The sequence below is a fragment of the Scyliorhinus torazame genome, chromosome 31, assembly GCF_047496885.1.
Source record: "Scyliorhinus torazame isolate Kashiwa2021f chromosome 31, sScyTor2.1, whole genome shotgun sequence".
Taxonomy (NCBI): Eukaryota; Metazoa; Chordata; class Chondrichthyes; order Carcharhiniformes; family Scyliorhinidae; genus Scyliorhinus; species Scyliorhinus torazame.
The window spans coordinates 11156734-11228822 of record NC_092737.1 but is presented as its reverse complement, the minus strand read 5'-3'; the positions used below and the strand labels follow the sequence as shown (position 1 = coordinate 11228822).

Here is a 72089-nt window from a genome sequence, read left to right as displayed (position 1 = left end):
ACTCCCAGGACAGGTACAGCATGGGGTTAGATACAGAGTAAAGCTCCCTCTACAGTGTCCCCATCAAACACTCCCAGGACAGGTACAGCACGGGGTTAGATACAGAGTAAAGCAGGGCAAAGAGATTCATATACTCAGTCGTAGATGTTTACAGCACGGAAACTTGCCCTTCGGCCCAGCTTGTCCATGCCGCCCAGTTTCTATCACTAAGCTAGTCCCACTTGCCCGCATTTTCCCCAAATCCCTCTATACCCACCCTGCCCATGTAACTGTCTAACTGTTTTTTAAAGGAAAAAATTGTACCCGCCTCTGCCACTGCCTCTGGCAGCTCCTTCCAGATGCTCACCACCCTCTCTGTGGGAAGAAATTTCGCCTCTTGTCTCTCTCACCTTAAACCTGTGCCCTCTATTTCTAGACTCCTCTATCGTTGGGAAAAGATGTTGACTATCTTCCTTATCTAAGCCCCTCATTATTTTATAGACCTCCATAAGTTCACCCCTAAGCCTCCTACGCTCCAGGGAAAATAGTCCCAGCCTCTCCTTTTAACTCAGACCATCAAGTAACGATACTCCAAATGGGATCTGACCGGAGCCTTTTACAGCCTCAGAAGTACATCCCTTTTATTCTAGCCCTCTCGACATGAATGCTACCATTGCATTTGCCTTCCTAACTGCCGGCTGAACCTGCACGTTAACCTTAAGATAATCTTGGACAAGGACTCAAGTCTCTTTGTGCTTCCGATTTCCGAAGCTTTTCCACATTTATAAAATAGTCTATGCCTCCATTCCTCCATTCCTCCTTCCAAAGTGCATAACCTCACACTTTTCCCGCTCTTCCCACTGTGCCAGGTGGCAGTCACAATGTGCCACGTTGCCGGATACACCTTGGCAGAGGAGGCAACATAAAGAACCTGACTGAATGCCATGTGCCCTGTAATCTTCCCTTGCTATCTGAGATAATCAGAGAACAGGTTAACCCTTTTCATTGTTCTCAGGTCCTTCATCTGGAATGTTCTAATGGCTGACGTGAATGTTTGTTGGGTTAAGTATTGGCGAGGGGCGAGCAGCCACTCCGATTACTGACGTGGCAGGCTTGAAGAAGGAACTCAAACAGGACAACCTACGTTCTGGGACTTGAAGCAAACGATTAGTTTAACAATATCAAACTGAAATGGGACAATCTCCCAAAGGACTGAACTTACTCTGATGGGGGGAACAATGATGGGGAAAAGGTGACTGGTACATTGCAGCTGTCTCTGTCTGGAGTCGCTGTGATGTCTGCGCATCATCGCACTCGTCCAATCCCAATCCCGGCCCGGACCCGACCCACAATCCCCATGGAGAGTGAGGATAAACCGAAAACACGGGATTCCCATTGAGGAAAACACTTTGCAAAAATGTAATCATAGGGGGAGCATTTCTCTGTATCTAACCCTGTGCTGTACCTGTCCTGGGAGTGTTTGATGGGGACAGTGTAGAGGGAGCTTTACTCTGTATCTAACCCCGTGCTGTACCTGTCCTGGGAGTGTTTGATGGGGACAGTGTAGAGGGAGTTTTACTCTGTATCTAACCCCGTGCTGTACCTGTCCTCGGAGTGTTTGATGGGGACAGTGTAGAGGGAGCTTTACTCTGTATCTAACCCCATGTTGTACTTGTCCTGGGATGTTTGATGGGGACAGTGTAGAGGGAGCTTTACTCTGTATCTAACCCCGTGCTGTACCTGTCCTGGGAGTGTTTGATGCGGACAGTGTAGAGGGAGCTTTACTCTGTATCTAACCCCGTGCTGTACCTGTCCTGGGAGTGTTTGATGCGGACAGTGTAGAGGGAGCTTTACTCTGTATCTAACCCCGTGCTGTATCTGTCCTGGGAGTGTTTGATGGGGACAGTGCAGAGGGAGCTTTACTCTGTAGCTAACCCCGTGCTGTACCTGTCCTGGGAGTGTTTGATGAGGACAGTGTAGAGGGAGCTTTACTCTGTATCTAACCCCGTGCTGTACCTGTCCTGCGAGTGTTTCATGGGGACAGTGTAGAGGGAGCTTTACTCTGTATCTAACCCCATGCTGTACCTGTCCTGGGAGTGTTTGATGGGGACAGTGTAGAGGGAGCTTTACTCTGTATCTAACCCCGTGCTGTACCTGTCCTGGGAGTGTTTGATGGGGACAGTGTAGAGGGAGCTTTACTCTGTATCTAACCCCGTGCTGTAATGATAATGGCATAGTGTAGGTTAGATGGCTTTTGTTTTTTGACTTCCCATGTCGGTGCAACATTGTGGGCCGAAGGGCCTGTACTGCGCTGTATCGTTCTATGTTCTATGTCCTATGGATACATTTGGGTGCCGGGGAAACAAATCCATTCGTTCTGTCCAATACAGAGAGGACAATACGAGAATGGGTCTGGTGTTGGTGTTGTTACTTGTTTCTCCCGGACGGGTTTCGCTGCCGTTGTCGTCGCGCGTTCACCTCCGCTTCGGCCGTTCCTCCGTCTTTCTCCCGTGTTTTCCTCGCCCCCACCCCTGCTCCTGTGGTTCACCTTTCTTTTCTCTTAGGTTTAGCTGTGCCCCCCCCCCCCCCCAACCCCCCCCCCCCCCCCCCCCCCCGCGGGTCTTTCACTCCCTCTCACGCCTTGGCTACTCTCCCCTGATTCTTGGCTACCTGGCTATTCTTCTGCTTCCTCGTTGGACACAAGCAGGACCCGGAACAATTGGGTGACTGGCTCCCACGTTCTGTGGAAGCCGTCGTCTGACCCTCGGATGGCGAATTTGATTTTCTCCATTTGGAGAGATTCCGAGAGGTCGGACAGCCAGTCCGCAGCTTTGGGTGGTGTTGCTGACCGCCAGCCGACCAGGATTCTATGGCGGGCGATCAGGGAGGCAAAGGCAAGGGCGCCCGCCCTCCTCCCCAGGAATAGATCTGGCTGGTCTGATACCCCGAAGACCGCCACTCTCATCCCCAGTGTCAGTGTCCCTCCGCCCTGTCCCCACCTTTTGAAGGTGGCGTCAGTCAGCGCTGGCGTGAACCTACGGTTGTTGCCGATGGGAGCTTTGTCCGACATTTTGGTCAGGCCAAATAGCTGCCGTAGTTGGTTCCAGGACTGGAGGGTGGCTATCACCACCGGGCTGCTGGAGTGTTTTTTGGGTGGGGATGGGAGTGCCGCCGTGGCGAGGGCCCTGAGGGAGGTCCCCTTACAGGAGGCCTCCTCCGCGCGCACCCAATCGGCTTCTGGCTCCTTGATCCATCCCCGTATTCGCTCGGCCGTCGCCGCCCAGTGGTAGAATTGTAGGTTTGGGAGGGCTAGCCCCCCCCCCCCCCGGATTTTGTTTCTTGTCGGACCTTCTTTGGGATCCTAGCATTCTTCTCCCCCTATACGAACGCCATGATTAGTTTGTCCAGTCCTTTGAAAAAGGCCTTTGGGATGCAGATCGGGATAGATCGAAGTAGGAAGAGGTACCTGGGCAGTACGTTCATTTTGATCGTCTGGACTCTCTCCGCGAGGGAGAGTGGGAGTGTGTTCCATCCTTGCGGGTTCTTTTATACTTCCTCCGTCAGACTGGTGAGGTTCCATTTGTGGATCCCTTTCCAGTCCATGGGCTATTTGGATCCCCAGGTAGCGGAATTTGTGTTGGGCTTGTTTAAACGGCAGTCCCATTAGTGCAGCACCCCGTTCCCCCCCCCCCCCCCCCTCCTTGTGGGTGTACCAGGAAGATCTCGCTTTTGCACATGTTGAGTTTGTCGCCCGAGAAGGTGCCAAACTCTTTCAGGAGCGCGATGATTCCGCCCGCGCTGCTTTGTGAGTCCGAAATGTCGCCATGGGAGCATTGTGTAGGAGCTTTACCCAGGAGGTGAACCCTGTTCCAAGCCCGAACCGCTCCAGTGCCTCTGTGAGGTATTTCCATTCGGCCCTGTCGAAGGCCTTTTCTGCGTCCAGGGAGACGATCACCTCTGGTGTTCTCTCCCCGAACGGGGTCATTATCACGTTCAGCAGGAACCTGATGTTCGAGGTTAGCTGCCGACCTTTGACACAGCCAGTCTGGTCCTCTGCGACTACCTCTGGTACGCAGTTCGGCAGCCTTTTGGTTCGGACCTTGGCCCATATTTTGGCGTCACGTTTAGTCGTGAGATGGGCCTGTATGAACCGCATGCCGTTGGGTCTTTGTCTTTCTTAGGTATCAGCGAGATTGAGGCCTGTGCTCGGTGGCTGTGTGCCCCTCGCTAGTGTAGAGGGTTCCATCTCTGCTACTCCACTACTGGGCCGATATCTGGGGTTTGAGTATCTGTGTGTGTCTCCCTCCAGCTGGCACTGAAACTTCAGAGACCAGGGGATGCCGCACTGGGACACCTCCGCGGGAGAGAGCACTGAATCAAGCCTGCCGTTTATCCCTAACCGGAAGCCTGAGGCTTATATCACACAGATATCCAGACCCCCACCACTGCCCAGGTGATTCTCTCTCTTGCCGGTGGTGCAACACCCACCCGGTTCCTACTTCGCTGGAGTAGCTTTCCCAAGAGAGAGAATAGGACACTGCTGTTTATTACCTAACCAGCAGCCTGTCCTGAGTGAACGGGTTCGAATCGTTCAAGATGACCCCAGATTCCCGACCCCGGAATTAAGGTGAGGAATATCTTAACAGTGACTTGGTCAGAGATCGCTGGTGAGAGATTGAAGAATTTAAACGACTCCAATTATCAGCAAATCGAGGTTTATTGCAAAACCCAGGTCAAAATCATCAAACAGAAGAAATTATAATAAAATCTTAAGCTCTAACACAAACTAAGTCTATTCAGGAAGTACTATAACGGACACAACGTAAAATCTTATTGTTACACAATTTTAGCAATGGTACAAAACACAGATCAAGCCCCCTGCCCCAAAGCCTCAACCACTATCAAAGTCAAGGGAGTTTCGCAAGCTGCTGCAGGGTACTTACAGTCACAGGCTGCAGGAGGTCAAGTCAAAGGTGGAGAGGTCAAGCCAAGAGACCCTCAATCGAAACACAGCCCCTTTTATATCCGTTTTACCTGGCTTTTTCCTGTGTTCGGCCAGCCCCTTTTGCATTGAATTGGTAAGGTTTAAAGTTCCCGCTGGTCCCGCCCCCTTTGAGCCGGTCAGACCTGTCGACTTCTGGGTTTCCCTCGCATTTGCGTTGTATCGGTCCAAGTTTAAAGTTCCCGCTGGTCCCGCCCCCTTTGAGCCGGGCAGACCTGTTGACTTCCGGGTTCTCCTCGCAGGTCCGCTCCTTCCAGCCAGGCAGACCTGTCCCGATTTGAATTTAGCGCCAACTCCGCCCCCTCCACCCAGTGAGTTCCTGCCGGTGGCTTCTGTCAAGATTGGAGTACCTCCCCCAGGTCCGCCTCCAACATGGGTTTTTCTCCCGTTTATCTTTCCGGGGCTTTTCCAGTGCAATATACTGAGCCCAGACAGTCTGCCTTTTGGGATAACGAGGTTAAGCTCTCTTGTGAAGATTTTCAAAGTCTTCCATCTGCTCCGGAGATCGCTGCTATTCTCACCTCGCTATGTTGATGGGGTGTTGATTGGATTCTGCTCTGGTGGAGGCAAAGTCATTTACATCTGCATGGGGGCTATGACCATCCCATTGTCCTGCTTGCAGGCAGGCCCCTTGTGTATTCCCGTGCCCATTTGTCTGTGTTTTAATCTTATCTAGTTGTCAGGCTCCTTCTTCCTTGTAGCTCCTGGGGGGGGGGGGCGTTTTGTAAGTATCCATACACCTACCCAGCTCAGCAGGCCAAGCCTGCTGGGAAATTTGGTTACGTACTTTTGGCTGAAAAGTGTCCAGTTTACAGTCTCTGGGTTTTATTCTTGGGCAGTCCAAAAAGGGCCGGATTGCCCGAAAACCTTACACAACCCACCACCGTGGACCACCCTGCTTGGTGGTGGACGTCACAAATGATGCCACCCCTCGGGAGAAAGGCCTTCCTGCTGCTGACTGGAGAATGATTGTTGTCCAGCAAATAACATCCTTATCTGGAGATTGTCCCCCATGATTCTTGCATTAGTTAAAATATATTCAGATAGAAATTGAGTTGATCCCTTCCAACCATAATTAGCTGAGACCCAATTCGATGAAACTTCCTCTCACACATCAATGGAGTTTGGAGTCATCATGGAGATGGAGTGACCGGCTCTGACTTTTCAAATGAAACATCTCATTTCAGAATGACGGACGGTATTAGTCACCATTGAAAGTCTTTATTATCTTTGATTGAAAGCATGTTGGCTTCTCCCTGTGATACAAACTCTGAAAGTGTGGGGAACGTTCCTGGTAAAGGTCATCGCGAAGAATTGAGGCTCTTGGAATGGGAGTTGAATCGGGATAAGATCACTTGCGTTTCCCTGCGGATGTGCGGGGTTGAATTCCAAGGGTGTCAGTTGAGTTTGGGAGGGTGAGATTGGACTCCAGTTGGTTGCTGTATCAATGTAGTTGCACCTTGCGAGCTCAATAAACGATTCACGCATCACAAGTGGAGTGTGGGTGATTTTTTGAATGTCTTTGGTGTGTACCACATACATATTCCTGTTTTGACAGTCTTCATCCCCAATCGCTGATGGAAACCAAGCAGAAATATTACATGGGATCCGTCAACAAGATGATGTTCATCGAAGGAAACCCATTGGGATGTTTCGTGATACTGAGTCCCTGTTTTATATTGTTAATGTGAAAGGTTCCCAAACGGGCAGGAACCTCGCGCCCCCCCCCTCCCCCCGCTGCCACTTTGGAGTGAATGTTGTACTGAGTGAGCTTGATTCAGGCCAGATCATTCAGAGCCCTCACTCCATTGGTCAATCCATTGTGTTTCACAGTCGCTGCAGGACCGGTAGGCGGAGTCACTGATTCACGTCCGGGGTGACCCCCCCCGGAAGGGTCGGGGCCAAATAGATCGCAAAGCGCGTGGGAAGAGTCCCCTCCCCCCCCCCCCACACACACACACACACACACCCCGCTTCCCTGGAACCCAGCCACGAGAATCTTTTCCCCCAACCTCTCTGACGCCTCCCCCATCTCTTCCCAAACTCGCGTCGTCGCTGCCTGCGGAGTCTCAGCGGAGAGAATTTGATTGGCTGTGAAGGGGCTCGGGGAGGCCCTGGGATTGGCAAAGGCGCTAGACAAATGCAACTTCTCATTATCTTCGGGAGGTCGAAGAAATGATGTCGATTTGCAGCAAATGCACCAGTTTTAATGCAAATTTGAATGCGGATTACAGGGTCAACGGCCGGGTTCTGAGGAATGTGGAGGGGCAGAGAGATCTCGGAGTTCATGTCCACAGATCTCTGAAAGTTGCCACCCAAGTGGATAGAGCCGTGAAGAAGGCCTATAGTGTGTTAGCATTTATTCACAGGGGGGTTGAGTTTAAGAGCTGTGGGGTTATGCTGCAACTGTACAAGTTGGACCACATTTGGAGTATTGTGTGCTGTTCTGGTCACCTCATTATAGGGAGCATGTGGAAGCATTGGAAAGGGTGCAAAGGAGATTTACCAGGATGCTGCCTGGATTGGAGGGTAGGTCTTATGAGGAAAGATTGAGGGAGCTAGGGCTTTTCTCAGTGGAGCGAAGGAGGATGAGAGGTGACTTAATAGAGGTGTATAAGATGATCAGAGGGATAGATAGAGTGGACATTCAGCAACTTTTTCCTCGGGTGGATGTAGCTGTTACAAGGGGGCGTAACTATAAGGTTCATCGTGGAAGATATAGGAGGGATGTCTGAGGTAGGTTCTGTGGTGGTATGTATTAGGGGTAATACGGTACATCACGTGTCGACAGGCTATTGGTGGAGGGATGCCAGGTCCTGATAGGATCTGCCACCTACTGGACTCCACCCAGAAATGCCGGTATAAGAACCCAGTTTTTCCCTCCATTTCCCTCAGCAGCTGCATTCTGTAACCACGCTGCTGGGGATAAAGTTCTGCTTAATAAAGCCTTCAATTGACATTACCTCAACCTGCCTCGCGTCATATTGACGGTGCTACAGGCTCTTTACTCAGAGAGTGATTGGGGCGTGGAACGCACTCCCAGCTATGGTAGTGGAGTCGGACACTAGGAACTTTCAAGCGGTTATTGGATAGGCATATGGAGTGCACTAGAATGATTGGGAGTAGGTTGATTTGATCTTAATTTCAGACTAGTTGGGCACAACATCGTGGGCCGAAGGGCCTGTACTGTGCTGTACAGTTCCTGTACTGTGCGGGACTGTTCTATGGTCTATGTTCTGATAATAAATACTTTGAACCTCAAACATGTTTCGCAGGACGGATCAAACCTTATTTGTGTCCTGATTGCAACACCCAATGATTACCCTGGCAAGACAAGATTGATGTTGGCAAAAAGACAGAAGACAAACAATTCATTCATATTAAACTCAAATTACACAGATCAATATATTTCCACAAACAAGCTCTTCTGAATCGTGTCGCTGGGACGTTCCCAGTTGTTCACCTGGCAGTCACTGAGAGACTGCGGTGCTGTTGGCGATGCCCTTTTGCAGGGTAGAAACCCAGGGCCTGCCTCGCCCCTCAAATGGACAGAAACCCACCCACTCACCTGTCCAGGTACATCATCATTATTGCCGGAGCTGCACTCATCCTGGCAAGTGGGTTTGGGAGGGTGAGATTGGACTCCAGTTGGTTGCTGTGTCCATGTAGTTGCACCTTGCCAGCTTAATAAATGATTAATGCGTCACAAGTGAAGCGCGGGTGATTTTTAGACTGACTCTCACTGGGGTACAGGTTCCACAAACACACACACACACTGACCCTCTGTGTCTCTGCCTTGTGATTAGTGATACACTGCCACCCTCTGCTGGCAAAGCGATGTTATTACAGCAGCAGAGGGGGGAACCCAAAACGACAGGAGCATTAATACAGGCACAAGTGTTCATTCTTTAATGGAACTCTGAAAACAACTTTCACAAGACTGAAGCCATTTCATAACAAAACATTAATAAACATGGTCAATATGTGGCAAAGTGCGATTTGTAAAAAGCTGACAATTTTTCAAAAGGATACCTCTTATCCAAGCTCAGGTTGTGCCAGCCAATGTCCCCGAACAAACCTCAGCCCCTAACGATACTGTTCAACATTCCCACTTTATCGAACTATCTCCAGGGGCAGTAGCAGCGATCCGCCAGCAGAGGGTGGTAGTGTACCACTCCCATCACAAGATAGTGGGACTGGTTGGAGGAAGGGGAGAGGATTTGACCTTTTTCTTCATACAATCATTCACCCAGAGACAACTGATCAGCTGAGTGTGGGGGGGGGGGGGGGGGGGGAGAGAGAGAGAGACACAGAGGTGGTCCTGCCTCTGAAAAGAATGGGACAGAGAGGAGAGATTGCCTGGAAATATATTTAATACAATTCAAACAGACAAATCAACTCAGCCGTTGTCCACTCATTGAGATTTCAGCCAAGCTCCCTGACACAGGAACTGAACCGCCCACAGTTGAGGCTGATGTTGCGGAGGTGGGTCTGGAACTCTGTGTTGTGAGGGTAGCAATGTCCCCACCCCTCCTGTATCCATCTGTCTGCCTGTGTGCCCGTATTAAACAATGTCCCATTCTCCAATCATTGATCTCTCGCCAACTCACTTCTCATTCTTCCACCTCGTTTCCACTCTCACTCCATCACTCACTCTCCCATTCCCTCACTCAATCACACTCTCCCTCACCCTCTCTTTCCCTCACTCGCCAACTCTCCCTCTCGATCTCACCCTCCCTCTCTCTCACCCCTTCTCGCCCTCACCTGGGGGCGCTCTGCCACACAGATGAACCAACGCGGTTGTGAATGGTACAACGCAGTTTTATTTCAGACAACTATTTACATTGGTGAACTGTTCACTGAGGTCCGATCATGGCCTTTGATTCTGTGGACCTATTCCTAATTCTGTCTTGTGGTGGCACTCAGCACATGGTGGATGTCTGAGTGGCCTGCAATGAGCTCTGTGCCCTGAGCCGTCTCCTGCTCGAGTGCCCAGGAAGTGTCGTGTTCCCTGTTTTGTACTGTGTACGCTCTTGCCTGTGATTGGCTGTCGTGCTGTGTGTGTTGATCGGTCCGTTGATCTGTCCATCAGTATGTATGTATGTATGTGCTATGATGTGTGCCTGAGTATCATGACATCCCCCCTTTTTTACAAGAACATGGGCCTACGTGGTCATAAATAGAGATGTGTACTGAGTGTAGTTAAATGTGTGTGTGTGCAATATTTACAGCATGTACATGGGGTTAAACTATATACAATGGGCGATGTCGGGTGCGACATAACAACGAGGTTGTACCATAAACAAAGAACGGTTGAACGATAAAACAAATTCCTGTAACGATAAGAACATAAACATATTAACACAGTGGTTGCATGAGTTCAATGTACGAGCAGTCTCATAAGTCCAGTCTAGTAGGTGGGCGACGAATTTGGGTTGACCGTCAGGGTGGCACACCATTCATCGCCCGGATTGATGGTGTTAACTTGCACCGGCTGGTGGGTCCTCGGTTGAGACATTCGGTTCCCATCAATGACCGCAACACGGAAGGGGTCCCAGTCGTCTGTGTCACTGGTCTGGACATCGTCTGGGCAGGATTCGTAATACGGAGGCTGAATGGTCCGCACGTCCCTGCGAGGTTGTCGGAGTTGGGGAAGATTGACAGGTTGAGCTGCTCGACAGTAAGCAGCGTAGTGGCCCACCTTGCCACAGCGGACGCATTGTCTGGTTCTAGCGGGACATTGCCGCTTTAAATGTGCGGCTCCACCGTTGCCGCACGTCGTGACGTCATGGCGTTTGTTGCGCCACTGCGCATGCGCGGTTCGTTCTTGCGTCGAGCGCGCCTGCGCATCACGTCCCTCACTGTTGCCGTAGTTTTTGGCGAGCACGAGCGCGGGAGGCCTCGAAAAGCGCGCGAAATGTCCGCCCTCATCCGGGCCGCGGGCCGGGAGGAATTCGATCGCCTGGACCCGCTCGGCCGCGTAGGGCCCCTGCCTCGCCGATCCGGCCGCGTGAAATTGGGCATAGCGGCTAGTCGCGTTCTCGTGCAGGACACAGGCTTCGATTGCAGAGGCTAGGTTGAGGCCTTTTATTATTAAAAGCTGCTGGCGTACGGTGCCCGAGGTGACCCCAAACATGATCTGGTCCCGGATCATGGAATCGGAGGTGGTGTCGTAACCGCAGGACTGCGCGAGGATGCGGAGATGCGTAAGGAATGACTGAACGAGCTCATCCTTACCCTGCAGGCGCTGCTGGAAGAGATACCTCTCGAAGCTCTCGTTGACCTCGTCGTTGAAGTGTTGGTCGAGTTTGAGAAGGACCGTCTCGTACTTGGTCTTGTCCTCGCCTTCCGCGAACACCAGGGAGTTGTAGACATGGATGGCGTGTTGACCTGCCGTGGTGAGGAGGAGGGCGATCTTTCTGGTGTCCGAGGCGCTTTCCTTTTCGTTGGCTTCCAGGAAGAGCTGGAAACGCTGCTTGAATAGCTTCCAATTTACGCCGAGGTTTCCAGCGACTTGCAGCGGCTGCGGTGTGGTGACGTGTCCATGGCGCAGGATGGCAGATTCCGGAGGATCTTTAGGTAGGTACCAAATTCACTCCTGGTACTATGATGTGTTGGGTGGTCTGCTACACAGACGAACCAACACGGTTGTGAATGGTACAACGCAGTTTTATTTCAGACAACTATTTACTATTTCTCTCCACCGCGGGGGACCACGCCATCCACATCTACAACTCCCTTATGTTTGCTGGCGGCGGAGACAAAACAAAATTCAAAACAGTCCTGCTAAAGTTCGACAGCCACTGCGACACTGAGGTGAATGAGAGCTTTGAACGGTACATTTTCCAGCAGAGGTTTCAGGGTAAGAATGAACCTTTTCATTCCTTCGTCACCCATCTCCGCATCCTCGCGCAGTCATGTAACTCTGACTCGACGGTTGATTCCATGATCCGGGGTCAGATCGTTTTCGGGGTCCACTCCGCCTCCCTTCGGCAGCAGCTCCTGAAAGTCAAACAGTTGACCCTCCCTGTCGCTATCGAGACGTGCGTTGTCCATGAGCACGCCAAGAATCGTTACTCCCACATCAGGGCGGCGGAAACTGCGAAGCTGGCCTCCCACGAGGCGGAACGGGTGCAGGGCCATTGCACAAATGCAGGGCCTGAGCATCGAGGAGAGTGGCCGTTTCGCGGGCTTGTCCCGGGTCCCTGCGCATGCGCGCCACGACCGAGCGGACGGCGAGCCCGACAACCCGACTGCGCAGGTGCGTATGTCGACCAACCGCACTGCGCATGCGCGATGGCGCTCGGAATCCGCTGACGTCGGCATCATGACGTGTCCGAATTGTGGCTCCGCCCACTTAAAGCGGCAATGTCCGGCAAAAGGACGCCGGTGTCTACAGTGTGGCAAGCTTGGCCACTACGCAGCCCTTTGCAGATCTGCTCCACCGCTCAGCAGCCAGCGATCCCAGCTGCGGCGCAGAAGTGTCCGCTCAATACAAGGCATGCCGGACTCCGATCCCGACAGCCCAACGGATCCTGATGCTGAGTGCGTCAGGTCCCCATACTGGGTGGGCATCAAAACTACACCTGCGCTGCCATCCACCACAACGAGAAACGCCTCTCGATCCTCAGTGTGGATCCCGACGACGAGTGGTGTGCTGTCCTCACAGTGAACAAGGCTCGCATCCAGTTCAAACTGGACACCGGCGCCTCTGAGAACCGGTGGGAGGGGAGGGGCCAAAAAGGGGGTGCGGTACAGCCTGAGAAGGGGGGTCCTCAGTGACTCCACGGCCCGGTGTCCTCACTGGGAATGGGGGGGAAGGGGGACGGGGGGAATGCCCATGTGTGTGGGGGGGTGACACTGCCCGTGGGTGGGGGTTGTTGGGGACCCTCAAGCTCACTCAGATATCAGGCCCACCCTTCCAAAATGGCGGCCCGATCTCTGAGGAGTCGGCCTGACCAGTGGGCTCAGCTCCTCAACCTGAAAATAATTCCAAATGTGGGCTTGCCCGGAGAGGAACTCACTATGGCCCAAAAACATAACAAAGTGCCGTTCGATAGCGGTCAGGAGCTCCCCGACACAGCCGCCGAGGAACTCACGGGAAACTCGCTCGCTACGGCTCTTAGAACTTGTCCCGTCCAATCGCGCCCCTTAAATCTGTCTTCTTCAGTCCTTGTGCCATTAGTCAATAGAAACAGCAATTCTCTGTCGTCATCTTGTCCACCCCTGTCAGATCTCTCCTCATCTCCTTTGCTGCAAGGTGACCAATACCAGCTTCTCCAACTAACCTTGTAGCTAAAATCCCTAATCTCTACTGTGGTGTTGGGTGTTCTGACACACAGAAGAGCCAACACAGTTGCATATGGTACAACGCTTCTTTATTTAAACTCACTATTTACAACTTGGTCTTTGCACTCTGCACGTGGGGGGCTCCCTGCTTGTGGTGTTTCAACAGCTCTTTCTTGTTTCCTTCTCCCCAGACCTACTGACCTCCAGGTGTCGTGCTCGTGCTTTTTATGTGGTTGGTGTTCTTGTCTGTGATTGGTTGTGGTGTTGTGTACTCTGATTTGCCTGTTAGTGTGTCCATCATGATGTGTGTGTTTGAATATCATGACATCCCCCCTTTTTACAAAGATATGTGCCTACGTGGTAATAAATATGATCGTGACGTGAGTGCATCTAAGAGTGTGTGTGTGTCGTGTGCAGCATGTGTCTATGACGGAACTATGTACATGGGGCGATGTCGAGTGCGTCACATGAATCCAGTTGTACCATAACATAACAGAAATGCGAACGAGAGAAGAAGAAAAAAAATTTGAACAGTTGTCCAGTCAGACGACATCTGGAACGATAAACAACAACAGGTTATCATGTAAAATTGTCCAACTTATTAAACATATGAACTGTATTATAAGTCCATTCTAATGGGTTTGCGACGAATTCGGGTTGACCGCCTCAAGGGTGGATCAAGAACCACCGGCTGCTGTGCAGGCATGGCCATGGGTGGCGATGGAAAGGGCGTGATGTGCGGCAGCTCCACAAAGTCATCCTCGGAAGCCTGTTGAGGATCTGGCGTGTTGTGTGGCTGTGAGCGTGGAAGTCGGCGAAGGGCGCGCCGATTGCGGCGACGCACGGAACCATCCGGCATGCGAACCAGGAACGAGCGGGGAGCCACTTGTCGGAGGACTTCGGCCGGTGCTGACCAGCCACCATACGGTTGATGGACGCGTACTTTGTCTCCGGAGGACAGGGGGGGCAGGTCCGTCGCTCGTGTGTCGTACCGACCTTTCTGGCGATCACGCTGCAGTTGCATGTTCCGAAGAACCGCCTCATGGTCTGTTGTCGGTGCCAGGACGGAAGGTACCGTCGTCCTGAGGGAGCGACCCATTAGTAGCGGCGCTGGCGAGAGGCCCGTGGATAACGGGGCCGATCGATAGGCCAGCAAGGCAAGGTTAAAGTCCGATCCGGCATCAGCCGCCTTGCACAGGAGCCGCTTTGCGATGTGGACACCCTTTTCAGCCTTCCCGTTCGATTGTGGATGCAGAGGGCTGGATGTCACATGAGTGAAACCATATGCTGCGGCAAAGGACGACCATTCACGGCTGGCGAAACAGGGTCCATTGTCTGACATGACAGTCCTTGGAATGCCATGGCGAGCAAACGTTTCCTTGCAGGCCCCAATGACTGCGGACGACGTCAGATCATGGAGAGGCATGACTTCCGGGTAGTTTGAGAAGTAGTCTATAATAACAATGTAATCTCTGCCGAGCGCGTGAAATAGGTCAACACCCACCTTCGCCCAGGGGGACGTCACCATCTCGTGTGGTAGAAGTGTTTCCGGAGGTTGCGCTGGCTGAAACCTCTGACAGGTTGTGCAGTTGAGCACCATGTTGGCTATGTCTTCATTAATACCCGGCCAATATACCGCCTCCCGGGCCCTTCGTCTGCATTTTTCGACGCCCAAGTGGCCTTCGTGTAGTTGACGAAGAATCATCTGGCGCACACTGTGTGGAATGACGATCCTATGCGATTTCATAAGGACCCCGTCTATATTGGTGAGATCATCTCGCACATTATAAAACTGGGGGCACTGCCCTTTTAGCCACCCTTCCGTCATGTGGCGCATCACTCGCTGCAGCAGAGGGTCAGTCGCCGTCTCTGCGCGTATGTGGGCCAGACAAGGATCATCAGCTGGCATATTTGCTGCTGTCAGAGTCACGTGTGCCTCAATTTGACGCACGAACCCCTCCGCATCTGGTGGTGTGCTCACTGCTCGGGAAAGAGTGTCCGCCACTATGAGTTCCTTCCCCGGAGTGTAGATCAGTTCAAAATCGTACCTCCTGAGTTTAAGTAAGATGCGCTGGAGGCGAGGAGTCATGTCGTTCAGGTCTTTGTTAATGATGTTGACCAGGGGGCGGTGGTCAGTTTCGACCGTGAATCGTGGCAGGCCATACACATAGTCGTGGAACTTGTCCAGTCCAGTTAACAAGCCCAGGCATTCTTTTTCGATTTGCGCGTAGCGCTGTTCGGTAGGGGTCATGGCTCGTGAGGCATACGCAACCGGGGCCCATGATGACGTGCTGTCTTTTTGCAGGAGTACCGCTCCAATACCAGATTGGCTGGCGTCTGTTGAGATCTTTGTAGGGCGAGTCGTGTCAAAGAAGGCCAGCACTGGTGCCGTGACCAGTTTGTGCTTGAGCTCCTCCCATTCCCGCTGATGCGACTGGTGCCAGTTGAATTCCGTCGATTTTTTTACGAGATGGCGCATGTTTGTTGTATGAGAAGCCAGGTTGGGAATGAACTTCCCAAGGAAGTTGACCATGCCCAGGAATCTTAAGACAGCCTTCTTGTCAGCCGGTCGTGGCATGGCTGTGATGGCGCTAACCTTGTCTGCATCGGGACGGACCCCGGACCTTGAGATGTGGTCCCCGAGGAATTTCAGCTCCGTCTGGCCGAAAGCACACTTCGCACGGTTGAGACGCAGGCCATTTTGCCGTATGCGGGTGAAGACACGTCGAAGACGATGCATGTGTTCCTGCGGAGTGGTGGACCAAATGATGATATCGTCCACATATACACGTACCCCTTCGATGCCTTCCATCATCTGCTCCATAATGCGGTGGAATACTTCAGATGCCGAAATGATGCCGAATGGCATCCGGTTGTAGCAGAATCTGCCAAAAGGGGTGTTGAATGTGCATAGTCTTCGGCTGGCCGGGTCCAGTTTGATCTGCCAGAATCCTTTGGACGCATCCAATTTAGTGAATATGTTGGCTCGCGCCATCTCGCTGGTGAGGTCTTCTCGTTTCGGGATGGGATAGTGTTCCCGCATGATGTTGTTGTTCAGATCTTTTGGATCTATACATATACGGAGCTCGCCAGAGGGCTTCTTTACACAGACCATGGAGCTGACCCATGGCGTGGGCTCCGTGACCTTGGATAGGACCCCTTGGTCCTGAAGAATCTGCAGTTGTGCCTTGAGGCGGTCTTTGAGAGGCGCAGGAACCCTGCGAGGTGCGTGAACGACAGGGATGGCGTCCGGTCTGAGTCGAATCTTGTACGTGTGTGGCAATGTCCCCATGCCTTCAAAAACCTCCTGGTTGTGAGCGAGGAGGGAATGGAGATTCGCGTGGAACTCAGCATCCGGGAAGTCGGATATCTCATCTGGAGAGAGAGACATGATGCGCTGTACCAGGTGAAGGACCTTACACGCTTGTGCGCCCAGTAACGAGTCCTTTGATGAGCCCACAACTTCGAAGGGGAGTGTGGCCGTGTACCTCTTGTGAGTCACCTGTAGCTGGCAAGATCCTACGGACGGGATAACGTTCCCGTTATAGTCAACCATCTTAAGCCGGGATGGTGTGATGGGTGGTTTGACCTTCATGGCCTGGACTGCAGAGTAAGCAATCAGGTTGGCGGATGCGCCGGTGTCCAGACGGAAGGCGACGCGCGATCGGTTGACCGTCAGGGTGGCACACCACTCATCGTCTGGATTGATGGCATTGACCTTGTTGACATCAATGACGGCAACTCGGAAGTCATCCTGGTCATCTGCATCACTTAACTGGAAGTCGTGATGCGTGGGCTGGACGGTCCTGACTCGTGTGCGAGGTTGTCGAGGATGCGCCGGATCCATGGGTTGAGCCGCACGACAGCGGGCTGCGTAGTGGCCCATCATGGCACATCTGTTGCACTGTCGGTTTTTTGCAGGACATTGCCCTTTTAAGTGTAGACCTCCACAATTGCTGCACGTCATGACGTCACGGCGTTCGTTGCGCCACTGCGCATGCGCAGTGCGATCTTGCGGTGGGCGCGCCTGCGCAGTGCGTCCCTCGTTGTGGCCGTTATTTTTGGCGCGCACCTGCGCGGGAGACCGCGAAAAGCGCGGGAAGCGGCCGCTGTCGTCCGGGCCGTGGGGCGGGAAGAAATCGACGGCCTGGATGCGTTCAACGTCGTGGGCGGCCTGGCTTGCCGATTCGACGGCTGGGGACCCCCTCCGTGCCAACTCGGACGCCTGAAATCGGGCAAAACGGCAGGTAGCATTTTCATGGAGGACACAGGCTTCCACAGCAGACGCTAAGGTGAGGCTTTTCATTTTAAAAAGCTGCTGGCGTAGGCCACTAGAGGCAACGCCAAAAACAATCTGGTCCCTGATCATGGACTCTGTAGTGGTGCCGTAACCGCAGGACTGCGCTAGAATCCGGAGGTGCGTCAAAAAGGGTTGAAAAAGTTCCTCCTTACCTTGCAGGCGTTGCTGAAAGATGTATCTTTCGAAGCTTTCGTTTACTTCAGCTTGAAAGTGCTGGTCCAGTTTGAGGATGACCGTGTCATATTTGGCCTGGTTTTCGCCTTCTTCGAACACCAGTGAGCTAAAGACATCGGTTGGGTACGGGCCTGCGTAGAAGAGGAGCATTGCAATCTTCGAATCATCCGAGGCATTCTGTTTTTCGGTGGCACGGATGTACAGGTCAAATCGCTGCCTGTAGAGCTTCCAGTTGGTGCCTAGGTTCCCCGTGACTTGCATCGGCTGCGGTCCGTCGGTGTGGTCCATGTCCAGAATGGCAGGTTAGTAGGCAGGTATCGATCCACTCCTGTACCATGTGGTGTTGGGTGTTCTGACACACAGATGAGCCAACACAGTTGCATATGGTACAACGCTTCTTTATTTAAACTCACTATTTACAACTTGGTCTTTGCACTCTGCACGTGGGGGGCTCCCTGCTTGTGGTGTTTCAACAGCTCTTTCTTGTTCCCTTCTCCCCAGACCTACTGACCTCCAGGTGTCGTGCTCGTGCTTTTTATGTGGTTGGTGTTCTTGTCTGTGATTGGTTGTGGTGTTGTGTACTCTGATTTGCCTGTTAGTGTGTCCATCATGATGTGTGTGTTTGAATATCATGACAACACTGAGAACACAGTCCACACACTGAGAACACACAGTCCACACACTGAGAACACACAGTCCACACACTGAGAACACACAGCCCACACACTGAGAACACACAGCCCACACACTGAGAACACACAGCCCACACACTGAGAACACACAGCCCACACACACTGAGAACACACTGTCCCCACTCACTGAGAACACACAGCCCACACACTGATAACACACAGCCCACACACTGAGAACACACAGTCCCCACACTGAGAACACTCAGTCCCCACACTGAGAACACACTGTCCCCACTCACTGAGAACACACAGCCCACACACTGAGAACACACAGTCCCCACACTGAGAACACTCAGTCCCCACACTGAGAACACACAGTCCCCACACTGAGAACACACAGTCCCCACACTGAGAACACACAGTCCACCCACTGAGAACACACAGTCCACCCACTGAGAACACACAGCCCACACACTGAGAACACACAGCCCACACACACTGAGAACACACAGCCCACACACTGAGACCACACAGTCCACACACTGAGAACACACAGCACACATACTGAGAACACACAGCCCACACACTGAGAACACACAGCCCACACACTGAGAACACACAGCCCACACACTGAGAACACACAGCCCACACACTGAGAACACACAGCCCACACACTGAGAACACACAGTCCACACACTGAGAACACACAGCCCACACAATGAGAACACACAGCCCACACACTGAGAACACAGTCCACACACTGAGAACACACAGTCCACACACTGAGAACACACAGCCCACACACTGAGAACACACAGCCCTCACACTGAGAACACACAGCCCACACACTGAGAACACACAGCCCACACACTGAGAACACACAGTCCACACACTGAGAACACACAGCCCACACACTGAGAACACACAGCCCACACACTGAGAACACACAGCCCACACACTGAGAACACACAGCCCACACACACTGAGAACACACAGCCCACACACTGAAAACACACAGTCCACACACTGAGAACACACAGCCCACTCACTGAGAACACACAGTCCGCACACTGAGAACACACAGTCCACACACTGAGAACACACAGCCCACACACTGAGAACACACAGCCCACACACTGAGAACACACAGTCCACACACTGAGAACACACAGTCCCCACACTGAGAACACACAGTCCCCACACTGAGAACACACAGTCCCCACACTGAGAACACACAGTCCACACACTGAGAACACACAGTCCACACACTGAGAACACACAGTCCACACTTCTTGGCTGCTCTGGGCCACCATCTTGGCTGCTCTGGGCCACCATCTTGGCTGCTCTGGGCCACCATCTTGGCTGCTCTGGGCCACCTTCTTGGCTGCTCTGGGCCACCATCTTGGCTGCTCTGGGCCACCATCTTGGCTGCTCTGGGCCACCATCTTGGCTGCTCTGGGCCACCTTCTTGGCTGCTCTGGGCCACCTTCTTGGCTGTAATGGGAGTGTGTGGAGAATGGAGTGCTTTTAAACAGCTCCAGCTTCTCAAGCGCTCCAGCACCAATTCCCAACCCCAGTGACTCTGACGCTGGCGGGAATGGGAATTAGTCCAGATCCACGTGGGCATAGTGCTGACCTATTCGCATGACCTGAATTGTTCCACAAATAGCGGCAGCAACGGGAACTCGAACCGCATACAATTCAGTCCTGGCGGCAACACGTTTCCCAAACGGAGAATTTTTCCCATTGTCTTCACCTTGTGACAATTGGATTGCATAAAATGAATATTAATAGAGTCTGGACAATAAAATGTTCGCAATCGCCAATCGATAAAGAGATTGTGCTGAAAATATAGTTTTCAAATGCAACCTCTGCAGAAAATATTAACAATGCGCAATTTGTTTGCTGCACAGGATGGGGATGTGGTAACCCACTGTGTTGTACTGTTGTATTGTCACATGCCTGGGCTTGTCTCTGCTGGCTCCAAACCACTGTCATATATAATATGTGTATTGTGGTAAACTGCCACTCTATTATATGTAATGTGGTAAACTACTGCCTGCTGGCTCCGCCTCCCCTCGGGCTCGGTATAAAGGAGGCTGGCTCCGCCTCCCCTCGGGCTCGGTATAAAGGTGGCTGGCTCCGCCTCCCCTCGGGCTCGGTATAACGGTGGCTGGCTCCGCCTCCCCTCGGGCTCGGTATAAAGGAGGCTGGCTCCGCCTCCCCTCGGGCTCGGTATAAAGGTGGCTGGCTCCGCCTCCCCTCGGGCTCGGTATAAAGGAGGCTGGCTCCGCCTCCCCTCGGGCTCGGTATAAAGGTGGCTGGCTCCGCCTCCCCTCGGGCTCGGTATAAAGGAGGCTGGCTCTGCCTCCCCTCGGGCTCGGTATAAAGGTGGCTGGCTACGCCACCCCTCGGGCTCGGTATAAAGGTGGCTGGCTCCGCCTCCCCTCGGGCTCGGTATAAAGGAGGCTGGCTCCGCCTCCCCTCGGGCTCGGTATAAAGGTGGCTGGCTCCGCCTCCCCTCGGGCTCGGTATAAAGGAGGCTGGCTCCGCCTCCCCTCGGGCTCGGTATAAAGGAGGCTGGCTCTGCCTCCCCTCGGGCTCGGTATAACGGTGGCTGGCTCCGCCTCCTCCCTCCCCTCGGGCTCGGTATAACGGTGGCTGGCTCCGCCTCCCCTCGGGCTCGGTATAAAGGAGGCTGGCTCCGCCTACCCTCGGGCTCGGTATAAAGGAGGCTGGCTCCGCCTCCCCTCGGGCTCGGTATAATGATGGCTGGCTCCGCCTCCCCTCGGGCTCGGTATAAAGGAGGCTGGCTCCGCCTCCCCTCGGGTTCGGTATAAAGGTGGCTGGCTCCGCCTCCCCTCGGGCTCGGTATAAAGGAGGCTGGCTCCGCCTCCCCTCGGGCTCGGTATAACGGTGGCTGGCTCCGCCTCCCCTCGGGCTCGGTAGAAAGGTAGGCTGGCTCCGCCTCCCCTCGGGCTCGGTATAAAGGAGGCTGGCTCCGCCTCCCCTCGGGCTCGGTATAAAGGAGGCTGGCTCCGCCTCCCCTCGGGCTCGGTATAACGGTGGCTGGCTCCGCCTCCCCTCGGGCTCGGTATAAAGGAGGCTGGCTCCGCCTCCCCTCGGGCTCGGTATAACGGTGGCTGGCTCCGCCTCCCCTCGGGCTCGGTATAAAGGTGGCTGGCTCCGCCTCCCCTCGGGCTCGGTATAAAGGAGGCTGGCTCCGCCTCCCCTCGGGCTCGGTATAACGGTGGCTGGCTCCGCCTCCCCTCGGGCTCGGTATAAAGGAGGCTGGCTCCACCTCCCCTTGGGCTCGGTATAAAGGTGGCTGGCTCCGCCTCCCCTCGGGCTCGGTATAAAGGTGGCTGGCTCCGCCTCCCCTCGGGCTCGGTATAAAGGTGGCTGGCTCCGCCTCCCCTCGGGCTCGGTATAACGGTGGCTGGCTCCGCCTCCCCTCGGGCTCGGTATAAAGGTGGCTGGCTCCGCCTCCTCCCTCCCCTCGGGCTTGGTATAAAGGAGGCTGGTTCCGCCTCCCCTCGGGCTCGGTATAACGGTGGCTGTCTCCGCCTCCCCTCGGGCTCGGTATAAAGGTGGCTGGTCTCTGCCTCCCCTCGGGCTCGGTATAAAGGTGGCTGGCTCCGCCTCCCCTCGGGCTCGGTATAACGGTGGCTGGCTCCGCCTCCCCTCAGGCTCGGTATAAAGGAGGCTGGCTCCGCCTCCCCTCGGGCTCTGTATAAAGGTGGCTGGCTCCGCCTCCCCTCGGGCTCGGTATAAAGGAGGCTGGCTCCGCCTCCCCTCGGGCTCGGTATAAAGGAGGCTGGTCTCTGCCTCCTCTCGGGCTCGGTATAAAGGTGGCTGGCTCCGCCTCCCGTCGGGCTCGGTATAACGGTGGCTGGCTCCGCCTCCCCTCAGGCTCGGTATAAAGGAGGCTGGCTCCGCCTCCCCTCGGGCTCGGTATAAAGGTGGCTGGCTCCGCCTCCCCTCGGACTCGGTATAACGGTGGCTGGCTCCGCCTCCCTTCAGGCTCAGTATAAAGGAGGCTGGCTCCGCCTCCCCTCGGGCTCGGTATAAAGGTGGCTGGCTCCGCCTCCCCTCGGGCTCGGTATAACGGTGGTTGGCTCCACCTCCCCTTGGGCTCGGTATAAAGGAGGCTGGCTCCGCCTCCCCTCGGGCTCGGTATAAAGGTGGCTGGCTCCGCCTCCCCTCGGGCTCGGTATAAAGGAGGCTGGCTCCGCCTCCCCTCGGGCTCGGTATAAAGGTGGCTGGCTCCGCCTCCCCTCGGGCTCGGTATATAGGAGGCTGGCTCCGCCTCCCCTCGGGCTCGGTATAAAGGAGGCTGGCTCCGCCTCCCCTCGGGCTCGGTATAAAGGAGGCTGGCTCCACCTCCCCTCGGGCTCGGTATAAAGGAGGCTGGCTCCGCCTCCCCTCGGGCTCGGTATAAAGGATGCTGGCTCCGCCTCCCCTCGGGCTCGGTATAAAGGTGGCTGGCTCCGCCTCCCCTCGGACTCGGTATAACGGTGGTTGGCTCCACCTCCCCTCGGGCTCGGTATAAAGGTGGCTGGCTCCGCCTCCCCTCGGACTCGGTATAACGGTGGCTGGCTCCGCCTCCCCTCGGGCTCGGTATAACGGTGGTTGGCTCCACCTCCCCTCGGGCTCGGTATAAAGGAGGCTGGCTCCGCCTCCCCTCGGGCTCGGTATAAAGGTGGCTGGCTCCGCCTCCACTCGGGCTTGGTATAAAGGAGGCTGGTTCCGCCTCCCCTCGGGCTCGGTATAAAGGAGGCTGGCTCCGCCTCCCCTCGGGCTCGGGATATAGTTGGCTGGGTCCGCCTCCACTCGGGCTCGGTATAACGGTGGCTGGCTCCGCCTCCCCTTGGGCTCAGTATAAAGGTAGCTGGCTCCGCCTCCTCTCGGGCTCGGTATAACGGTGGCTGGTCTCTGCCACTGCCTCAGTTCGGGATCAGAGGCCAGGAGGCTTTCTGTTTAGTTTATTAAAGCCTCAGTTACGTTCACTACTCGTCTTGTGTTGATTGATGGCACTTCAGGGGATGATATAAAGGAACTATTGAAGTTATTGGGCGGGATTTACCGACCATCCGCCTCATGTTTTTCAGCAGGGGAGGCATGTCGTTGTTGTCGACAGGAAACCCATGCGTCGGCGTGGGTCCAGAATTTCCTGCGTGAACAGCCAGAAAATCCCACCCAGTATATCTGTTTCTCCACAAAATAGAACAACAGAGTCTAAGAAATAAAAATGTTGCTCTTGGCCAAATGCAGGTCATTTTCCAGTGATGTGGCCCTGCTGGTTACCATCCCCTTCTTACAATGTGTTGATGGGCTGAAATGCAGGGCCTTCTTCGCAGTGACTATTTATTGACTATAATTTTGTGACACTTCTTGGCACAAAACACAAATTCCACGTCTGTCGCTTCATTCTCAATCTGCATCACTGGTGAGGCTGCAGAGCCGACTTACAAAGGTGTAAGCAGAAATGTATGGGCGGACATGTCAGGAAAGGACTGAGAGGCTCTATCACCTTCTTTCCTGAATGAACAGGGGTGAGGAGTGCACTAATAGAGTGCTTTAAAATTGGAAAAGGGTTTGGTGGAATGGATACAGAGGGCGGGACTTTGCAGCAGAGGAAGCGATTCGCCTTTTGTCGGCTGTGGTCCTGCCACGATCGATGGGGTTTCCCTGCTGTCTGCAACGCAGCTGCGAAGGGGTTTGTCATCGGCGAGACTGGAAGAACCCGCCGACGGGAATGGCCAGAAGAGAGAGAGCTTCCTCTAGTAATGAAGAGCATAATTAGAGTCCGTCAATGTAGAATAGTCACTAAGATAGCCAATTGGGAATTCAGGAGGAACCTATTTCCGCAGATTGGTGAGACTGTGGAATTCACCAGCACACTGAGTGGTTGAAGTGAATCGTAGATACATTTAAGGGCAAACGAGACAAGCATATCAAGGCGAAGGGAATGGAGGGTTGCGATGATAGATTTAAATGGCGGAAGATAGGAGGAGGCTTAAGTGGACCATTAATACCAGCCTGGTCAGGCTGGGCTGAGCATCGTGTTTCTGAGTTGTATCGCAAGTGATTTTGTCATTTTAGCCCATGCAGACACAGAATGATCTGTCCTCTAATGTTCGTCATTTAACCAAAGTTACCTTTCTCTCCCTTCAGCTAACTGCGCAAATATGCCACGTGATATTGTACTGTGAATCAGAAAAGCACGACGGCCCCTCGATCCTATTCCATCATTTGGTATTATCATGGCTGATCTGCCTGTGCTCTCATGTCTACTTTCCTGTCGGCCTCCAATCATCTTTTCCTGTCCAGTAGATTTTGATTAAATAACTCAACCTGAAAAATATACAATAGCATCGCCTCCACTGCTCACTGGGGAAGATAATTCTGTGAGAAAAAAAAATGGTCTTATTTTTAAACTATACCTCCCAGTTGATGTCTCAAACATCATCTCAGCATCCACTCAATCAATACTCATCGGAATCTGAACATGTTTCAATATAAACACTGTAGCGCACAAAGACTCACGAGAGACGAATAGAGATGAAGTCGATGAGGCTTTATTAAGCGTGACTTGTTCCCTGCAGTTCAGCAACAGACTGGCCTGCGGGGAGAACTCCTGGTTCTTATACTCCGCCTTCAGGGCGGAGCTAGAGGTCAACAGCCAACCAGGACCCGGGATCTGTCAGCCAATGACATCACGGCTTCACAGTCCCACATGACCCCTAATGCATACTACCACAAACACCTTTCATTTTCTCATTTGTTACAGACTTGTAAAAGCCTAATGACGACTAGGCTTTGGTAAGTGCATCTTTTCAGAGTTTATGTTAAAGGTTAACCTTTAGATTTCATCAACAAGACAAGCCATTGGTTGATAACAACAGTAGCAACTTGCGTTCATGTAGCACCTTGACTATAAGAGAAAATCCCAAGGTGCCTTGCAGGAACAATGATCATGCAATATCGGAGGGAGCCCTCTGCTGTCCAAACTCATTCTCTCCTCTGTGTGACTTTATTCTCCCACCCACTGCTTTTCCTGATTATATATTAATGACCTCAACTTGTGTACAGGGCAGTTTTCAAAACGTGGAGGTAGCACAAAATATGAAAGTATTGTGAAATGAGAAACCTCTCAAGAATTCTCAGACAAAATGGTGGAATGGACGGATGTGGAGAATCTGACATTCAGAGCACAGAAGTGGTATTTTGGTAGGTGGAATCAGGACTTGCAATATAAAAGAGACGGTTCAAAAGGGAGTGCAGGAACAGAGGGTATATAGAACATAGAACATGACAGCGCAGTACAGGCCCTTCAGCCCTCGATGTTGCGCCGACCTGTGAAACCACTCTAAGGCCCATCTACACTCTTCCCTTATCGTCCATATGTCTATCCAATGACCATTTGAATGTCCTTAGTGTTGGCGAGTCCACTACTGTTGCAGGCAGGGCATTCCATGCCCTTAATACTCTCCGAGTAAAGAACCTAACTCTGACATCTGTCTTATATCTATCTCCCCTAAATTTAAAGGTACGGCCCCTCGTGCTAGACATCACCATCCGAGGAAAAATGCTCTCACTGTCCACCCTATCTAATCCTCTGATCATCTTGTGTGCCTCAATTAAGTCACCTCTTAACCTTCTTCTCGCTAACGAAAACAGCCTCAAGTCCCTCAGCCTTCCCTCATAAGATCTTCCCTCCATACCCGGCAACATTCTGGTAAATCTCCTCTGCACCCTTTCCAATGCTTCCACATCCTTCCTATAATGCGGCGACCAGAATTGGACGCAATACTCCAAATGCGGCCGCACCAGAGTTTTGTACAGCTGCAACATGACCTCATGGCTCCGAAACTCAATCCCTCTACCAATAAAAGCTATGGTGGGCGGCATGGTGGCACGGTGGTTAGCACTGCTGCCTCACAGCTCCAAGGTCCCAAGTTCGTTTCCAACTTCGGGTGACTGTCTCTGTGGAGTTTGCACTTTCTCCCAGTGTCTGCGTGGGTTTCCTCCGGGTGCTCCGGTTTGCCCCCCCTGTCCAAACAAGTGTAGGTTAGGTGAATTGGCCATGCTAAATTGCCCCTTAGTGTCCAAAAGGTTAGGTGGGGCTATGGGGATAGGATGTAGGTTTAAGTAGGGTGCAGCTGGAAATACATTCTGCGCAAATACTGTCCCCAAACACTGGAAATGTTCCCGGCTTCCCACTGTAAGGGTCCTTCCTGTTTATGTCCCTATTATTTTCCTTTATTTCCCCTGTCTTTTATTTTGCTGTTAGGCTTTTGATGGACATCTCACTTTAAGCCAGGATGCTGTAAGAAGTCTGTAACCTTAATTCAAAGAGCAGAATCTGGAAGGCTGTGCTAGTTTAAACTGGCGATTGCAGGATGGCTGGCACCAGTGAGGACTCGGTTTGATTGATTGGCTGTGGGACAATGAATTGGCCCAAAGGGCTGTGCTCAGTCCTGTAATAGGTGAGCACAGTACAAAGTCTTACAACACCAGGTTAAAGTCCAACAGGTTTGTTTCGATGTCACTAGCTTTCGGAGCGCTGCTCCTTCCTCAGGTGAATGAAGAGGTCTGTTCCAGAAACACATATATAGACAAATTCAAAGATGCCAAACAATGCTTGGAATGCGAGCATTAGCAGGTGATTAAATCTTTACAGATCCAGAGATGGGGTAACCCCAGGTTAAAGAGGTGTGAATTGTACCAAGCCAGGACAGTTGGTAGCATTTCGCAGGCCAGATGGTGGGGGATGAATGTAATGTGACATGAATCCCAGGTCCCGGTTGAGGCCGCACTCATGTGTGCGGAACTTGGCTATAAGTTTCTGCTCGGCGATTCTGCGTTGTCTCGCGTCCTGAAGGCCGCCTTGGAGAACGCTTACCCGGAGATCAGAGGCTGAATGCCCTTGACTGCTGAAGTGTTCCCCGACTGGAAGGGAACATTCCTGCCTGGTGATTGTTGCGCGATGTCCGTTCATTCGTTGTCGCAGCGTCTGCATGGTCTCGCCAATGTACCATGCTTCGGGACATCCTTTCCTGCAGCGTATGAGGTAGATAACATTGGCCAAGTCGCACGAGTATGTACCGCGTACCTGGTGGGTGGTGTTCTCACGTGTAATAGTGGTATCCATGTCGATGATCTGGCACGTCTTGCAGAGATTGCCATGGCAGGGTTGTGTGGTGTCGTGATCACTGTTCTGAAGACTGGGTAGTTTGTTGCAAACACTGGTTTGTTTGAGGTTGTTTGAAGGCAAGTAGTGGGGGTGTGGGGATGACCTTGGCAAGATGTTCATCGTCATCAATGACGTGTTGAAGGCTGTGAAGAAGATGACGTAGTTTCTCCGCTCCGGGGAAGTGGTGATGGTGGTAAGTGGTAATAGGTGGTGATGGGATCTGAACCCACTGACATGTTTTTCAGAGTCCAAGGCTTTAGTTTGTTTTGTGAGGGCCACAAAGAATCTAGCACGAGTTTGTAGAGTTGAAATAAATATTTATTTACAATTACATACACACTACAGCCGCAATCCTCTACCACTGCTTTCTCCACTGGCTGGTTTCACACTGTAAGAAGTTTTACAACACCAGGTTAAAGTCCAATAGGTTTGTTTCAAACACTAGCATTCGGAGCACTGCTCCGTCCTCAGGTGAGCTCTGCTCCTTCACCTGAGGCCTTTCACTGCTCCTTAGCAGCTCTCCGAAAGCCAGTGTTTGACACAAACCTGTTGGACTTTAACCTGGTGTTGTAAGACTTCTTACTGTGCTCACCCCAGTCCAACGCCGGCATCTCCACATCATGGTTTCACACTGGCAAGCTCTATTTATGCAGGTGACTCTGCTAATGATTTCTCCGCCCTCCTCATTGGGGGAGCTCACACTCACCAAGAATTGTGGGATTGCCAATAGTCCCCAGCCAATAATAATCAGGCAGGTTACAACGGTGTGGTTTCAGTTTTGATTCTGGCATCAAAAAGTAGACAAGGACACTCACTCATTCGCCAGAAAGGCCAAGTTTCTGAACTGGCTTGTCTGAATCTATACACAGGCAAACAGCAGAACCACCAACTGTCTCTCCTGAAATGCAAAGGCAGAATCGACCAATTCTCTGGAAAGATAGAGGCTTGAATGCGAACCTCGAGTTGAAGGCCCAGCTAGATACGAAATAAGGTGTCTTTCCAGAAAGCCTGCTGCCAATGAGTATTGCATTTTCTAAACTACAGGGACCTGAATGAATTACTCTACAAAGAAGACCATTACCGACTGCAAACCGAAGATTCTAATCTGCAATCTGGCTGTGAAGGAAGTGTTTTGACTTTCATCCTTATTATTTTCCCCTTCTTTCCCCCACTGTGTTTGTCTGCTTTGTGGGTGTGGGTAGAAGGAGGGAGCAGCGGAAGTGGGAGTCAGGAGTTAAATGATAGTTAACCAGTTGAACTTATTGCACATTTCATGTTATAAACAAACAGTAATTGTGTTTACATTTACAAACCTGGTGAGTGTGATTATTGGGCAGCCAAGGGCTAAAGACTTTGTGTATTTTTATTAGAATTATTGGTTAATTCACTTGTTTTGTGACTCCAGGGCGCGAGGGGCTAGAATTGACCGTGCACTTGCCCAGGTTGTCATAATACCACATAGAGCAAGAGGAGCATTTCATGGCATTGAGCTTTCCTGCCTGACTTACCCATTTGAATCAAATCCTTTGGAAGAAACTTCATACAAATAATATTGATTACTCTGGGGCCCTCCTTCCTTGTTGTTACAGAATATAGCCCTTACAAACGATGAACCGTAAAATAAGACCTTAAAAACCCGTTCGCGATAAAAATAGTAAATTCTTACCTGACTGTATTCACCCGATCAGCTCTCGAACTTCCAGGTCCCACTAAATAAGGTTGGCTCTCCTCTTTCTGAGGAAAGGAAGGAAAGGAAAAGAGGAGCTCGCTCCCTCCTCACCGAACTCTATCAGTCACCAAACTCCAATTTAAGCATTCTAGTGCAGTCCAATGAAGTGAAACAAAAACATATAAACATTCAGGCACTTTTGTTTAACATGAAGCTAAGCTAAAGTTTTAACCCTTCCTTAGCTCACAAGTAGAGAAACACAAATTAAGCTGAAACTTATATCTTATTTCTAATATCCACCATACAAATATAAATTGTTTAAACCGGCTCTATTTCCTATCAATTATATACAGAGTAAAACTCCCTCTACACTGTCCCTATTGCAGGAAAAGTGAGGCACACTTCAGATACATTGTAATACACCGCCATCTAGTGGTACAAGTGATATATCACCTCCACTTTGTTGACTGATATTAACAATGTCAGCTGTACGAAGAAAGATAGTAGAAATACATCATTTGGCCTTTAAAAACTGCTCCGGCTTTCAAAAAGATTGTGGTATAACGTCCATCTCACGGTAGCACAGTGGTTAGCACTGTGGCTTCACAGCGCCAGGGTCCCAGGTTCAAGTCCCAGCTGGGTCAACGTCTGTGCGGAGTCTGCACGTTCTCCCCGTGTCTGCGTGGGTTTCCTCCGGGTGCTCCGGTTTCCTCCCACAAGTCCCGAAAGACGTGCTTTTAGGTGAATTGGACATTCTGAATTCTCCCTCTGTGTACCCGAACAGGAGCTGGAATGTGGCGACTAGGGGATTTTCACAGTAACTTCATTGCAATGTAAGCCTACTTGTGACAATAAAGATTATTGTTATATATTATATCTCAACTCTACCTTCCCATCCTCTTCCCATAATTCCCCCAAGTGTCCAAAAATCCATTGCCCTCTATCATGAATAAACTCATCTACAACCCTTCGAGTGAAGAATTTATCCTTATCTAAGTCCCAAATGGATAACCACTTATCCTGAAATGCTAACCCCCACATTCTAGATTCCCCAGCCAGAGGAAACATTTTCTCCGTATCAGCCCAGTCATATCCCCAAATAATTTTATATGTTTAAATGAGATCCCTTCTCAATCTTCTGAACACTATGGAAAATAGGCCTAGTCTACTTAATTTCTGATCATAGAACAATCCTCTCACCCCGGGACTCAGTTCGGTGCACGTCCTTGTGGTAGTCACCACTGATGTATATATTGTTGAGAGAGGTGCTTTGCGGTAAGGCCCTGTACTACAGGTAGGGGGGTAGATCCCTGCCAGCTGGCTCCGCCCAGTAGGCGGAGTATAAATATGTGTGCTCCTCGTACAGCAGCCATTTCGCCAGCTGCTGTAGGAGGCCACACATCTTAGTGTAATAAAGCCTCGATTGCATCCAACTCTCGTCTTTGTGTGATTGATCGTGCAGCAGTCCTCTTCTAAGGCAAGTATAAATTTCCTTAGGTAAAGAAACCTTCAGACAGCCTTTAGGAGCATGATGGGATTTCACATTCTGTTGGAACAGTACGATTGGGAAATCTCCCCAGATGGAGGAGGTTTTCCTCGTAACAGATTGTACCGTGGACGAACTGCAAGCATGCAGCGCATGGTGCAACTTTGTAAATAAAGTTATTCTGTTTGACAGAATCATAGAATCCCTGCTGTGCAGAAGGAGGCCTTTCGACCTCCCTGCCAAATCCGGCCAAAATGGCACTTGGAACCTTTGGTTGAATCGCACCCAAAACTTAATCCCAGAACAGCCAAGGTTACATTGCTGTTTCGGAATTCTTGCCTTGGGCAATATTTCTCCCTGTGGCAATATTCCCCAAAATGAATAAAGTGGGAACGGTTCTCTGTTACGGTTCTTTGATAATGTAAAGTGCTCCATTTGTTTCATAGTGAAACATTGACAATACTTATACAGATTGGTTAAAGTAAAGAAGAGATATTAAAAGTGAAAATTCACGTTAACTCCCCTCTGATGTGCTTTTAGCCTTTCCAGTCTGGGTCAGTGGTATGTTTAATCCATTAGTCCTTTTTCCAGTCTAGGCCAGTGGTATGTTTAATCCTTTGGTCCTTTTCCCAGCTGCCTGCATAACTTGGCTTGAATCCCTCCCTTCCAGATTTTGCTGTGCACCTCAGAGCATTCGTAAAAGCGCATGGTGTCTTTTCTCCAGTCCGTTCGTCTGGTGAGCTGATCTGATATTCAACCAAGACTGCATTCTCTGAAGAGCATGCTTTAAATGGTCTCCTAGCTGGAAGAAGTACATCTTCACAGCTGGCAATGAGGATAAAAGATCCTGACATTGTCTCTGGCCCGACACCTGTGAGTATCCTGTTTTAACCGTAGCCTGCGATAAAGAAAAAATATATTCACCAGAATGCCTCTCTTTGAGTAAATGGACGCACTTCACGCCTCCACAGAGAATTAGACATAATACATCGAACACCTTAGGTTTTATTTCCAAGCAATCGAAATAGGAGAGGAGGCAAAGCACAAAGCAATTCACTTGAGTGCCTGTGGAAGTCAGAACTAAGCTCTTATTTGCAGTCTCACAGCCCCAAGAGGGCACAATCCAAATCATTCATTAAGGCAATTAACAGAAAATTGTGATTTATGAGTGACCCTAAAAGACATGCTGCAGGATTGGTTAGTCTGTGTACCCGGACAGGCGCTCGGATGCGGTGACTAAGGGCTTTTCACAGTAACTTCATTGCACTGTTAATGTAAGCCGTCAATGTCTGCTCGCACCGAAAGGAGGCTCCCGAGGTATGGGAAATGATTCACAATGTCCAAGGGCTCACCGTGGATCTTGATGGTTTGGGGGGGGGGCAGTTTTGTGTGGCTGGAAGAGAACCCTTGTTTTCCGGATGTTTAGTCTGAGGCCCGTTCTCTCATAGATACATGGAAGAGAGGAGCAGGAGGAGGCCTTTTGGCCCTTCGAGCCTGCTCCACCATTCATCACGATCATGGCTGATCATCCAACTCAATAGACTAATCCTGCTTTATCCCCATAAACTTTGATCCCATTCTCCCCAAGTGCTATATCCAGCCGCCTCTTGAATATATTCAATGTTTCAGCATCTCCACAGGCTCACCACTCTGGGTGAAGAAATGTCTCCTTATCTCTGTCCGAAATGGTTTATCCTGAATCCCCTGGTTCAGGACCCACCACCGGGAACATCTTCCCTGCATCTACCCTGTCTAGTCCTGTTAGAATTTTATAAGTCTCTATGAGATCCCCCCTCATTCTTCTAAAGTCCAGCGAAAACAATCCTAACCTAGTCAATCTCTCCTCATATGACAGTCCCGCCATCCCTGGAATCAGTCTGGTAAACCTTTGCTGCACTCTCTCGAGAGCAAGAACATCCTTCCTCAGAGAAGGAGACCAAAACTGCCCACAATACTCCAGGTGTGGCCTCACCAAGGCCCTGTATAACTGCAACAACACAGCCCGGCTCCTGCACTCGAAATTCTCGCAATGAAGGCCAACATACCATTAGCCTTCTTTACCGCCTGTCGCACCGACATGCTTACCTTCAGCGACTGGTGAACAAGGACACCAGGTCCCGCTGCACACTCCCCTCTCCCAATTTACAACCATTCAGGTAGCAATCCGCCTTCCTGTTTTTGCTTCCAATGTGAATAACCTCACACTTATCCAAATTATACTGCATCTGCCATTGGTTTGCCCACTCGCCCAACCTGTCCAGATCATGCTGTAGGATCCCTGCATCCTCGTCACAGTTCACCCTCCCACCCAACTTGGTATCGTCTGCAAACTTTGTGATGTTACATTTTGTTCCCTCATCCAATGGACTGATTTCATTAACACTACACCCTGTATGCTTCATCCGATGCCAGTGCTTGTGTAGTTACATTGTATATGTTGTGTTGCCCTATTATGTATTTTCTTTTATTCCCTTTTCTTCTCATGTACTTAATGATCTGTTGAGCTGCTCGCAGAAAAATACTTTTCACTGTACCTCGGTATACGTGACAATAAACAAATCCAATCCAATCCAATCCAAATCATTAATATATATTGTGAATAGCTAGGGTCCCAGCACCGATCCCTGTGGTACCCCACTAATTACTGCCTGCCAATTTGAAAAGGACCCATTAATTCCTACTCTTTGTTTCCTCTCTGCCAATCAGTTTTCTATCCACCTCAATACATTTCCCCCAATCCCATGCGCTTTAATTTTGCACAATAATCTCTTATGTGGGACTTTGTCAAATGTCTTCTGAAAGTCCAAATATACCACATCGACTGGCTCCCCCTTGTCGACTGTACTGGTTACCTCTTCAAAGACTTCCAGCAGATTTGTCAAGTATGATTTTCCCTTCATAAATCCATGCTGACTCTGACTGATCCTGCCACTGCTTTCTAAATGTTCCGCTATAAAGTCCTTGATAATGGATTCAAGCATTTTCCCCACGAGGGGCTGGTTTAGCACACTGGGCTAAATCGCTGGCTTTGAAAGCAGTCCAAGGCAGGCCAGCAGCACGGTTCAATTCCCGTACCAGCCTCCCCGAACAGGTGCCGGAATGTGGTGACTAGGGGCTTTTCACAGTAACTTCATTTGAAGCCTACTTGTGACAATAAGCAGATTTCATTTCACTATCGATGTTAGGCTTCCTGGTCTATAATTCCCTGCTTTCTCTCTACCTCCCTTTTTGAATATTGGAGTGACGTGAGCTACCCTCCAATCTGCAGGGACTGTTCCAGCATCTATAGAATCCCGGAAGGTGACCACCAATGCCTCCACTATTTCCAGTGCCACCTCCTGAAGCATTCTAGGATACAGGCCCTGGGGATTTATCCGCCTTCAATCCCATCAATTTTCCCAGACCATTTCTCTACTAATATTGATCTCCCTCAGTTCTTCCCTCTCACTAAACCTTTCATTAGGGTCGCGGGTAAGGGGCTGGTTTAGCACAGGGCTAAATAGCTGGCTTTTAAAGCAGACCAAGGCAGGGCAGAAAAGAACAATGAACAAAGAAAAATTACAACACAGGAACAGGCCCTTCGGCCCTCCAAGCCTGCGCCCATCCAGATCCTCTATCTAAAACTGTCACCTATTTTCTAAGGACCTGTATCCCTCTTCTCCCTGTCCATTCATGTATCTGTCTAGATACATCTTAATTGACGCTATCATGCCCGCCTCTACCACCTCCGCCGGCAATGCGTACCAGGCACCCACCACCCTCTGAGTAAAGAACTTTCCACGCCTATCTCCCTTAAACTTTTCCCCTCTCACCTTGAACTCGTGACCCCTAGTAATTGAGTCCGCCACTCTGGGAAAAAGCTTCTTGCTATCCACCCTGTCTATACATCTCATGATTTTGTAGACCTCCATGAGGTCCCCCCTCAACCTCCGTCTTTCTAATGAAAATAATCCTAATCTACTCAACCTCTCTTCATAGCTAGCACCCTCCATACCAGCCAACATCCTGGTGAACCTCCTCTGCACCTTCTCCAAAGCATCCACATCCTTTTGGTAATGTGGCGACCAGAACTGTATGCAGTATTCCAAATGTGGCCGAACCAAAGTCTTATACAACTGTAACATGACCTGCCAACTCTTGTACTCAATACCCCTTCCGATGAAGGAAAGCATGCCGTATGCCTTCTTGACCACTCTATCGACCTGCGTAGCCACCTTCAGGGTACAATGGACCTGAACTCCCAGATCTCTCTGTACATCAACCGCAGCACGTGGTTGAACTGCGGTCTTGAACCGCAGCACGGTTCAATTCCCGTACCAGCCTCCCCGAACAGGTGCCAGAATGTGGCGACTAGGGGCTTTTCACAGTAACTTCATTTGAAGCCGACTTGTGACAATAAGCGATTTTCATTTCATTTCAGACGATTGGAGGACAGCCAATGTTGTACCATTATTTAAGATGGGTTGCAAGGATAATCCAGGTAATTATAGGCCAGTGAGCTTGACGTCAGTGATAGTGAAATTGTTGGAAAAGATCCTCAGAGATGGGAGGATTTATGAACATTTGGAAGTGAGTGCTTTTATTAGCGACAGACAGCATGGTTTTGTACGAGGGAGGTCATGTCTCACTAATTTAATTTAATTTTTTGAGGAGGTGACAATACTGATTGATGAGGGAAGGGCTGTGGATGTTGGCTACATGGACTTTAGTAAAGCATTTGATAAGGTTAAATCACATGGGGTCAGGGGTGAACGAGCTAGATGGAGTCAGAACTGGCTTGGCCATAGAAGACAGAGGGTAGCAGTGGGAGGGTGTTTGTCCGAATGGAGGTCTGTAACTAGTGGTGTTCCGCAGGGATCAATACTGGGACCTCTGCTCTTTGTAATATATATAAATGACTTGGAAGAAAACGTAGCGGGTCTGATTAGCAAGTTTGCGGATGATACTAAGATTGCAGGAGTTGCGGAAAATGATGAAGATTGTCAGAGAATACAACAGGACATAGATAGGCTGCAAAATTGGGCAGAGAAATGGCAGATGGAGTTTAACCCGGACAAATGCGAGGTGATGCATTTTGGCAGATCCAATTCAGGTGGGAGCTACAAAATAAATGGCAGAACCATCAGGAGCATAGAGACACAGAGAGATCTGGGCATGCAGGGCCACGATCCTTAAAAGTGGCAGCAAAGGTGGGAATGGTGGTGAAAAAAGCATTGGGCATGCTTGCCTTCATAGGACGGGGCATCGAGTAGAAAAGCTCGAAAATTATGTAATAGTTATATAAAACCTTGGTTTGGCCACATTTGGAATACTGTGTCCAATTCTGGTCACCGCACTACCAGAAGGACGTGGAGGCTTTGGAGAGAGTACAGAAAAGGTTTACCAGGATGTTGCCTGGTATGGAGGGTACTGGCTATGAGGAGAGATTGAACACATTGGGATTGTTCTCCCTGGAGAGACGGAGGCTGAGGGGCGACCTGATAGAAGTTTACAAAATTATGAGGGGTATAGATAGGGTGGAAATGACGATGACAAGGGGGCACAAGTTCAAGGTGAGGGAGGGAAAGGTTCAGTGGAGATGTGCAGGGGAGGTTTTTTACACAGAGGGGGGTGGTGGCCTGGAATGCACTGCCAAGTTAGGTGGTTGAGGCAGGTACGTTAGCGACCTTTAAGACTTACCTGGATCGGCACATGAACAGACGGGGTATACAGACGATGTTTACAATTAAATAATGGTAACGACAAAGACATGAGGGAGGAGCTGACCCGAGTTGATTGGAAAAGGAGCCTAGCAGGGAAGACAATGGAACAGCAATTTGGAGGTTTTGTGGGTTATTCGGGAGGCACAACAGAAATTCATCCCAAGGCTTTTTACTCTTATGTGAGAAATAAAAGAATGGCCAGGGTGAGGGGAGGGCCGGTCAAGGACAGTAGTGGGAACTTGTGCATGGAGTCAGAAGAAATGGGAGAGGCGTTGAATGAATACTTTTCTTCAGTGTTCACAAAGGAGAGGGGCCATGTTTTTGAGGATGAGAGTGCGATTCAGGAGGGTAGGCTGGAGGAAGTAAATGTTCTGAGGAAGGATGTATTAGCAATTTTGAAAAACCTGAGGATCGACAAGTCCCCTGGGCCAGATGGGATATATCCAAGGATTCTTTGGGAGGCAAGGGATGAGATTGCAGAGCCTTTGGCTTTGATCTTTGGGTCCTCGCTGTCCGCAGGGATAGTGCCAGAGGACTGGAGAGTGGCGAATGTTGTTCCTCTGTTCAAGAAAGGGAAAAGGAATGATCCTGGTAATTATATGCCAGTTAGTCTTATTTCAGTGGTCAGTAAGATAATGGAAAAGCTCCTGAAGGTTAGGATATATGACCATTTGGAAAGATGCAGCTTAATCCGGGATAGTCAACACGGATTTGTGAAGGGTAGGTCTTGCCTCATAAATTTGATTGAATACTTTGAGGAGGTAACTAAGTGTGTAGATGAAGGTAGAGCAGTTGCGTTTGATAAGGTTCCCCATGGTCGGCTCATGAAGAAAGTAAGGAGGTGTGGGATGGAGGAAAATTTGGCCAATTGGATAAGTAACTGGCTATCACATAGAAGACAGAGGGTGGTGGTGGATGGAAAATTTTCAGACTGGAGACCAGTTACCAGCGGTGTACCACAGGGATCAGTGCTGGGTCCTCTGCTATTTGTGATTTTTATCAATGACTTGGAGGAGGGGGATGAAGGGTGGGTCAGTAAATTTGCTGATGACACCAAGATTGGTGGAGTAGTGGATGAGGTGGAGGGCTGTTGTAGGCTGCAAAGAGACATTGATAGGATGCAGAGCTGGGCCGAAAAATGGCAGATGGAGTTTAACCCTGATAAGTGCGAGGTGATTCATTTTGGTAGAAAAAATTTGATTGCGGATTACAGGGTCAACGGCAGGGTTCTGAGGAATGTGGAGGAACAGAGCGATGTTGGGGTTCATGTCCACAGATCTCTGAAGGTTGCCACTCAAGTGGATAGAGCGTGAAGAAGGCCTATAGTGTGTTAGCGTTTATTGACATGGGGCTTGAGTTTAGGAGCCGCGGGGTTATGCTGCAACTGTACAGGACCCTGGTGAGACCACATTTGGAGTATTGTGTGCAGTTCTGGTCACCTCACTATAGGAAGGATGTGGAAGCATTGGAAAGGGTGCAAAGGAGATTTACCAGGATGCTGCCTGGTTTGGAGGATAAGTCTTATGAGGAAAGGTTGAGGGAGTTAGGGCTTTTCTCTTTGGAGCGGAGGAGGCTGAGAGGCGATTTAATAGAGGTTCATAAGATAATGGGGGGATAGATAGAGTGGACGTTCAGTGACTATTTCCTCGGGTGGATGTAGCTGTTACAAGGGGGCATAACTATAAGATTCAGAGTGGGAGATATAGGAGCGATGTCTGAGGTAGGTTCTTTACTCAGAGAGTGGTTAGGGTGTGGAATGGACTGCCTGCTGTGATAGTGGAGTCGGACACTTTAGGAACTTTCAAGCGGTTATTGGATAGGCACATGGAGCACACCAGAATGACAGGGAGTGGGATAGCTTGATCTTGGTTTCGGACAATGCTCGGCACACCATTGAGGGCCGAAGGGCCTGTTCTGTGCTATAATGTTCTATGTTCTATGTTCTAAAAGGTAAGAGAGAGGCAAAAATAGACATTGGACCACTGGAAAATGTAGCTGGAGAAGTAATAATAAGAAACAAAGAAATGGCAGAGGAACTGAATAGTTACTTTCCATTAGTCTTCACGGTGGAAGACACCAGTGGGATGCCAGAGCTCCAGGAGAACTAGGGGGCAGTGAGCGCAGTGACCATCATGAAGAAGAAGGTTCTGGGGAAACTGAAAGGTCTGAAGGTGGATAAGTCACCTGGACCGGATGGACTACACCACAGGGTTCTAAAAGAGATAGCTGAGGAGATTGTAGAGGCATTGGTGGTGATTTTTCAGGAATCACTGGAGGCAGGAAGGGCCCCAGAGGATTGGAAAGTGGCTAATGTAACACTCCTGTTTAAGAAGGACAGAAGTCGGGAGGTTTTAGGCCGGTTAGCCTGACTTCGGTCATTGGTAAGATTTTAGAGTCCATTATTAAAGATGAGATCGTGGAGTACTTGGAAGTGCATGGTAAATAGGACTGAGTCAGCACGGCTTTGTCAAAGGGGGTTTGTGTCTGACAAATCTGTTAGAGTTCTTTGAGGAAGTAACACGTGGGCAGCACAGTAGCATTGTGGATAGCACAATTGCTTCACAGCTCCAGGGTCCCAGGTTCGATTCCGGCTTGGGTCACTGTCTGTGTGGAGTCTGCACATCCTCCCCGTGTGTGCGTGGGTTTCCTCCGGGTGCTCCGGTTTCCTCCCACAGTCCAAAGATGTGCAGGTTAGGTGGATTGGCCGTGATAAATTGCCCTTAGTGTCCAACATTGCCCTTAGTGTCGGGTGGGGTTGCTGGGTTGTGGGGATAGGGTGGAGGTGTTGACCTTGGGTAGGGTGCTCTTTCCAGGAGCCGGTGCAGACTCGATGGGCCGAATGGCCTCCTTCTGCACTGTAAATTCTATGATCTATGAGAACCAGTGGACGTTATTTATTTAGATTTCCAGAAGGCCTTTGACAAGGTGCCGCATCGGAGACTGTTAAATAAGTTAAGAGCTCATGGCGTTAAGGGTAAGATCCTGGCATGGATAGAGGATTGGCTGACTGGCAGAAGGCAGAGAGTGGGGATAAAGGGGTCTTTTTCAGGATGGCAGCTGGTGACTAGTGGTGTGCCTCAGGGGTCGTTGCTGGGACCACAACTTTTCACAATATACATTAATGACCTGGAAGAAGGAACTGAAAGCACTGTTGCTAAGTTTGCAGATGATACAAAGATCTGTAGAGGGGCAGGTAGTATTGAGGAAGCAGGGAGGCTGCAGAAGGACTTGGGCAGGCTGGGAGAGTGGGCAAAGAAGTGGCAGACGGAATACAATGTGGAAAAATGTGAGGTTGTGCACTTTGGAAGTAGAAATAGAGGCATAGACTGTTTTCTAAATGGGGAAATGTTTAGGAAATCAGAAGCACAAAGGGACTTGGGAGTCCTTGTTCACGATTCTCGAAAGGTTAACGTGCAGATTCAGTCGGCAGTTCGGAAGGTAAATGCAATGTTAGCATTCATGTCGAGAGGGCTAGAATACAAGACCAGGAATGCACTTCTGAGGCTGTATAGGGCTCTGGTCAGACCCCATTTGGAGTATTGTGAGCAGTTTTGGGCCCCGTATCTAAGGAAGGATGTGCTGGCCTTGGAAATGGTCTGGAGGATGTTCACAAGAATGATCCCTGGAATTAAGAGCTTGTCGTATGAGGAGCGGTTGAGGACTCTGGGTCTGTACTCGTTGGAGTTTAGAAGAATGAGGGGGGAAACTTACAGGATACTGCGCGGCCTGGATAGAGTGGACGTGGAGAGGATGTTTCCACTGGTAGGAGAGACTAGGACCAGAGGGCACAATCTCAGACTGAAGGGACGATCCTTTAAAACAGAGATGAGGAGGAATTTCTTCAGCCAGAGGGTGGGGAATCTGTTAGACCCTTTTCCGCAGAAGGCTGTGGAGGCCAAATCACTGAGTGTCCTTAAGACAGAGATAGATAGGTTCTTGCGTAATAAGGGGATCAGGGGTTATGGGGAGAAGGCAGGAGAATGGGGATGAGAAAAATATCAGCCATGATTGCATGGCGGTACAGACTCAATGGACCGAGTGGCCGAATTCTGCTCCTATGTCTTATGTTGAACACGATGAGCTGCTTGTACATCTCTTCTCCAGCAGCACAGCTGAGGTTCCAGCGGCACGTTTCTGGTGGTCTGCAGGCAATGGCGAGGTCACCATGGGGGGATTGCCCAGACCGTGCTGGACTCTGTGCAGGGCGACAGTCTCGAGATGGCGCTGGCCAAAGGAAGATAAATGACGGGACTGTGTCAGATTCCACAGAAGAGAGGCAGTTCACCAAGAACAAGCTTGTCATTGACGGCGTTGGTCCGATTATGGAGCTGTTGGCTCCAGATGTTGGCACATAACGTGCACACAAATTAATTCCTGTTGTGGACTCCCCACTACAGGAAGCCAATCCACGGGACGGTGAGCTTGAAGCGCAGGTGGCCATTTCAGAAGACAGCGACACAGCAGGATGAGAACGAGCTGGTACCACCGTCTTCAGATGTGTCTGACCCAGGAATCGTCTGTCTCGTCTCGAGTGACGAGGGCCCACCACCTGCAGCTCAAGTGCAAGTCACGGGGGCAATGCCCAACGTTGCAGGTGAGGTGCAGCCGGCAGAGCCAGCACAGCTACGGTGTGAGGCGCTGCAGGTAATTGCTGAAGCTGAAGATTTCAGCAGACCGCCACAGCCTACAAGGTCGGGACGACATGTCCAAGTGGCAGCAACAGCAGCCAGGCCTGCCAAAAGAGCAGGCCAGCAGCAGTAAATCAAATGCTTCAAAAGCTAAAAGCAAAAAGAAAGGTGCACTCACAAAGTACTGTTAAAGAGGAAGAGATGGAAAATGAGTGGTGATGCCAAGAAAATAGACATCGGAGGTACCAGAAGCCGGTGATGTTCAGCGACAGGGCAGAGGCATCTCCAGTGATGGCGAACAAGTCACTGATGCTCCAGCACGCCAAGGAGAGGTGAAACCGCCAACCCTAGTTCCATTCTCCACGCCGTCACCGGAAACCCGAATGTCTCCTGCATGTCGATGAGGCCGCAGACAGGGGCATGGTCACACCGCCCAGAGATCAGGACACGCTTAAACCTCTGCACACGCATCGACACACAACAACGGCCAGGGCCGCGCCAGGGGCTGCTTCAAAGGGGACAACCAGGAGACACACTAGAGTACTTCACAGTGTCTCGAGAATGGAAAGGAAAAAGAAGAAAAGACAGGGAGAACTACCGCATACCACCAGCCAACCAGTATCGAAAGCACCTGCAAATAGCAAGCACCAACGTGCCAGAAAACGAAAGCGACTGGTAACGCAAATATGGCCGTCTTGGACACAGGCCTCCACAGCTCTTTCAGGCAGCGAGTCCCAGATTCCACCACCCTCTGGGAGAGGAAGCTTCTCAAATCCTCTCTAAATTTGCCCCTTACTATAATTCTATGCCCTCTGGTTATTCATCTCCTTACTTTTTTTTTAATAAACATTTTATTGAGGTATTTTTGGTATAGCAACAACAAAATAAACAGTATACATGAAACCATAAACAGAGTGCAAAAGCCTTTTCCCTCTCGTACACGTCCCACCCTTATTAACCCCATACTCTATTGATGTCATCCCCGCGCATGCGGAGGGGGGGGTCACCTACGCGTCGGCCATCGCGGAGACCTACACGGCCGACGCGTAGGAAAAGAGTGCTCCCATGGCACAGGCCCGCCCGCGGATCGGTGGGCCCTGATCGCGGGATCTAAACTACTCCCCCCCCCCCCACCCCCTGACGATTAATTTCCCGCGAAGAAGTCGACGAACGGTTGCCACCTCCGGGTGAACCCTAACAGTGACCCTCTCAAGGCAAACTTGATTTTCTCCAAACAGAGATAGCTAGCCATGTCCGATAGCCGGTTCTCCGACTTCAGGGGCTTTGAGACCCTCCAGGCTAATAGTATCCGTCTCCGGGCTACCGGGGAAGCAAAGGCCGGAACGTCTGCCTCTTTCTCCTCCTGGATTCCCGGCTCTTCCGACACCCCGAAAATCGCCACCTCTGGACTCAGTGCCACCCTTGTTTTTAACACCGTGGACATGACATCTGGAAAACCCCTGCCAAAATCCCCTAAGCTTCGGACATGCCCAGAACATGTGGACATGGTTCGCTGGTCCTCCCGCATATTTTGCACACCTGTCTTCAACCCCAAAGAATCTGCTCATCCGGGCCACTGTCATGTGAGCCCGATGAACGACCAAGAATTGTATCAGGCTGAGCCTGGCACATGTTGTGGACGTTTTGGCTCTACTCAACTCGTCCGCCCATAGACCATCCTCTATCTCATCTCCCAGCTCCTCCTCCCATTTGTGCTTCAGCTCCTCGGTCTGCGTCTCCTCTGACCCCATAAGCTCCTTGTAAATGTCCGAGACACTCCCTTCTCCAACCCACCCTCTGGAAACTCACGTGTTCTGAATCCCCCTTAGCGGTAGGAGCGGGAAAGTTGACACCTGTTTACGGAGGAAGTCGCGCACCTGCAGATACCTGAATTTGTTTCCCCCCGCCAACCCAAACTTCTCCTCCAGTGCCCTCACACTCGGAAAGCTCCCCTCTATGAACATATTCCCCCTCCCTCCCTCCCTCACCCAAACTTGGCCCAACAAATATTCATGTGAGCCGGTATAACGTTCCAAATAAATGGCCTAAGAACACAATGAAATGGGATAAACTGTTCTCTGATCATCTCGGTGATACCAAGGGGTGATTATGAGATTTGTGGCATTTAGTCAGGATCCTTCGCCAAAGTGCATCCGGCAACGTGGCACATTGTGAGTGCCACCTGGCAATGGGAAAAGGGGGACTGTGTAGCAGGTTTGAGAAGAAAAGCCCAGCTTTCAAGCCTTCCTGCATTCGGGCCCCCCTTCCGGGCCGGTAGATGCCAGGCAGTCCCTCTCCCGGGATGCAGCCGGCTCACCTCGCGAGAGCAAACATGGAACGTTGCGATTTGCTTCACCTTTTAGCAAGCCTGCATATGAGACTGAGATAGCTCACTCTAACATGCTCTTCCACGATGCAGGCGTTGGAATCTAACCCCTTTGTCTTGGGGATCTCGGGCAAGCTCCTTTCAGTGCTGGTCTTCTCAAATGGGGACCAAACGGAATGACACTCATGAAGTTCTCCCAGATTATCGGCATGAGGACCCCCTTATAGGTGAGTTGGGGGGTTGCATTGTAGGGCCGAGAGATCACAAAGCCATTTTTAATGGCGACTCGATCTCCTGTACTGATGAGCTCCGCTTACCCGAAAATGGTAATCACGAAAGCGAGACTAAGTGCAGCCTCGTCAGGGCATTCCCCGCTGAGGCCCCGGATCTACCCAAGTGGGCGCTCAATAGCGTGGTGTTTCTTGCCTCTCCGAGCGGTGGGAAACACCCAGCTAAACGCACTTGCCAACTGACTTTGTTCCCATTCGGGTACATTGCACCCCCCGATCTTCAAAGGTAAAGTTTGGAAATCCTGGTGAAAGAGACAATGGACACGATCTGCCAGTCATGTTGCGCCCGGACAGGACCATAACGCAGCTGGTAGGTGCCAGAAGTGGCCTCCTGCAGGCTTCCAGACAGCCAGTACACCTCACAAGATCTACCCAGGTCTTGGGATTAGGGTCCCACCCACAATGGCGAGCCAAGCCTCGCACGCTTAAGTAGGTTTCAGACCCGCTTAGGCATGCTGACACGGGATTTAGTGGGCTCCTGGCATCAACCAGCTTCCCCAGGGAGACCCCAGCCAGGTGCATTTCAGGACTAGTCTACACGAACGTGAACCAGGGGAAATGGCTCCCAGGCCATCGGAGGCCACCCCCCAGCCCTCCCCCTTGAATGTGGACACTGCCAGGCTGGCACATTGGCACTGCCACCCTGGCACTCCCCAAGGTGCCCAGCAGCATAGCAAAGCCGACAGGAGCACTGCCAGAGTGGCTGGGCCAAAGGTCAAGGCCTGAGGGGTCCATGCCCATGATAGGATGGTACAGGGCTGGTATGAAGGGGTCTCTGGAAGGGTGGGGTCCCGGAAGGGGGAGCTGAATGCAGGAAGGCTTGAAAGCTGGGCTTTTCTTCTCAAACCTGCGACACATTCTCCCTTTTCCCATTGCCAGGTGGCACTCACAATGTGCCACGTTGCTGGATGCACTTTGGCGAAGGAACCTGACTGAATGCCACAAATCTCATAATCACCCCTTGGTATCACCGAGATGATCAGAGAACAGTTTATCCCATTTCATTGTGTTCTTAGGCCATTTATTTGGAACGTTATACCGGCTCACATGAATATTTGTTGGGCCACGTTTGGGTGAGGGAGGGAGCAGACATTCGCTGACGTGGCATCCTTGAAGGATAGCGAACAGGACAACTTGCATTCTGCAGTGCGATTGAACAATTAGTAGCTTAACATCAAATTGAAAAGTGACTATGTCTCAATCTTTGGAAAAACGTAAAGAAGAAATTTGAGTCTGTCTCAGCGTTCCATCTGTCCTGAAAGGAACAATGTGGAGGGAATTTTACTCTTGAACGGGTGTTGTGCCTGTGTGGAATATTTTGATCCAGATGTTTTCAGACTGAAACAGAGAAAAATAGTTTGTGTATTGAGGGGGTCACTGATTGTGGGCAAAAGAGCTTGCACAGCTGTAGTGAAGGGGAGGATTCCTAAGACAAGAGTGGGAATGAAAGACATTTACTGATGAGAGAAATAAGAGATGAGTAGAAGAAGAAAATATTAAATCAGGAGAGTCTGGCCAGTCAGTGTACAGATATCTCCCTGAGAGCGAGAGGGGACTGAGAGACACCAGTCAGTGTACAGATATCTCCCTGAGAGAGGGGACTGAGAGACACCAGTCAGTGTACAGATATCTCCCTGAGAGAGAGGGGACTGAGAGACACCAGTCAGTGTACAGATATCTCCCTGAGAGCGAGAGGGGACTGAGAGACACCAGTCAGTGTACAGATATCTCCCGGAGAGAGAGAGGGGACTGAGAGACACCAGTCAGTGTACAAATATCTCCCTGAGAGAGAGGGGACTGAGAGACACCATTCAGTGTACAGATATCTCCCTGAGAGAGAGGGGACTGAGAGACACCAGTCAGTGTACAGATATCTCCCTGAGAGCGAGAGGGGACTGAGAGACACCAGTCTGTGTACAGATATCTCCCTGAGAGCGAGAGGGGAGTGAGAGACACCAGTCAGTGTACAGATATCTTCCTGAGAGCGAGAGGGGAGTGAGAGACACCAGTCAGTGTACAGATATCTTCCTGAGAGCGAGAGGGGAGTGAGAGACACCAGTCAGTGTACAGATATCTTCCTGAGAGAGGGGACTGAGAGACACCAGTCAGTGTACAGATATCTCCCTGAGAGCGAGAGGGGACTGAGAGACACCAGTCTGTGTACAGATATCTCCCTGAGAGCGAGAGGGGAGTGAGAGACACCAGTCAGTGTACAGATATCTTCCTGAGAGCGAGAGGGGAGTGAGAGACACCAGTCAGTGTCCAGATATCTTCCTGAGAGAGGGGACTGAGAGACACCAGTCAGTGTACAGATATCTCCCTGAGACAGAGAGGGGACTGAAAGACACCAGTCAGTGTACAGATATCCCACCGAGAGTGAGGGGATGAGAAATACCTGTCAGTGTACAGATATCCCACCAAGAGAGAGGACACGGAGAAATATCAGTCAGTGTACAGATATCCCACCGAGAGAGAGGGCACTGAGAAATACCAGTCAGTGTACAGATATCCCTCCGAGAGAGAGGGCACTGAGAAATACCAGTCAGTGTACAGATATCCCACCGAGAGAGAGGGCACTGAGAAATACCAGTCAGTGTACAGATATCCCACCGAGAGGGCACTGAGAAATACCAGTCAGTGTACAGATATCTCCCTGAGAGAGAGGGCACTGAGAAATACCAGTCCGTGTACAGATATCCCACCGAGAGAGAGGGCACTGAGAAATACCAGTCAGTGTACAGATATCCCACCGAGAGGGCACTGAGAAATACCAGTCAGTGTACAGATATCCCACCGAGAGAGAGGGGACTGAGAAATACCAGTCAGTGTACAGATATCCCACCGAGAGAGAGGGCACTGAGAAATACCAGTCAGTGTACAGATATCTCCCTGAGAGAGAGAGGGGACTGAGAAATACCAGTCAGTGTACAGATATCCCACCGAGAGAGAGAGCACTGAGAAATACCAGTCAGTGTACAGATATCCCACCGAGAGAGAGGGCACTGAGAAATACCAGTCAGTGTACAGATATCCCACCAAGAGAGAGGGCACTGAGATATACCAGTCAGTGTACAGATATCCCACCGAGAGAGAGGGCACTGAGAAATACCAGTCAGTGTACAGATATCCCACCGAGAGAGAGGACACTGAGAAATACCAGTCAGTGTACAGATATCCCACCGAGAGTGAGGGCACTGAGAAATACCACTCAGTGTACAGATATACCACCGAGAGAGAGGGCACTGAGAAATACCAGTCAGTGTACAGATATCCCACCGAGAGGGCACTGAGAAATACCAGTCAGTGTACAGATATCTCCCTGAGAGAGAGGGCACTGAGAAATACCAGTCAGTGTACAGATATCTCCCTGAGAGAGAGAGGGCACTGAGAAATACCAGTCAGTGTACAGATATCGCACCGAGAGAGAGGGCACTGAGAAATACCAGTCAGTGTACAGATATCCCACCGAGAGAGAGGGCACTGAGAAATACCAGTCAGTGTACAGATATCCCACCGAGAGAGAGGGCACTGAGAAATACCAGTCAGTGTACAGATATCCCACCGAGAGAGAGGGCACTGAGACATACCAGTCAGTGTACAGATATCCCACCGAGAGAGAGGGCACTGTGAAATACCAGTCAGTGTACAGATAACCCACCGAGAGAGAGGACACTGAGAAATACCAGTCAGTGTACAGATATCCCACCGAGAGAGAGGGCACTGAGAAATACCAGTCAGTGTACAGATATCCCACCGAGAGAGAGGACACTGAGGAATACCAGTCAGTGTACAGATATCGCACCGAGAGAGAGGGCACTGAGAAATACCAGTCAGTGTACATATATCCCTCCGAGAGAGAGGGCACTGAGAAATACCAGTCAGTGTACAGATATCCCACCAAGAGAGTGGGCACTGAGAAATACCAGTCAGTGTACAGATATCCCACCGAGAGAGAGGACACTGAGGAATACCAGTCAGTGTACAGATATCCCACCGAGAGAGAGGGCACTGAGAAATACCAGTCAGTGTACAGATATCGCACCGAGAGAGGGGCACTGAGAAATACCAGTCTGTGTACAGATATCCCACCGAGAGAGAGGGCACTGAGAAATACCAGTCAGTGTACAGATATCCCACCGAGAGAGAGGGGACTGAGAGACACCAGTCAGTGTACAGATATCCCACCGAGAGAGAGGGCACTGAGAAATACCAGTCAGTGTACAGATATCCCACCGAGAGAGAGGGCACTGAGAAATACCAGTCAGTGTACAGATATCCCACCGAGAGAGAGGGCACTGAGAAATACCAGTCAGTGTACAGATATCCCACCGAGAGAGAGGGCACTGAGAAATACCAGTCAGTGTACAGATATCCCACCGAGAGAGGGGCACTGAGAAATACCAGTCTGTGTACAGATATCCCACCGAGAGAGAGGGCACTGAGAAATACCAGTCAGTGTACAGATATCCCACCGAGAGAGAGGGCACTGAGAAATACCAGTCAGTGTACAGATATCCCACCGAGAGAGAGGGCACTGAGAAATACCAGTCAGTGTACAGATAGCCCTCCGAGAGAGAGGGCACTGAGAAATACCAGTCAGTGTACAGATATCCCACCGAGAGAGAGGACACTGAGAAATACCAGTCAGTGTACAGATATCCCACCGAGAGAGAGGGCACTGAGAAATACCAGTCAGTGTACAGATATCCCTCTGAGAGAGAGGGCACTGAGAAATACCAGTCAGTGTACAGATATCCCACCGAGAGAGAGGGCACTGAGACATACCAGTCAGTGTACAGATATCCCACCGAGAGAGAGGGCACTGAGAAATACCAGTCAGTGTACAGATATCCCACCGAGAGAGAGGGCACTGAGAAACACCAGTCAGTGTACAGATATCCCACCGAGAGAGAGGGCACTGTGAAATACCAGTCAGTGTACAGATAGCCCTCCGAGAGAGAGGACACTGAGAAATACCAGTCAGTGTACAGATATCCCACCGAGAGAGAGGACACTGAGAAATACCAGTCAGTGTACAGATATCCCACCGAGCGAGAGGGCACTGAGAAATACCAGTCAGTGTACAGATAGCCCTCCGAGAGAGAGGGCACTGAGAAATACCAGTCAGTGTAGAAAGGGACTGAGAGACACCAGTCAGTATACAAATATTTCCCAGACAGAGAGAGAGGACTAAGAGATACCAGTTCATGTGCAAAACTTCCCTTGTGAGAGAGGGGACTGAGAAACACCAGTCAGTGTACTGATATTTCCTGGAGGGAGACATACTGAGAGTCACCAGTCAGTGTTCACCTTCCTTTCTAAGGGAGTGGGATTGAGGGACCCCAGTCAGTGCACTAATATTTCCCTGAGAGAGAGGACTGCGAGATACCAGTCAGTGTAGAGATTTCACTGAGAGACAGGGGGATTGAGTGATACCAATCAGTGTACAGATAGCACCCGAAGAGATTGGGGCTTGGGAGAGATCAGTCAGACTGCAGATATCTTTCAAATTGGAGGGGTCTGAGAGACATTGGATATTTCCCTGAAAAAGAAGCGATTAAGAGACCGTAGTCAGTGTCCTGATATTACGCTGAACTGGACAATGTTGAAGCATCTTTACTCTGTATCTAGCCCTGTGTTGTAGCCTGGGATTGTTTCAGGAAACAGTGCAGAGGGACGTTTACACTGAATCAAACCCAGTATTGGACCTACCTTTGAAATGTTTGATGGTGAATTCGCTGCGCCTGAGCCAATTTACTTGATACAGCTGCTCCACTGCCATCTACCTGACAAATGTTGATAATTGCCAGTTATGACCTGTCCACAAAAACCAGAACAATTCCAACTCAGCCAAATACCACACATCAGTCTCCTCTCAATCATCAGAAAAGTGATGGGAGGTGTCATCAACAGTGCTATCAAGCAGCACTTACTCAGCAATTATCTGCTCACTCTCAGTTTGCGTTCCACCAGGGCCACTCGGATCCTGTTCTCATTACAGCCAAACATGGACAATGGAGCTGAATTCTCGAGGTCAGGTGAGGGTGACTGCCCTTGACATCATGGCAACATTTGACCGAGTGTGGCATCAAGGAGCCCGAGCAAAACTGAGGTCAGTGGGGAAACTCTCTGCTGGTTGGAGTCATGCCTCGCACCAAGATTGTGGTTATTGGGTGTCAATCATATCAGTTCCAGAATGTCACTGAATGAGTTCCTCTGGGGACTATTGTAGGCCCAACCCATCTTCAGCTGGTTTCAAATGCTGGCCTTCATTGGAAGCAGGATCAAATGTATGGACAGCTTGGTGCAACTGTACAGGATTGCCCCGAGATTACACCGAGAGCACGGTGTATTAGATTCCACCCAGAGTAAGGTGCTCAGCTTTGGCCACCTTACTTCAGAAAGGATATACTTGCATTTAAGCTAAGTTCAGATAAGGTTCACTGAGCTGAAAGAGTTGTGTTCTGAGGAATGTTTGTGCAGGTTGATCCAATTATCATGGAATTTGGAAGTATTAGAGGTGATGTTAAGAACATTTAAGATGCTGAGAGGATGTTTCCACTCGGGGGGGAATCTGGAATGAGCGGACACTGTTTGACCTGGAGATGAGGGTGTGTGGATAACTCTCACGAGGAGCACGGGGGATCGATGATCGATTTCCCCGTGGGCTTCGTACAAGATGGTGGACAGCATACCCAGCTGGGGCTTGTCAGCGAGACCTTTAAATTCAGCATGAGACCTGGACTTGGAATTCCCAACAGTCCTGGGCATTTGTTCTACAACTTGAGGATGTGCAGCAGAGTTGTCTGCGTGCGCTCTGCTCAGAAGCAAAAGTGAAACCAACACTGGACTTGACACACTCCCCTTCTCGCATTGCCCTTCCACATTGCAAGAGGTTCATGGCTCCCTCCCTTTAGGATTTAGAAATCATTATGGAGAAATCTTTCCATGAACTGGGTTTTCTGTTGTTCTATTGTAGCTTGGGTGGATAAACTGCTCCACGTGTAGACACTATTCTGTCAAACGTTTGCCCAACACCATGAATCCCAAGATCCATCCTCCTCCACCCTTCACCACAGAATTGGAGCCTTTGTTGTTTTCAGTCTTCCTCAGGAGCCTCGTTTCAGCCCCTCGATTCTGATTGGTTGGGCAAGCCAGGGTTGATGGCTGAAAAATTGAACTGAGTGCTGCAATTAATGTCTTATCTTTTGGCTGACATTTCATTCCGTGTTCACTGAATCCTGGTCACGCTTGTCAGAAAGGCTGATTCATGGTGAGAACAGAATAGCATGTGTTCAAAACCGAGCCAGAACTGCTTTACAGGGTCAGAAGTGCTGGTCTGATAATGTATATAAGCCCAGAGTCCGCAGTGCACAAACACCTCACAGAGAGGCAAACAACTCACCGCAACCATGAAGTACCTGAGTCTACTTCTCCTTTTCGCCCACATGGCGGGGCTCTTGGCAGGTAGGGAGCAATGTGCTTTGCCTCTCTTTTAATACTGTTTTACCTGTCCTTGCAGCCTCTGGACAGAGCTCCAAGTGTCCGGTGTGGAGCTTGCAGCCTCTCGATGGGGTTCTGCCACTTTCGAGGGGATGTCAAAACCTTGAAGAGAGGGCAGAGGCTCTTTACTAGAATGGTCACAGGGCCAGGGGGGACTTGGGTTATGCCCGAGACTGTAGAACCTGGGAGTGTTCTCCTGAGAGTGGAGAATTTTAAGGGGGAATCAGTTATGAAGGGACTTGATGGAGTAAATGAGGAGAGGTTGTTTCCACTGGCAGTAACCAGAGGAGTCAGATTGAACTGATTCTCAAACATACCAGAGGGTAAATGCGACAACTGTTTCTGTACAGTGAGTTGCTGCGATCAGCGAATGACCGGGCGAAAGAACGGGGGCAGCACATTCCCAGAATTATTTTGAATTTACAATAGAGAATTTGCCACTGCAACTGGAGGAAGCATTCTACCCAAATATTCTTCAGCAGTAACTGTGCTCAATGTAAAGACTTCAGTGATGAAGAGTAACGAGATAAACTGGGATGTCCTTCCTCAGGGGAAAGAATGTCCATGGGAGATTTAATCCAAATGTTCAGAATTATGAGCATTTGATAGGGTAACAAAGAAACTCTTTCCTCTGGCAGGGTGGTCGGTAAGCAGAGGCCATGATTTGAGATAAGTTGTAAAGGGAGCAGAGGGGAAACATATTTTAACACAGCGGGTTGCTGTGATCTGGAATGTGCTGCCTGAAAGGCCAGCGGAGTCAGATTCATGAGGAACTTTCAAAAGGGAATTGGTAAGTATTGGATTGGGAAACATTTAAAGGACTCTGCGGAAGGAGCAGGTGGAGTTGGGCATCCGAGTATAATGTGAGTATGTAATTACATAAATCAAGGACTTGGAAACTGCACAAGTCTGTCCTGCCCTGAGATGTGATAATTAACCAGACATCAATGCAAAATTAATCTAACTGCATGCTTCATCATCATGGATAAAGACTGCTGAGTCCTTTTCCTACAGGATTGAACTTTTCCTTTCCGACTTAACGTTTAACAGTTGCATTAATTAGTGGAGGGGGTAATGTTACACAGCTTGTAGATGTCCTCCAAATGTTTTGGATTGAATAAATTAATTAGGGAAGCAAAATATATAATACTTTCTGATATTAGTTTATTATTTTGACCCTGACTTTTATTTGTTTGTGTTTTTTCTCCGTTAACCCCTTTTTCCCCCCAAAAGAAATCATTTTTAAAAATTAAGACTCCTTCTTTGCAACGCTGACTGCAAGAACACTGTTCGCGGGCTGCTTCTTTGCAATGCTGACTGTGAGGACACCATTCCTAAAGCGCTTCACTGTGACACTGACTGCGAGGTGTCCTGAGAAAAGGTTCAGCAGAGGGAGATGTTCAGCCAATATTAGAAAAGACAGCGAGAGAGTCAGGAAGGCATAGATGTTCTGGACCAATCAAGTCACAAGGGAGTTTGACAAGATTGGTGGTATTTATTTTAATGCAAAAACAAGGAGCATGAGGAACCAGGCAGATGAGTTGAGGGCACAAATTAGAACATGGGCATGATCTCGTTGAGACATGGTTGAGAGAGGGGCAAGTTTGACAGCTCAATCTTCCAGGATATAGGATCTTCAGGCGAGACATGGAAAGAGGTAAAGGAGGAAGGGGTGTTGAAATTTTGATCAGGGAATCAATTACAGCAGTAATGAGGGACAACATCTTAAGGAGCTCTTCAAATTAAGCCTGATGGGTAGAACCTAAAAACCAAAAAGGAGCAATCACATTGCTGGGCGTGTTCTATCGGCCCCCTAACAGTCCGAGAGAAATAGAAGGCAGATATCTAGGCGAATTTCAGAGCGGTGCTGAATACTGTAGTGATAGTAGGGGCTTTCAACTTCCCCAACGTTAACTGGGGTAGTCATAGTGTGAAAGGTTTAGAGGGAGCATAATTCTTAAAATGCAACCAGAATTTCTTTAAGCCTGAACGTAGAAGGCTCTATAAGACGGGGTGGTCCTGGACTTGCATTTGACATGAAAGCAATCTTCATTAGATTCAAGATTGTTATGGAAAAGGACACGGTTGGGCCTGAAATAAAGTTCTGAACTAGGGAACGGCCGATTTCAATAAGATCAGATATGATTTGGCCAGAGTGGACTGGGAGTAGACACGTTTCGGTAAATCTGTGACACGACAGTGGGATCCATTCAAGAAGGAAATAGGGAGAGTACAGGGTCAACATTTGTCAATGAAGAAAAAGGGTGGAACCAGTAAATCCAATGAACCCTGGATATCAATGGATATACAGCGTTAGATAAAAAGAAAAGGGAGGCTTATGACATATATAGAGCGCTCAAAACAGCAGAAGCCCTGGAGGTGTAGAGAATGTACAAGTACAAACTAGAATATGATATTAGGAGAGCAAAAAGGGGACATGAAAGGATACTGGCAGATAAAATAAAGGAAAATCCTCAATTGTTTTCCATGTACATTAAGGATAACAGGGAAAGAGAAGGACCTATTAAGCACCTCAGCGGTAATTTGTGTGTGGAGCCGAAGGATGTAGGTAGGATTCTAAATGAATACTTGATTAGGTATTGAGTAGGTTGGCAGGTGTAAAAGTCGACAAAACTCCAGGGTCAGATGAAATGTATCCCAGGCTGTTGAGTGAAGCGCGGGCTGGCAAAAAATTTCCGATTCTTGTCTGGCCACAGGAGAGGTGCCGGAGGACTGGAGGACAGCCAATGTGGTTCCATTATTCAAGAAGGGAGGAAGGGATAAACACAGGCCAGTCAGTCTAACCTCAATGGTGGGGAAACTATTGGAAGCAATTCTGAGAGACAGAATTAATCTGCATTTGGGGAGGCAGGGGTTAAGCAAGAACAGTCAGTATGGTTCTGTTCAGGGGAGATCATGTCTGATCAACCTAATTGGGTTTTTCAAAGTCGTAAACTAGTGTGTAGTTGAGGGCAATACATCATGTGGTCCACCTGGACTTCAGCAAGGCTTTTGATAAGGTGCCACATGGGAGACTGAATGCAAAGGTAAGAGTCCAGGAAATGTGGATGATTGAATCCAGAACTGGCTGAGTGGCAGGAAGCAGACGGTGCTCATAGAATATCTACAGGGCAGTGGGAGACCATTTGGACCATCGAGTCTGTACCGACCCTTCGAACGAGCACTCTACCCATGTCCACTCCCCCGTCCACCCTACTCTATCCCCGTAACTCAATAGATTAATCTGCACATCCCTGGACACTAACGGGTAATTTAACACGGACAATCCACCTAACTTGCACATCTTTGTACTGTGGGAGGAAACATGAGCAACCGGAGGAAACTTACAGCGACACGGGGAGAACATACAAACTCCACACAGACAGTAACTCAAGGCACGAAGAGTTGAACCAGGGTCCCTGGCGCTGTGAGACAACAGTGCTAACAACTGTGCCACCCTGCCACCCCTAAATGGTGGTCGAGGGGTGTTTTTCTGACTGGAAGCCTGTGTCCAGTGGGGTTCCGCCGGGATCAGTGTCGGGGTCCCTTGCTGTTTGTGGTTTATATAAATGATTTAGACTTGAATGTAGGACGGTTGATCAGTAAGTTTGCAGACGAGAGAAAAATTGGCAGGCTGGTAAATAGTGAGGATAGCCTCAGATTTCAGGAGGATATAGACGGGCTGGTCAAATGGGCTAATCAGTGGCAAATGGAATTCACCATGGATAAGTGTGAGGTGATGCACTTGGGCAGGACAAACAAGGCAAGGGAATACAGGATAAACGTTAGAATCCTGGGAAGCACCGAGGATCAGAGGGACCTCAATGTGCATGTACACCCGTCAATTGAGGCAGCAGGGTGGGTGGATACAATGGTTAAGATGTTATAGGGTATAATTGCCTTTATTAGCTGAGGCACGGAGTTTAAGAGCAGGGAGGTTATGCTGGAACTGTATAAAATGTTGGTTCGGTCACAGCTAGAGGATCGTGAGCAGATCTGGAATCCACATAAGAGGGGCGTGATCGCACTGGAAAGGGTGCAGAGGAGATTTAGCAGGATGTTGCCTGAGCTGGAGAGTTTTAGCTACAAAGAGCGATTGGATAGACTGGGATTGTTTTCCTTGGAGCAGAGGAGACTGAGGGGGGGCATCCCAAAAGCAAATAAAACAAACTGAGGTGGTTGTTTTTGATCAACGCAGACGCAATGGGCCGAATGTCCTTTTCTGTGCTGGAGACTTTTATTACCTCAGCACTTTATGTAAATGTTTGTAAAGATTCAAATCAATCCATGATTCATGGAAACCGAGATGAATTATTTTCTTTTGGCAGACCATTATGGTGCTTCCCAATATGGTATGTATTTTAGTCCTGAGAATTTAATAATCAATTTTTGTCTGTTTTAATCTCTAGAAAGAATAATACAAGCACTCTTAGTAAAATTGTTCATAATACCCAAATCCAAATCCCTTCGCTGCACCATTCCACGCTCACTGGCTGCTTCTAACATGTTCCAAAACTGTTAAAAGTGTAAATTCTCTTCAGTTGGCAATAGCGACCAAATCCGTTTAGCTAACCATCTGGTCCTATTGCGATCCTGGACCAGACCCCAACAGTTACTAGGATACCGGACAGAACCCCTAATATTTTATTTTTAATTTGTAAGACTGCGAGGAAAGACTCCAGGAGTGATTCCACACACAAATCGGGATATGGTGTATTAAACAAGCTTTCTTATTAACACAATATTAAAACTACATTTAACAGCACAAACATATAGCTACAATTACCAGTGAAACAATGCTTCACAATAAAATAATAACTACCATCTTTCTATCGCCAATAAAGCAGAACCTCATCACCCACTTTTAAATACAGTTAGCATACCCAGAATACTTCCTTTCTCGAGATGTCTTGGACAAACTGCCTTGATAGAGAGAGATCCTTCAGGGACCAGCCCGCAGGTCCTTGCCTGTGTCGAGCTACTGTTTAACTTCCCAGCATTTGGCAAAAAGCTCATGTTTTGTTCACAGTCAAATCTTTTTAACTGAACTGTTTCTCCAGAAGCTGCTAGCCTGTGCAAACATAGGTCAAAACGCACTACGTTTCCAGAAACTGCTCGCCTGTTCACAGACAGATCTAAGCTAAACTCAACACCTGACTGCTTCAGCCCCCGGCTCTTCCCATTAACCACATAATCTCGATCCCACTAACTGGGTTATGACCATCTGACTAATGGCGATGCTTCTATTTCATCCCCAGGGAATATTTCTAGAAACAAAATTCCATCAGCCTTGCTTTGGCAAACAATATCCATGGCTGGAATAAATTATGATCTTACTTTTACAATATTTTCATTGCACCTCTGTAGCCCCAAAGTCTAGCTGCCTTTCAAACCAGGATTTTTAACAACATTACTGCAGCAATCAAATACACACCCCAACCCAGGCGTTTAACCATTACTGCACCAGGTACATATAATACTATATTTATATATGAAATTCCGACATTCATCACACCTCCCCCTTAAAAAAATGAACTAACAATATGAAAAGATGGCTTTGCTTTCTAAAGCCTTTGAACTTCAAACCTTACTCGTTACTAAATACCATTAATACTCAATAAGATACATTGAAATTACTCACCAGGGAACAAAATATATTTGTGTTCTCCAAAACACAGCAGAAAATGGCATTCCCCAAAATTTGCAGCAGGTTAGAGATTCAGCTGACCCGATGAAATATGATAATGACAAATTCCAGACCCTGCACACGAAAAAACACCCTCTGGCTTCCCACTTTGTGATTCTGAAATACAGATTTCTGGTTGAAACCACTCATGCCCAGAAATCTCAGGACTTCTCTCCTCGTTGACCGTAATGGAAACTCCCCAAAGCTTTCGTTTTCACCTGCGGTGGGGCGATCTGACCAGGAATTGTATGACCGAAGGCAGCAACCAGCATCCACCCTCCTGTAGTCGATCGATAATTCTTTTAAATGTTCCAAATGCTTCTTCCACATTTGACTAAACACTACAAAATCGTCAGTGTACACGGCACAATTGTTTAGTCCGGACATGACCTTGTTGGTTAATCTTTGGAATGTTGCTGGGGCATTCTTCATTCCGAACTACATTCATTTAAACTGACACAGACCATTAGACGCCACAAAAGCCAAAATCTCTTCACCCTGTCTGATAAAAGTACTTGCCAAATATCCTTTAAGTAAGACAAGTTTGGAAACAAAATTTGTTTGTCCCACCTTTTCAACACAGTCTTCCAAACATCAGGGGTTTGGGAATACTAATTGTACAATCACACCATTAAACACTTTTGCAGCACCAGTCCCAGCTGCCTTTCACTGTCTGCCCATGGGTGGGAAGGTTGGACTGGAGTTGGATGTGGGCCTATGGTGTTAGCACACATCGGACCCATGCACATCCAACAGGCCATGACGGCCACAGTATGAGACAGCCTCAGTCTACGACCCAAACCTGGCTCCATCTCCCCTCACCACCCCCCGAAAAAAATAATGTGGAGGTGTCCCCGTGGTATAACCAGAGATCATCCAGCCGGCTGCGGTCCGTTATCTAAATGACAGGAGTCAGACTACCTTGGAAGGTTAGGAGCAGCTTATCTTACAACAAGTCGTCATCATCCTCCGCGCCTTCCCCAGAGAAGCCGCACCTTTAGGGGCCAAGCCCTCACCTTGCGGAGCTAGCCCCGCGCCGGAGTCGTTGGCACGCCGCCGCCGAATTTTCGGTGCCGGAGAATTTGGAGGCCGGCAGGGGAGGGATTCACGCCGCCCCCCGGCGATTCTCCGACCCGGCGGGGGGTCGGAGAATCCCGCCCAGCGAATGAACTAACAGTATTGGAAGACAGTGAGAAAACCCATGGCAAACTGCATAGACCTCCCCAACCTGTGTACAATCAGCAGTGAAGGCAATGGTCTATATAGTGAGAAGCCATTCAGCCGATTGGCTAGGATTGGCCAGTAACTGCATGTTTTAACGTCAATAGAAATAGTTCTCCCCAAACAGCGAGGTCAAATATTTCCAACTTAGCTGATGGTCAACAAGCAGGTGCCACTTGAACAGGTAATTCTATCCAGTCAGGAACATTCTGAGTTACTCACGTAACTCTGCCCTGCCTAGTGACCATTAACCAGACCGCAAAGCAAATTGATCAAATATATAGAAAAATCGCTGCACTGTTGTCATACAGTGCTGGGTTTTTTTTAACCATATTTAGATTTTTAAAACAACAGAGTGAAGAATTCCACACAAATCATGCTGGATTACCCAGAAATAATCCGAGGATAAATAAAAGCATTAAGCAAGTTCAAATGACGTGAATATGAATGGTAATGTTTATATCAATTGTAAAAGGTGAGGAGAGAATTTTATATTTTATTCTCTGCATTGATGCAAGACAGATATTCATCTGCGAACGGATGGGAAATTAATAAAGTGAAATAAAATGATTATGATTCGTAATTTTAATTTAATTTTTGAAAGAGCAACACCTACCCATAATCCTTGCACCATTTATTATTCCAGTTTTAGAACTAATTGTGTTGAACATGTGGATTTCTAATACATTCTCTCAAAACGTGTTAACACCAATCTATTCCTTCCACAGCATACGTAATCTCCGACAAAGGTATTGTTTCAATTTTACTGATCAGTTTCTCAACATGGAATAAGGACACAGACACTGAATAATATAAGATGTTGTTCACAGCCAATCACAAACCCCACCACTGCCCCATCACCCTGCACATTGACATCGACTCCCTTGTTACACAGTACTCATGGGGTTTATTTGCTATTATCGAAATTACTGGTCAGGAATTGAGTATGTTTCTGTTATGAGAAGATGCTGCAGAAATTACATCAACCAAGCTTTCTAATTAACTAAATATTCAGCTGACCCCATGAAATATGATAGCAGCAAATTTCAGATCCTGCCCTATCAATCCAGGCTCTCACTTTGTGATCCCGATAGGAGGACACAAAAGGTATTTGAACACACCGACTGTGGGGAAATCCATGGTGAACTGCATCTCTATCCCACACTGTGTGAGGACTGTAATAAAATCAATGGTCACAATATGCCTAATATATTGTGTTAACTGCTGGACATGTCAACATCCAGGCAGCATGGGAACATATCATTCTAAACAATCAATGATGGTCACAGCTATTGAATTTAGTGATGCTCTGTGGTATTGGGTATGGGTTAATCAGACAAACATGCAAATTTATACAACTTGATCGTTTAGCAAAATGATAAATAATTAGCGTTCCTCCATTTTTGTCACAATGAACAGCGACACGCTGTGGTGAATATCAGACAAAGGAATGTCACATAGTTTGTACATTACCTGTTCTGGAGTTAAAATGAACTTAAATCAGTTGAAATTATGAAAATGTGAATGATATATATACTGTTATAATCCTGAAGGAGGGAAATATACATAATACTCTGTACTTTAGTGCAAGATACTTAGATATTCACCTGAATCACGAGTAAGGATCAGTAAACTGCTTAGAAAATATGCACAGCAATGTTCCTTCTATATGTGGAAAAGAAATTATAACCCAAGAACTGTGCAATGTGTAAGGTACCGATTACTGAATTGGTTTGTGTAAATGTTGTTTCCCAATTCATTCTTTGCAAACAATGTTAACGTCAATCTGTTTGTTCCACAGATTGCGATATTTATCCAGGTAAAGTATTGTCATTAATTTTATATATTACACTCTCCAACAAGTACAGTGACAGAGTTGGAGCAATAAATATTGATGATAGCCAAACAATCCCTTCAATACATTAGTACAGTACATCTAATCCCTCACTACAAAGTATGAACTGGTGAATTTGCTGTTCTCAAAATTACTTGCCAAAGAAAATATGTATTTTGGTCCTCCAGAAAGCAGTAGAAATTAGTATTTCTCAAATATTGTTGTTGCTGAGAGTTTCAGCTGATCCTATGAAAAGTGATTACAGCAAACTTTAGGTCCTGCCAAGGAAAACCTCTCCTTTTATAATTCCTGTAAGATAGGGAATGAATGAACCGTATTGAATGAGCAACTGTGAGTATACCCATGGTAAACCGTATTTACATCCCCAACCTGTTTACACTCAGCAGTGAAGGCAATGATCAACATCGGGGCAAGTTATTCAGACTATTGGCTGGAATAGTCCGGGAGCTGGATGTTTTTAATGGAAAATGAGATAGTCCTATCCAATCAGCTGTGTCAAATATTTCCAACATGCCTGCTGGTCAACATCGAGGAACAGGGTGAAGTTATAGTTCTATCCAATACAGAGCTTTCTGAGTTGCTCAAGTCTGTCCAGCCCTGCTCAGTGGCCATTAACCAGACCGCAAGACTGATTTATCAAATATATAGAAAGATTCCTGCACTGTCATCATACAGCTCTGACCATTTTGGAACAATAAATTGTGAACAAATTACCTCATTATATCATAAAGAGAAGAATGTCACACATCTCAAACTGGATCAGCCCCAAATAATCCTAGTATAAATTAGAGCCATAAATAACTTAAGCATGTTGAAATGAAGTGAGTGTGTTAAACGTCGGTGTGGGCACCAATTTGTGGCAATCACTTGTTTGTCCCGGGGAGGCTTGATGGAGGGTTTTGGAGGTGGCAGAGTGCACGTATAGAGAGGCTGGGGGATCTGTTTATTGATGAGAGTTCTCCTCGTTTGGAGGATTTGAACTGCCGGGAGGGAATGGGTTTCGCTATCTGCTATAAATCGGTGGATGAGTTGGGAAAGGAGTTAGAGTCGGGTCTGTGGGAGGATGCTCTGAGCAGAGCCAACACGTCCTCATCATGTGCCAGGCTCAGCCTGATACAATTCATGGTGGTACACCGGGCACACATGTTGATCAGGTTTATTGGGGTGGAGGACAGGTGTGTGAGGTTTGCAGAACGGCCCGCAAATCATGTCCATATGTTTTGGGCATGTCCGAAGCTTAGGGGATTTTGGCAGTGATTTGCCGATGCCGTGCCCATGGTGCTAAAAACGAGGGTGGCGCCGAGTCCTGAGGTGGCGATCTTTGGAGCGTCGGAAGACCCGGGAGTCCAGGGGGTGAGAGAGGCTGACGTTTTGTCCTTTGCCTCCTTGGTAACCTGGAGACGGATCGAATTAGCGTAGAGGGACTATGAGTTAGCGACATGGCTGGGTTCCTCAGGCTGGACAAAATTAAATTCACCCTGAGAGGATCAGCGTTAGGGTTCGTTCGGAGGTGGCAGCTGTTTATCGACTTCTTCAGGAAAGCTAAACTGTTAGCGGATACAATAAGGCGGTGGGTTCGGGAATAAGGGGGAGTTTAGTTTAGGCTGGAACAGCGAGAAGAGATGCAGGGACTTGGTGGGTGTGTCTTTAAGCCACGTTGGCGGGGTACGGTTGTTGGTTGGTTGGGTGATACGCACTGATTTATGTTTATATTTGTATTTGTATCTTTTGTTGTTGTAAAACCATGAATGGCTGAATAAAATGTTTGTTAAAAAACAAAATGAAGTGAGTGTAAATGGCAATATTCATATTAATTGTAAAAACGTAGCTCAATAAAGAAACTGAGAAGGAGCAGATTTTGTATTTTACTCTCTGCATTGATGCAAGACAAATATTCATCTGTGAACAGATGGGAAATTAATAAACCAAAATTAAATGATTATGATTCATAATTTTGATATTAGATTTGAAAGAGCAACACCTACCCATCATCCTTGCACCATTTATTGTTCCAGTTGTAGAACTAATTGTGTTGAACATGTGGATTTCCAATCGATTCTCTCAAAACATGTTAACACCAATCTATTCTTTCCGCAGGATACTACGGCCACTCCCATGGTAATGTCTTTACTTTTACTGATCAGTTTCTCAACAAGGAATAAGGACACAGACACTGAACAACATAAGATGTTGATGACAGCCAATCACAAATCCCATCCCTGCCCCATCACCCTGCACATTGACATCGACTCCCTTGTTACACAGTACTCATGGGGTTTATATGCTATTATTGAAATTACTTGTCAGGAATTGAGTATGTTTCTGTTATGAGAAGATGCAGCAGAAATTACATCTTCCAAGCTTTCTCATTCATTAAATATTCAGCTGGCACAATGAAAAATGACAGCAGCAAATCTCAGAACCTGCTCAGTCAAACTCAGCCTCTCACTTTGTGATCCCGATAGGAGGGCACAAAAGAGATTTGCACACACCGACTGTGGGGAAATCCGTGGTGAACTGCATATCCCTCCCACACTGTGTGAGGACTGTAATAAAATCAATGGTCACCACATGCCTAATGTATTGTGTTCACTGGTGGACACGTCAGCATCCAGGCAGCATGGGAACATATCATTCTAAACAATCAATGATGGCCACAGCTATTGAATTTAGTGCTGCTCTGTGGTATTGGTATGGATTAATCAGACAAACATGCAAATTTATACAACTTGATCGTTTAGCAAAATGATAAATAATCAGCATTCCTCCATTTTTGTCACAATGAACACGACACGCAGTGGTGAATATCAGACAAAGGAATGTCACATAGTTTGTTCATTATCTGTTCTGGATCTAAAATGAACGTAAATCAATTGAAATGGTGAAAATCTGAAAGGTAAAATTTGTTTCGTTTGTGAAAATCGTTACTGTTATAATCCTGAAGAGGGAACTATACATAATACTCTGTACTTTAGTGCAAGATAATTAGATATTCACCTGAATCACGAGTAAGGATCACTAAACTGCTAAGGAAATATGCACAATGTATGGAAAAGAAATTATAACCCAGCAACTGTGCAATGTGTAAGGTACCGATTACTGAATTGGTTTTGTGTAAATGTAGTTTCCCAATTCATTCATTGTAAACAATGTTAACTTCCATCTGCTTGCTCCACAAATTATGGTTATTACCCTGGTAAAGTATTACCTTTAATATCATATATTTCACTCTCCAATAAGTGAGAGTGATGGAGTAATAAGTATTGATGATAACCAAACAAACCCCTCAATGCACTACTACAGTGCACATCAACATCTAATCCCTCCTTACAATGTATTAATTAGGTGAACTTTCTGTTCTTGAAATTATTAGCCAAAGGAAATATATATTTTTGTTCTCCAACACGCAGCCGAAACTGGCATTTCTCAAATTTTGTATTTGCCGAGAGTTTCAGCTGACCCTATGAAAAATGATTGCAGCAAACTTTAGATCCTGCCAAGCAAGACCCCTCTCGTTATGATCCCTGTAACACTGAGAATGATTGAACAATATTGAAAGACAGCAACAGTGAGAATACCCATGGTAAACCGCATTTACCTCCCCAACCTGCTTACACTCAGCAGTGAAGGCAATGATCAACATCGGGGCAAGTCATTCAGACTATTGGCTGGGATAGTACAGGAGCTGGATGTTTTTAACGACAAATGAGATTCTTCTATCCAATCAGCTGTGTCAAATATTTCCAACATGCCTGCTGGTCAACATCGAGGAACAGGGTGAAGCTATAATTCTATCCAATACAGAGCTTTCTGAGTTACTCAAGTGTGTCCTGCCCTGCTCAGTGGCCATTAACCAGACCGCAAGGTTAATTTATCAAACGTATAGAAAAATTATTGCACTGTCGTCATACAGTTCTGATTGTTTTGGAACAAAAATTGATAACAATTATCTGAAGTAATATAATAAAGAGAAGAATGTCACACAACTCATACGGGATCAGTCCCAAATAATCCCAGAATAAATTAGAGCCATAAATACCTTAAGTATGTTGAAATGAAGTGAGTGTGAATGGCAATGTTCGTGTCAATAGTAAAAACATGGCTCAATAAAGAAACTGTGAGGAGAGAATTTTTTATTTTACTCTCTGCATTGATGCAAGACGAATATTCATCTGTGAACAGATGGGAAATTAATAATCTAAAATTAAATGATTATGATTTGTAATTTTAATTTCTTTTTTGAAAGAGCAATACCTGCCGATCATCCTTGCACCATTTATTGTTCCAGTTGTAGAACTAATCGTGTTGAACATTTGGATTTCCAATCGATTCTCTCAAAACGTGTTAACACCAATCTATTCTTTCCGCAGGACACTACGGCCACGACCATGGTAATGTCTTTACTTTTACTGATCAGTTTCTCAACAAGGAATAAGGACACAGGCACTGAACAATATAAGATGTTGATGACAGCCAATCACAAATCCCATCCATGCCCCATCACCCTGCACATTGACATCTCCTCCCTTGTTACACAGTACTCATGGGGTTTATTTGCCATTATTGAAATTACTGTTCAAGAATTGAGTAAGTTTCTGTTATGAGAAGATGCAGCAGAAATTACATCAACCAAGCTTTCTCATTAATTAAATATTCAGCTGACCCCATGAAATATGATAGCAGCAAATTTCAGATCCTTCTCTGTGAATCCAGCCTCTCAGTTTGTGATCCTGATAGGAGGACACAAAAGATATTTGCACACATCGACTGTGGGGAAATCCGTGGTGAACTGCATCGCCTTCCCACACAGTGTGAGGACTGTAATAAAATCAATGGTCACAATATGCCTAATATATTGTATTCACTGGTGGACACGTCAACATCCAGGCATCATGGGAACATATCATTCTAAACAATCAATGATGCCTCAGCTATTGAATTCAGTGCTGCTCTGTGGTATGGGTATGGATTAATCAGACAAACATGCAAATTTATACAACTTGATAGTTTAGCAAAATGATAAACAATCAGCATTCCTCAATTTTTGTCACAATGAACAGCGACACGCAGTGGTGAATATCAGACAAAGGAATGTCACATAGTTTGTACATTATCTGTTCTGGAGCTAAAATGAACGTAAATCAATTGAAATGGTGAAAATCTGAAAGGTAATATTTGTTTCGTTTGTGAAAATCGTTACTGTTATAATCCTGAAGAGGGAACTATACATAATACTCTGTACTTTAGTGCAAGATAATTATATATTCACCTGAATCACGAGTAAGGATCACTAAACTGCGAAGAAAATATGCACAATGTGTGGAAAAGAAATTATAACCCAGCAACAGTACAATGTGTAAGGTACCGATTACTGAATTGGTTTTGTGTAAATGTAGTTTCCCAATTCATTCATTGTAAACAATGTTAACTTCGATCTGCTTGCTCCACAAATTATGGTTATTACCCTGGTAAAGTATTACCTTTAATATTATGTATTGCACTCTCCAATAAGTGAGAGTGATGGAGCAATAAGTATTGATGATAACCAAACAAACCCCTCAATGCACTACTACAGTGCACATCAACATCTAATCCCTCCTTACAATGTATTAATTAGGTGAACTTTCTGATCTTGAAATTATTAGCCTAAGGGAATATATATTTTTGTTCTCCAACACGCCGCCGAAACTGGCATTTCTCAAATTTTGTATTTGCCGAGAGTTTCAGCTGACCCTATGAAAAATGATTGCAGCAAACTTTAGATCCTGCCAAGCAAGACCCCTCTCTTTATGATCCCTGTAACACTGAGAATGATTGAACAGTATTGAAAGACAGCAACAGTGAGAATACCCATGGTAAACCGCATTTACCTCCCCAACCTGTTTACACTCAGCAGTGAAGGCAGTGATCAACATCGGGGCAAGTCATTCAGACTATTGGCTGGGATAGTCCAGTAGATGGATGATTTTAACAGCAAATGAGATACTTCTATCCAATCAGCTGTGTCAAATATTTCCAACATGCCTGCTGGTCAACATCGAGGAACAGGGTGAAGCTATAATTCTATCCAATCCAGAGCTTTCTGAGTTACTCAAGTGTGTCCTGCCCTGCTCTGTGGCCATTAACCAGACCGCAAGGCTAATTTATCAAATATATAGAAAAGTTACTGCACTGTCGTCATACAGTTCTGATTGTTTTGGAACAATAAATTGTTAACAAATAACTGCATTATATAATAAAGAGAAGAATGTGACACAACTCATACTGGATCAGCCCCAAATAATCCCAGTATAAATTAGAGCCACAAGTAATTTAAGTATGTTGAAATAAAGTGAGTGTGAATGGCAATGTTCATGTCAATAGTAAAAACATGGCTCAAGAAAGAAACTGTGAGGAGAGAATTTTTTATTTTACTCTCTGCATTGATGCAAGACAAATATTCATCTGTGAACAGATGGGAAATTAATAATCTAAAATTAAATGATTATGATTTGTAATTTTAATTTCATTTTTGAAAGAGCAATACCTGCCCATCATCCATGCACCATTTAATGTTCCAGTTGTAGAACTAATTGTGTTGAACATGTGGATTTCCAATCGATTCTCTCAAACCATGTTAACACCAATCTATTCTTTCCGCAGGATACTACGGCCACTCCCATGGTAATGTCTTTACTTTTACTGATCAGTTTCTCAACAAGGAATAAGGACACAGACACTGAACAATATAAGATGTTGATGACAGCCAATCACAAATCCCATCCCTGCCCCATCACCCTGCACATTGACATCTACTCCATTGTTACACAGTACTCATGGGGTTTATTTGCTTTTATTGAAATTACTGGTCAAGAATTGAGTATGTTTCTGTTATGAGAAGATGCAGCAGAAATTACATCACCCAAGCTTTCTCCTTTATTAAATATTCAGCTAACCCCATGAAATATGATAGCAGCTAATTTCAGATCCTTCTCTGTCAAACCCAGCCTCTCACTTTGTGATCCCGATAGGAGGACACAAAAGATATTTTGCACACACCGACTGGGGAAATCCATGGTGAACTGCATCTCCCTCCCACACTGTGTGAGGACTGCAATAAAATCAATGGTCACAATATGCCTAATATATTGTGTTCACTGGTGGACATGTCAACATCCAGGCAGCATGGGAACATATCATTCTAAACAATCAATGATGCCTCAGCTATTGAATTTAGTGCTGCTCTGTGGTATGGGTATGGATTAATCAGACAAACATGCAAATCTATACAACTTGATCGTTTAGCAAAATGATAAATAATCAGCATTCCTCCATTTTTGTCACAATGAACAGCGACCCGCAGTGGTGAATATCAGACAAAGGAATGTCACATAGTTTGTACATTATCTGTTCTGGAGCTAAAATGAACGTAAATCAATTGAAATGGTGAAAATCTGAAAGGTAAAATTTGTTTCGTTTGTGAAAATCGTTCCTGTTATAATCCTGAAGAGGGAACTATACATAATACTCTGTACTTTAGTGCAAGATAATTAGATATTCACCTGAATCACGAGTAAGGATCACTAAACTGCTAAGAAAATATGCACAATGTGTGGAAAAGAAATTATAACCCAGCAACTGTACAATGTGTAAGGTACCGATTACTGAATTGGTTTTGTGTAAATGTAGTTTCCCAATTCATTCATTGCAAACAATGTTAACTTCGATCTGCTTGCTCCACAAATTATGGTTATTTCCCTGGTAAAGTATTACCTTTAATATTATGTATTGCACTCTCCAATAAGTGAGAGTGATGGAGCAATAAGTATTGATGATAACCAAACAAACCCCTCAATGCACTACTACAGTACACATCAACATCTAATCCCTCCTTACTATGTATTAATTAGGTGAACTTTCTGTTCTTGAAATTATTAGCCAAAGGAAATATATATTTTTGTTTTCCAACACGCCGCAGAAACTGGCATTTCTCAAATTTTGTATTTGCCGAGAGTTTCAGCTGACCCTATGAAAAATGATTGCAGCAAACTTTAGATCCTGGCAAGCAAGACCCCTCTCTTTATGATCCCTGAAACACTGAGAATGATTGAACAGTATTGAAAGACAGCAACAGTGAGAATACCCATGATAAACCGCATTTACCTCCCCAACCTGTTTACACTCAGCAGTGAAGGCAGTGATCAACATCGAGGCAAGTCATTCAGACTATTGGCTGGGATAGTCCAGGAGCTGGATGTTTTTAACAGCAAATGAGATACTTCTATCCAATCAGCTGTGTCAAATATTTCCAACATACCTGCTGGTCAACATCGAGGAACAGGGTGAAGCTATAATTCTATCCAATACAGAGCTTTCTGAGTTACTCAAGTGTGTCCTGCCCTGCTCTGTGGCCATTAACCAGACCGCAAGGCTAATTTATCAAATATATAGAAAGTTACTGCACTGTCGTCATACAGTTCTGATTGTTTTGGAACAATAAATTGTTAACAATTAACTGCATTATATAATAAAGAGAAGAATGTCACACAACTCATACTGGATCAGCCCCAAATAATCACAGCATAAATTAGAGACATAAATACCTTAAGTATGTTGAAATGAAGTGAGTGTGAATGGCAATGTTCATGTCAATAGTAAAAACATGGCTCAATAAAGAAACTGTGAGGAGAGAATTTTTTATTTTACTCTCTGCATTGATGCAAGACAAATATTCATCTATGAACAGATGGGAAATTAATAATCTAAAATACAATGATTATGATTTGTGATTTTAATTTCATTTTTGAAAGAGCAATACCTACCCATCATCCTTGCACCATTTAATGTTCCAGTTGTAGAACTAATTGTGTTGAACATGTGGATTTCCAATCGATTCTCTCAAAACGTGTTAACACCAATCTATTCTTTCCGCAGGATACCCCGGCCACTCCTATGGTAATGTCTTTACTTTTACTGATCTGTTTCTCAATAAGGAATAAGGGGCGAAATTCTCCTCCCCGCCCCGCCACATTTCTGCCCCGACCGGCCGGCGGGAGTCTCCGTGACACCGGCCGGTCAATGGGGTTTCCCATTGTGGGGCAGCCCCACGCCGTCGGGAAACCCCCCGGTGCCGGCAGAACGGAGACTCCCGCCGGCGGAGAATGATGCCCAAGGACTCAGACACTGAACAACATAAGATGCTGATGACAGCCAGTCACAAATCCCATCCCTGCCCCATCACCCTGCACATTGACATCTACTCCCTGGTTACACAGTACTAATGGGGTTTATTTGCATTTATTGAAATTACTGGTCAAGAATTGAGTATGTTTCTATTATGAGAAGATGCAGCAGAAATTACATCATCCAAGCTTTCTCCTTTATTAAATATTCAGCTAACCCCATGAAATATGATAGCAGCTAATTTCAGATCCTTCTCTGTCAAACCCAGCCTCTCACTTTGTGATCCCGATAGGAGGACACAAAATATATTTTGCACACACCGACTGTGGGGAAATCCATGGTGAACTGCATCTCCCTCCCACACTGTGTGAGGACTGTAAAAAAATCAATGGTCACAAAATGCCTAATATGTTGCGTTCACTGGTGGACACGTCAACATCCAGGCAGCATGGGAACATATCATTCTAAACAATCAATGATGCCTCAGCTATTGAATTTAGTGCTGCTCTGTGGTATTGGTATGGATTAATCAGACAAACCTGCAAATCTATATAACTTGATCGTTTAGCAAAATGATAAATAATCAGCATTCCTCCATTTTTGTCACAATGAACAGCGACACGCAGTGGTGAATATCAGACAAAGGAATGTCACATAGTTTGTACATTATCTGTCTGGAGCTAAAATGAACGTAAATCAATTGAAATGGTGAAAATCTGAAAGGTAAAATTTGTTTCGTTTGTGAAAATCGTTACTGTTATAATCCTGAAGAGGGAACTATACATAATACTCTGTACTTTAGTGCAAGATAATTATATATTCATCTGAATCACGAGTAAGGATCACTAAACTGCTAAGAAAATATGCACAATGTGTGGAAAAGAAATTATAACCCAGCAACTGTACAATGTGTAAGGTACCGATTATTGAATTGGTTTTGTGTAAATGTAGTTTCCCAATTCATTCATTGCAAACAATGTTAACTTCGATCTGCTTGCTCCACAAATTATGGTTATTTCCCTGGTAAAGTATTACCTTTAATATTATATATTGCACTCTCCAATAAGTGAGAGTGATGGAGCAATAAGTATTGATGATAACCAAACAAACCCCTCAATGCACTACTACAGTGCACATCAACACCTAATCCCTCCTTACAATGTATTAATTAGGTGAACTTTCTGATCTTGAAATTATTAGCCAAAGGGAATATATATTTTTGTTCTCCAACACGCAGCCGAAACTGGCATTTCTCAAATTTTGAATTTGACGAGAGTTTCAGCTGACCCTATGAAAAATGATTGCAGCAAACTTTAGATCCTGCCAAGCAAGACCCCCTCTTTATGATCCCTGTAACACTGAGAATGAATGAACAGTATTGAAAGACAGCAACAGTGAGAGTACCCATGGTAAACCGCATTTACCTCCCCAACCTGCTTACACTCAGCAGTGAAGGCAGTGATCAACATCGGGGCAAATCATTCAGACTATTGGCTGGGATAGTCCAGTAGATGAATGTTTTTAACAGCAAATGAGATACTTCTATCCAATCAGCTGTGTCAAATATTTCCAACATGCCTGCTGGTCAACATCGAGGAACAGGGTGAAGCTATAATTCTATCCAATACAGAGCTTTCTGAGTTACTCAAGTGTGTCCTGCCCTGCTCTGTGGCCATTAACCAGACCGCAAGGCTAATTTATCAAATATATAGAAAAGTTAATGCACTGTCGTCATACAGTTCTGAATGTTTTGGAACAATAAATTGTTAACAATTAACTGCGTTATATAATAAAGAGAAGAATGTCACACATCTCATACTGGATCAGTCCCAAATAATCCCAGCATAAATTAGAGACATAAGTACCTTAAGTGTGTTGAAATGAAGTGAGTGTGAATGGCAATGTTCATGTCAATAGTAAAAACATGGCTCAAGAAAGAAACTGTGAGGAGAGAATTTTTTATTTTACTCTCTACATTGATGCAAGACAAATATTCATCTGTGAACAGATGGGAAATTAATAATCTAAAATTAAATGATTATGATTTGTAATTTTAATTTCATTTTTGAAAGAGCAATACCTACCCATCATCCTTGCACCATTTAATGTTCCAGTTGTAGAACTAATTGTGTTGAACATGTGGATTTCCAATCGATTCTCTCAAAACATGTTAACACCAATCTATTCTTTCTGCAGGATACTACGGCCACTCCCATGGTAATGTCTTTACTTTTACTGATCAGTTTCTCAATAAGGAATAAGGACTCAGACAGTGAACAATATAAGATGTTGATGACAGCCAATCACAAATCCCATCCCTGCCCCATCACCCTGCACATTGACATCTACTCCCTTGTTACACAGTACTCATGGGGTATATTTGCTATTATTGAAATTACTGGTCAAGAATTGAGTATGTTTCTATTATGAGAAGATGCAGCAGAAATTACATCATCCAAGCTTTCGCCTTTATTAAATATTCAGCTAACCCCATGAAATATGATAGCAGCTAATTTCAGATCCTTCTCTGTCAAACCCAGCCTCTCACTTTGTGATCCCGATAGGAGGACACAAAAGATATTTTGCACACACCGACTGTGGGGAAATCCATGGTGAACTGCATCTACCTCCCACACTGTGTGAGGACTGTAATAAAATCAATGGTCACAATATGCCTAATATATTGTGTTCACTGGTGGACATGTCAACATCCAGGCAGCATGGGAACATATCATTCTAAACAATCAATGATGCCTCAGCTATTGAATTTAGTGCTGCTCTGTGGTATGGGTATGGATTACTCAGACAAACATGCAAATGTATACAACTTGATCGTTTAGCAAAATGATAAATAATCAGCATTCCTCCATTCTTGTCACAATGAACAGCGACACGCAGTGGTGAATATCAGACAAAGGAATGTCACTTACTTTGTACATTATCTGTTCTGGAGCTAAAATGAACGTAAATCAATTGAAATGGTGAA

At 47.7% G+C, this 72089-nt stretch overlaps 1 long non-coding RNA gene across 1 annotated transcript; it reads left to right on the top strand.

Annotated features, from left to right (window-relative positions):
- The first annotated feature begins 51006 nt into the window (after positions 1-51006).
- Positions 51007-59906, top strand: LOC140404787 (uncharacterized). The gene is made up of 3 exons (XR_011938577.1): positions 51007-51143; positions 58815-58835; positions 59888-59906. It is a non-coding gene; the product is annotated as an uncharacterized lncRNA (long non-coding RNA).
- The last annotated feature ends 12183 nt before the right edge of the window (positions 59907-72089 follow it).